The 71,431-nt window shown below is 44.8% G+C and overlaps 2 protein-coding genes across 7 annotated transcripts; both read right to left on the reverse strand.

Annotated features, from left to right (window-relative positions):
* Window positions 1–23,971: 23,971 nt before the first annotated feature.
* Znf239 (zinc finger protein 239) lies at window positions 23,972–32,660 on the reverse strand. The gene is made up of 2 exons (XM_057783761.1): window positions 32,605–32,660; window positions 23,972–28,350 (listed from the first exon to the last, which is right to left on the reverse strand). Exon 2 carries the CDS (start codon window positions 27,547–27,549, stop codon window positions 26,833–26,835), a length of 717 nt encoding a protein of 238 aa, XP_057639744.1. The 5' UTR covers window positions 27,550–28,350; window positions 32,605–32,660; the 3' UTR covers window positions 23,972–26,832.
* A 14,587-nt stretch (window positions 32,661–47,247) lies between these two features.
* On the reverse strand, window positions 47,248–51,458 carry Znf32 (zinc finger protein 32). 6 transcript variants are annotated; one of them, XM_057783710.1, is made up of 3 exons: window positions 51,364–51,458; window positions 49,483–49,622; window positions 47,248–48,171 (listed from the first exon to the last, which is right to left on the reverse strand). In XM_057783710.1, exons 2-3 carry the CDS (start codon window positions 49,550–49,552, stop codon window positions 47,426–47,428), a joined length of 816 nt encoding a protein of 271 aa, XP_057639693.1. In that variant the 5' UTR covers window positions 49,553–49,622; window positions 51,364–51,458; the 3' UTR covers window positions 47,248–47,425. The 6 variants fall into 6 exon arrangements, with proteins under 6 accessions (XP_057639693.1, XP_057639702.1, XP_057639711.1 ...); XM_057783719.1 differs by having other exon boundaries at window positions 51,239–51,364; XM_057783728.1 differs by lacking the exon at window positions 51,364–51,458 and adding an exon at window positions 51,072–51,149.
* Between the last annotated feature and the right edge of the window lie 19,973 nt (window positions 51,459–71,431).

The following is a 71,431-nucleotide window of genomic DNA, read 5'->3' on the forward strand; positions in this document are numbered from 1 at the left end:
ACACAAACTAGACTCATTTAGGAAGAGAGAACCTCAATGGGAAACTGTCCTCACCAGATTGGCCTGTGGGCGCGTTCTTGATTAATGATTGATGTGGGAGGGCCCAGCCCACTAGGGGAGGGGCCACCTATGGGCTGATAGTTGTATAAAAAAATCAAGCTAGGAAACAGCATTCCACTCTGGCTTTGGTGTCAGTTCCTGCCTGACTTTCTTGAATCATCCATAGTAATCGGAATGTGTGAGCCAAACAAACCTTTTCCTCCCCAAGCTGCTTTTGGTGTTTTATCACAACACAACAATAGAAATAGTAGAAATACATTACCTATGGAAAATTTAGATTTTCTAGGTGTGGCGTTATACACCTTTAATCCAGTCCCAGCACCCAGGAGGCCTATGGTGAAGCTCATTACAGGGCAAGTTCCAGGACAGCCACGGATACACAGTGAGACTCCTCTCAACAAAACAAAGCAAAACCCCAAAAACAAATCGATGGATGAAAGAAAGAAAGGGAAGGAACACATGATTAGAAACTGTGCAAAGTGAACGGTTTTGTTTGTTTGTTTGAGACAGGGTTTCTCTGCAGCCCTACCTGTCCTGCAACTCTGGAGGGTGTAATACCACTTTTTCCATATCTAGTCCTCTACTGATGGGCACATAAAACGATTCCATGATTTGGCTACTGTGAATTGCGCTACAATAAACATGGATGTGCAGTAATCTGAGCTATGTGTTGACTTTGATTCCTTTGAGTTTGTTCTGCATAGGGAGCATAGGGAAGCCCTCAGTGACTGAAGTCCTGGGTGACCGTATCCTAGACGTGGACACAGCCACAACAAGGACCAAGGCATGGAACCATGGCGAAGCGGAACAGCCTTCTTTGGGTGAAACTCAGAGAAATGGCAAAACCTTCTTCCTGGGTCCAAGTTCCAGGGACTTACCAGTAAAACTAGCAACTGTGGCTCCTTCCTTCAGATGCTTATAGCCTGAGACTGCCGGCCTACAGAGACCCATTGCTGAGAACAGTGAACTCATCCACCTGAGATGAAATTAATAAACAGGCTGAGGTTCCGGTTACAGAGGCCGTAGGTCCAGTCCATCGGATACACACTCTCGCCTGACTCCAGCTTTTCTGTATACGTGTCTGTGTGCCTGTCCCTTCTTCATTCCCTCAGTGTCCCTAGTCAGGGTTCTAGGAACCAAGCCCCTTGGGTTTTCTCAGGAATTATGCAACCCAGGCATAGACTAGTTTCAAATTTAGTTTTTTAAGGGCTCTGCCCACTGATTTCCATAGTAGGCTCTAACTTCCATTCCCACCGTGAGCATTTGATGTGTTCCTTGAGAACTTTCTCGGCTAGGGTTACTATTGTGGTGATGAATCATCATGACTAAAATAGATTGGGGAGGAAAGGGTTTATGTGACCTATGTTTCAACAGCACTGTTCATCGTTGAAGGAAGTCAGGAATTCAAGCAGGACAGGAACCTGGAGGCAGAAGCTGATGCAGAGGTCGTGGAGGAGTGCTGCTTACTGGCTTGCTCACTCCAGTTTCTTAAAGAACCTAGGACTGTCACCCACAATGAGGTGGACTCTTCTCCCATCAGTCACCGAGAAAAGCCCTACAGCTGAATCTTATGGAGGCACTGTCTTAATTGATGTTTGCTCTTTTCAGAGGACTCTAGCTTGTGTCAAGTTGCCATCAATCTAGGCAGCGCAGTAACAGCAATTCTGACTTGCTCAATTTGGTTTAGATTTCCTTAATGGCTAAAGGAATATTTTTCCTATAGTCTTTTTTCCCTACATAACAGAGACTGCCTGAAAAACAAACAGACATACAAACAAGCAAACAAAACCCCAAACAAACAACAACTGTAGTAAGGAGCTGCAGGGCTCCCAGCCACAGACTAACTTTACCCGAAATAATTACCTGGAAACTGTATTCTTTTTAACACTGCCTGGCCCATTAGCTCTAGCCTCTTACTGGCTAATTCTCACATCTTGATTAACCCATTTCTAATAATCTGTGTAGCACCACGAGGTGATGGCTTACCAGGAAGGATTTTAACCTGCATCCACCTTGGAGAGGAGAGCTACAGCATCTGTCTGAGGCATCTGCCTAACTTCCCTTCTTCCCAGCATTCTGTTCTGTCTTCTCCACCCACCTATGTTCTGACCTATCAGGCCAAGCAGTTTCTTTATTAATTAACCAATGAAAGTAACACATAGAAAGAAGACCCACCTACATCTTTTCCCCTTTTTCTGTTTAAAAAAAGAAAGGCTTTCACTTTAACATAGTAAAATTACATAACAAAACAGTTATAAAGCAAGAATTACAGTTACAATATTTATATGTACTTTATCTTTTATCATAACTAAGGAAAACTATAGCTAACCATTTTTCAACTCCATCAAAGACTCCAGAAGAATATAATACTACCTAAGTAAACAAGAAGTAAGCAACTTCTAAAACTCTAGAAATGACCGAGATATCTTGCTGCCTGTACAGTCACCCAAAGTTCCTCTGTACCGTTGGGGATACTCAGGAGGCTGAGTGGAGAGGACTTTTGTTTTGTATAGTTTTTTCGAGACAGGGTTTCTCTGTAGCTTTGGAGCCAGTCACGGAACTAGTTCTTGTAGACCATGCTGGCTTCGAACTTACAGAGATCCGCCTGCCTCTGCCTCCCAAGTGCTGGGATTAAAGGCGTGTGCCACCACCGCCCGGCTTCTCCTTGGGTTTCAAGGCTTACTGCCAAGCTGAGGGATAAACCAGACATTACATTTTCATTTTCTTTTTCATTTTGTTCTATCTATCTATCTATCTATCTATCTATCTATCTATCTATCTATCTTTCTTCTGTTATTGCTTGAGACAGGGTCTCAGATCTCATGTAGCCTGGGCCTTAAATTCATTAAGCAGCCCATGGTGGCTTTGTATTCCTGTTTTATCTCCATCTTTAGAGAGCTGGGATTAGAGGAGTGCACCACACCTCTAATTACATTTTCATAAAGAATAAAAGTTCCAGCCAACTTCAAGTTCAAGACCAGCTTCAGGTACAAACCAAGTTCAATAGAGGCCAGACTTTGCAATCTTAAGACCTGTTTTTATCCATTTGCCTCTAAGTATTATTGTTTGGGTGCTGGGGATTATATACAAAGCCTTGAGAATGCTAGGCACAACCGGGATGGTGGCACATGTTTTTTAGCTCCAGCACCCGGGAGGCAGAGGCATGAATCTCTGAGTTCGAGGCCAGCCTGGTCTAAAAAGGGAGTTACAGAATGGCCACAATTTCAGAGAAATACTGTCTTGAAAACGAAAAAAAGAAAAGAAAAAAGAATGCTAGTACACACTTCACCATCGAGCCTCCATTTATTTTCTTTACTTAAGACAGATCCTTACTAGCTAGCCTATAGTTTCTGATGCTCCTGCCTCAGTCTCCCGCTGTCTTCTTGCCCTACAACTTTGATGGAGCACAATGGTACCTCCCTGTTCCAGCAAAACTCAGACAGATCCATGCTACGCTTTCCGGATGCTTGGGGAGTGGGCTGAGCTGGGGTAGTGCGCCAGAATCACCAGGGGCTTCCCGAGGCTCCGCACCTGCCGGGTGAGGACCACATCCCAGTGGGAGCAAGCTCCTGGGGTTTCCACAGTGACGGTAAACAAGCCTCACCAGCCTCGGCACAATTGCCAAGTTCCTCCTCTGGGTGCTCTGAGAGCGAGCGAGGTTCCGGGTGTGAGTGGGAGCGTGGAAGAGACAAGGAGACCGAGGTGAGGGCCGCCAACCGGTGAGCTGCGAACTGTGCCCGCGGGATGCAGGACCGCAGGCGTGGGGTTTGTCGTCCCCAGAGTCCTGACAGAGGGAGAGGTAATTGGCCCCAGCGAGACAGCAGTGGTTTGCCCTGAAGAAAGGAGAGGAGAGAAGCCAGGGACTTATCCTGAGGAAGCTCCGCCTAGCAGAGAGACTGTGGCCAAGGGACATGTGGCCATCCATGTGAGGATTTGGAGGGCGAGGCGGCTGCATTCATCTGGCAGGATACATTCAGGGGCGTTGAACAGTAGTGGGAGCAGGCCTTTTTTAGGTTCTTTGCGAGCGTGGTGTGTTTGCACGGCTCCTAAGGAGGGTGGCCCCAAGAGAATGTCTGGTGCTCTAGCCTCACCTTACTCCCTTGAGACCCCGTCTCACTGGACTTGAAGATTGCAATCTTGTCACTGCTAGCTGGTCAGTGAGCTCCTGGAATCTGCTTGTCACTGCCCTGAAAGTTGAGATTACAACCATGCACAGCTTTAAAATGGATGCCTAGGATTGGAACTCGGGTCCTCTTGCATAAAAAGTGTTCTTTCTTGTGAGTCATCCCCAGCCCATAGGCTTGTTCTCTCTCTCTCTCTCTCTCTCTCTCTCTCTCTCTCTCTCTCTCTCTCTCTCTCTCTCCTCTCTTCCTCTCCCTCCTTCCCTTCCCTTCCTTTTTCTTTTCTTTTTTTCCTCTGGTGTTCTGTTCCATTTTATTCTAGACAATACATTCACAGTATGCAGAAAGAGAAATTTGAATAAGGCTTTTAAAATCTTGTCATCTTGTCCGGGCATGGTGGTCCATGCCTTTAGTTCCAGCACTGGGGGACAGGGTGGGGGCTAGATCTGAGTTGGAGGGCAGACTGGTGTACATAGTGAAGTCCAGGACAGCCAGAGCTACATGGAGAAACCCTGTCTCAAACACAAACAAGAAGCCTGGTGGTGGTGGCACACACTTTTAATCCCAGGTAGAGGCAGGCAGATCTCTGAGTATGAGGACAGCTTGGTCTACAGAGCAAGTTCCAGGACAGCTAGGGCTACACAGAGAAACCCTGCCTTGAAAAAAAAAAGAAAAAACAAAACAACAAACAAACAAAAAACAAACAAAACCCCACATGAAATAGGAAAAATGCCCAAATTTATTACTTACTTTACTCTGATATGAGCAACTTATTTTCTGTACTTTTCATCAGCTAAGTTTGTTTCTGTTTTTTTTCTTCTTCTTCTATTTTTTTTTTTAAGACAGGGTTTCATTGTGTAGCCCTAGCTGCCCTGGAACAAGCTCTTGTAGACCAGGCTGGTTTCAAATCCACAGAGATCCACCTGCCTCTGCTTCCTGAGTGCTAGGATTAAAGGTGTGCGCCACCACCACCTGGCCTGTTTCTGTTTTTAATATCCTTTAGGAGGCTGGAGAGACGGCTTGGTGGTTAAGAGCTTGCACGCCTCCTCCGGAGGATCTGAGTTCAGTTCCCAGCAGTGTAATGTGTCAGGTGTCTGGCACTCTAGCTCTTTGCCAGAGTCTGCATGTACTTATGCATAATTAGAAATTTTTAAAAAAAATCCTTTGGATTTACTCTATTTTTGAGACAGGATCTCCCAGTGCAGCCCTGACTTGCCTGGAAGGATATTTTGTCCTGAAAGCTTTGACGGGACTTATCCTGCTGCCTCTGCACCCTGAGTGGCAGGATTACAGACATACATGAGATGCCTGGCCTGCTAAATTTGTATCCAGTATTTTGGGCTTATTAACTTCCTCGGCCTCCTGGTCTTTTCTGTTGTCTGCATGCCGTGTGGCAGAAAATAAGACGGCTGGGAGAAATTCTTCTGTGGGTTTCCCTGATGTTGCAACATAGGGCCTGATAACGGCGGCTCCCCGGAGGTCTGCCTCCGTGTTCAACAGCGTGGGCTGAACTGATAACTCAGAGAGACAGCGAAGAACAATGGTGAGCTAGGACAGTGGAGGCAGCAGAGCTGGGGTGGCTTGTCGGCCTAAGACAGTTGGGAGTGGCAATTTGATAGCTAAAGAGAGCCAGTGTTACTGCTTCACAGCTGAGGAAGTCCTGGCTGCCTCAGAGGCTGATGCAACAATTCATGCCCCCTTACCCGAGCAACTACAAAGCTCAGCTTGGTGAGCCTCCTGCTTCAGTTCCCAGAGTGGAGCATGGGCAGCCGTTGCTTCTAACCGAAGAGGTCCCGGTAGCCTGGGAGGAATCCCAGGCTTCTGATGCCTCCTCTGTCTGTTGCTAGGCTCTCAAGCAGCCCAGCTTGTCACCAAGCTCAGCTCCTGGCGTCCAAAGTCACAGAGTAAGCAACTGTCATTTAAATATCGAAGAAGCTAAGGAGGCCTGGGGTCCTCCCTTAGCAATGCCCGTGGTAGGTAGGTGATCCTGAACACCCCATCCCCAGGCCTGCTGGGTCTTGAGTGGTCCAATTGGGGCCCAAAGGCTCACATCCTGGTTCTGGAATGCAGTCCTGACAGAGATAGAAACCCTGAGTTGTTACCATGGAGTTCTGGAAAGAGCCAGACACAGGCTCCTAAAGAAGTAGCTAAACAATTCAAAAGAGGCCAGGGCAGGAAGAAAAAAGGAAGCATGAGGAGAAAGCGCCCTAACCTAACCCTAAATCCTAACCCTAAGCAGAACCTGCAGGTCCTGGTCCCAGCCAGCGTTCCAGAGAGCTTACATCTCTTCAGGGTCAAGCGTCCTAGTAAGGAAGGCCCTCACAACGGTGGTGACACTAGAAACCATTTCTACCTGCCTGCTGTTCCTTCTGCTGCCAAACCCTGAGGGAAATGAAAGCTGGGGCAGGCTAGCACATACAGAGCCTCCTACCCCGCTTCTTACCTACCACTTCTGCTCAGGTGGAGCAGAACGACACACATGTGATCCCAGCATTTGAAAGGCTAAGGCAGGAGGATTTCAGATTTGAGAACAGACTAGACTACATAGTGAGAGCTTACCTCCACTTGCAACTAAAATAAAAGAGGCAAAATTTCCAATTAACACTAGATTGTGGTGGCATACGCATTTAAATACCAGCACTTGGAGGCAGAGGCAGGCACATCTCTGAGTCTGAGATCAGCCTGGTCTACAAAAGGGAGTTCCAGGCCAGCCAGGAATACCTGTCTCAAAAAATAAAACAACAAAAACCAAAAATTACCTAGGTGAAGTAAACATCACTTCATTTTCCTCCTACTTGTGCAGCTAAATATATATACATACATACATACAGACACATATATATTTATAAATATACTCACTCACTCTTTTATTATTTTCTTTATTTTATTTTATGTGTGTGAGTGTTTTGCCTGCAGGTATGTTTGTATACTATGTGTGTGCCTGGTGCCAGCAGAGGTTGCCGGATGACATCATTTCCCCAGGATCCGGAGTTACACATGTTTGTGAGCTGCTATGTGGCTTCTGGAAACCAAACCCAGGTCCTCTACAAGAACAGCAAATACTCTTTTTTATTATTGTTTTTATTGAGCTATACAGTTTTCTCCGCTCCCCTCCCTTCCTCCCTCAATCCTTCTACCCTCTCCCATGATCCACATGCTCCCAATTTACTCGGAAGATCGTGTCTTTTTGTACTTCCCATGTAGATTAGATCCATGTATGTCTCTCTTGGGGTCCTCTTTGTTGTCTAGATTCTCTGGGGTTGTGAATTGTAGGCTGGTTTTAAGAACAGCAAACACTCTTTTTTTTTTTTAAATATTTATTTATTTGTTATGTATACAATATTCTGGCTGTGTGTATGACTGCAGGTCAGAAGAGGGCACCAGACCTCATTACAGATGGTTGTGAGCCACCATGTGGTTGCCGGGAATTGAACTCAGGACCTTTGGAAGAGCAGGCAATGCTCTTAACCACTGAGCCATCTCTCCAGCCCCAGCAAACACTCTTAACTGCTGAGCCATCTCTCTAGACCTCTCTGCCTGTATCTGTCTGTCTGTCTACGTGAATGTGTGTGAGGGTGTCACATGCTCTTCTGCTCTGTGTGGAGATCAAAGAGGGTGTCCTCTACTGCTCTCCACCTGTCCTGTGCACCAGGGTCTTTTCCTGGGGTTCACTTTTTTCTTGAAGACAATAATCTGATTTTGCTCCACTGGGAGCTGAGTTTACAGGCATGTTCAAGACAGCCAGCTAGCTACATGAGTTGGTCTTAAAAATCAAGCCATCTCAGCTGGGCAGTGGTGGCGCAAGCCTTTAATCCCAGCACTTGGGTAGAGGCAGGTGGCTCTCTGTGAGTTCAAGGCCAGTCTGGTGTACAAGAGCTAGTTCCAGGACAGGCTCCAAAACAACAGAGAAACCCTGTCTCAAAAAATCAAGCCATCTCTTCAGCCCCTAGTAAGTTTTGTTTTGTTTGAGTTCAAATTTTGCTTATTGCATAGTCTGTCCCAGAATTCAGAACTCATCTCCTGCCTCTTGCTGGAATTACAGGGAGCCCTACTACACTTGGTTTGATAAACTTTTATTGGATTTTTTTGTTGTTGTTGTTAGTTTGTTTGTTTTTGAGACTGGGTTTCTCTGTGTAACAATATTGGCCATCCTGGAACTTTCTCTGTAGACCAGATTGGTCTAGAAATCACAGAAATTCTCCTGCCTCTGCCTCCTGAGTGCTGGGATTAAAGACTTGCACCACCACTGCCCACCTTGATGATGGATTTTTTATTTTTATTTTATTTTATTATTACTATTATTGTAGGTTTTTTTTTTTTTTTTCGGTTTTTCGAGACAGGGTTTCTCTGTGGTTTTGGAGCCTGTCCTGGAATATTGTAGTTATTGTTGTTTTGATTTTTTGAGACAAGGTTTCTTTGTGAAACAGCCCTGGCTATTCTGGAACACACCCTTGTAGCCCACGCTGGTGTCAAACTCCTAGAGATCTGCCTGTCTGTCTCCCTAGTGCTGGGATTAAAGGCGTGCATCACCATTACCCGGCTTAGATTTTTTTTTTGATTCCTGTAAATCTTCAGCTTTATTTGGGGGATATAATTAAGTTCCATGAAAACAGCATGATATTTTTGGTCTTCATCTCTGTTATTATGATTTGTAAGGTCTGTGACATTGCTTCTTCTTGGGCTAATTATTCCACAAATGGGTCATGATTTATGGTGCATTTCTCATAGTCTTGTTTGAATATTAACCCATTAGACAGTCTTTTCCCAGATCATTTTTATACATTTATGTGCTGATCAGTAAATTTTTTACTGTGACCTGATGGGGAGGGGTCTAGCTATACAGAAGAATGCATGACTTTTTATGGCTGGGCTTTTTTTGATTGTATGATAGTTTTTTATGTTTTTTTTTTTTTTGGGTTGTTTGTTTTCTTTTGTTTTTGTTTTGGAATTTTGATACCAAGTTTCTCTGTGTAATAGCCCTGCCTTGAACTCGGAGATCCACCTGCCTCTGCTTCCCAAGTCCTGGGATTAAAGGCGTGCGCCAACCGCGCTCCTCACAATGCTTTAGTGCTTTACTATTAATTTTTAAGAAAATAGTACTCTCTCCTGTCAGGGATTGGCCTTGAGCTCACTTGGTACCTGATGATGACCCTGAACTTTTGAACTTCCTGTTCTTACCTCCCAAGTACTGAGAATACAGGCATACACTACCACACCTACTACCAAAACAAACTGTAGAGTGCTTGTGCAAGGCAGATCTCTGGGATCCTCTCAGAGCAACTTTCTCTATCTGTGTGAACTTTAAAGTCTAAACTCTGTCTTCTGTTTCAGGGAGTCATGCAGGCTGCAGTTTCCAACAGCACAGGGAACTAAATGAACAGCTCTCCAGGCAGCGACTTGGGACACTTGCTGGGCTGTCTTTGTTTCCAGCCTCTAATGGATACTCTTTGTGGGGCCTGGTATTTGGAGCTAATTTTCCTTTTTTTTTTTTTTTCTTTTTTCGAGACAGGGGACAGGGTTTCTTTGTAGCTTTGGAGCCTGTCCTAGAACTAGCTCTTTTAGACCAGGCTGGCCTCGAACTCACAGAGATCCGCCTGCCTCTGCCTCCCAAGTGCTGGATTAAAGGCATGTGTCACCACTGCCCAGCCAAGTTTAAAATTTTTAAAGCATTAAATTTGAAAATTATCACAGATTAACCTTTATACCCTTTAAAATATTTTAATTTGGGGCTAGGTGAGGCAATGCGCACCTTTAAACCCAGCACTCAGGAGATAGAGGCAGGCAGATATCTGTGAGTTCAAGGCCAGCCTGGTCTACAGAGTGAGTTCCAGGATAGCCAAAGCTACACAGAGAAACCCTATCTCAAAAAAACAAAATTGTTTTAATTTAAAGAATTTGGAAGCCGGGCTGTGGCCTTTAATTCCAGCACTTGGGAGGTAAGAGGCAGGTGAATCTCTGTGAGTTCGAGACCAGCCTGGTCTACAAGAGCTAGTTCCAGGACAGGCTCCAAAAGACACAGAAAAACCCTGTCTCGAAAAACCAACCAACCAACCAACCAAACAACCAAACAAACAAACAAACAAACAAACAAAAAAAGAATTTGGGGGGCGTTGAAGAGATGGTTCAGCAGTTCAGAGTGCTTGTTGCTCTTGCAGAAGACCAAAGTTCAGTTCCCAGCACCCACATGGTAGATAACAATGGTCTAAAACTTCAATTTCATGGAATCTCAACACCCTGACCTCCACATGCACCAGGCATGCATGTGGTGCACATACATGCATGTAGACAATATACTCATACACATAAAATAAATAACTCTTTTTAAAAATAATTTAATGTACATTGGTGTGAGGGTGTCAGATCCCCTGGAACTTGTGTTACAGACAGTTGTGAGCTTCCATGTGGGTGCTGGGAATTATACCTGGATACTCTGGAAAGACAGGCAGTGCTCTTAACTGCTGGGCTATCTCTCCAACCCCCCAAATAAATAAATCTTAAAATTAAAAAAATGAGCTGGGCAGTGGTGGCACATGCTTTTAATCCCAGCACTCAGGAGGCAGAGACAGATGGATCCCTGTGCATATGAGGCCAGCTTGGTCTACAGAGCAAGTTCCAGGACAGGCTTCAACAGAAAAACCCTATCTTGAAAAACAAAAAAAAAAAAACAAAATAAATAAATAATAGTTAAAAATATGTGGATGGGGGATTATGTCTGTGCTTACGTAGAGGTCAGAGGACAGCTTAATGGGAGCCAGTTCTCTCCTTCCATCTTGCAGATCCCAGGGATTGAACCTAGGTCTTTCATCTGCCAAGTTATCTCATCGGGTGCTTTCCCTTTAAATATTTTGTATATGTGTATATATGACTCTGTGCACTCCAGGGTGTGCTGTGGAGGTCAGAGGACAGCTTTTGAGAGTTGATTCTCTTCTTCCATATGTGTCCCAGGGATGGATTCAGGTCTTAGCCTCAGAAGCAGGCTCCTTTTCCTGTTAAACTATCTTGTCCCTACCTTAATTCTCTTTTAAAGTTTTCCTTTATTAGCATATGTTAATTATGGGTAAGAATGGGTTCGTTGTGAGATTTTCACAAATGTATATACTATTATTTTGATGGCACAGCCCCATTGTTCTCTCTCCCACCCCCCACTCCCAGTGATCCTTTCTCTGCCCAGGTCATCTGCCTTTTGCTTTTATGTCTTTTTTCCCTGGTGAACCAATGACTTTAATGAGAGTTACTTAACAGGAGTGAGGGGTATTTACAGGTGCCTACATGGCTCTATCACTTAAGTAACTCTCTCTCTCTCTCTCTCTCTCTCTCTCTCTCTCTCTCTCTCTCTCTCTCTCTCTCTCTCTCTCTCTCCATTAAGTAGATATAGATCCTCAGGTCCTCAGGGAAGTGGGAGCCTCTATAAGCAAGGCTGGGAAGTGAGTCATGACCCCTAAGGCCTCCATGTCACAATGCTGATGGCCTCAGTCCTTGGCAGGTCTTACTCAAGTAATCTCAGTTGCTGAGACATTAGGAGGCAATGGCAGTGATGGCCTGGGAGACAGTGTTCTACATCACCCCACCTCATCATCTTGTTCTCTCCTCTCCACTGCAGCTTTCAGGATGTTCCCTGAGCCTTGCAAGGTGTTGATTTGAATGTCCTGTGTAGGGATGACCACACAACAGTCACTTATTCTCAGCCAACTGACCAGCCGAGTGACAGTCGCGGCTGACCTTAGTCCCAGTGGCTGTGCGTCAAACTACTAGGGGCTTGGCCACTCAGGACTTAGCCTGGAGGGGGGTCCTGTTCCCCAGACAATGGCTCTGCTGTAGCTGCTAAAGGTAGCTTTAACTAAATCACTATTGTTCTAACAGAGATTCAAAGGCTTAGGTGAAAACCTGCCAGCCCAGAGAGCGACTAACATTCTCTCTTAGTTGGCGTTCTGGAAGCCCTTCTTCTTCCACACCGCCCCAGCTAAAGAAACACTCCTCTCTGCTGCTTCCTCTCAACCAGTTGCTAACCCACCTCTCTGAGCCTAGGTTAATTTTACTTAATTAATGCAATTGCAACACATCTTTACCTACTTAAACAAATGCAGCATAAACACACGGAACAACACATCTTTGCCCAGTTAAACAAATAGTCCACAACACGCTACCACCCACAGCGAAAGGAATTTTCTCTGCCCAGTGCGGGAAGCATCACTAATCTATGGGCATAAACATAAATTTTTAGAAGGGAAATTATTGCACATCAGGATCAGTTAGTAAGACAACTGCAGTAGCATCCCCACTAGGGCCTAAGCAGGGCTTTTGACCACATTTATAGTACCAGAAGTGAATTATCATGTTACTACCGCATTAATGGACACATCTTGCCTGGCAGGTTCGTACTGTAATATGTAGGATTCAAAATTCTCCTGTATTTATATTTAATAATAATTTTCTTTTTTTTTTTTTGCTGTGAACTTTTTAAACTCTTTAAAATTATTAGCTTTGCTGGCAGTGGTGGTGCACACCTGTAATCCCAGCACTGGGGGAGCAGAGACAGGCGGATCTCTGTGAGCTCGAGGCCAGCCTGGTCTGCAAGGCTAGATCCAGGACAGGAACCAAAGCTACGGAGAAACCCTGCCTCGAAAAACAAAATGAACAAACAAAAATTACTAGATTGATGTGGTATTACATGTCTATGATGCTAGGAAGTGGTGGCAGGAGAATGAAGAATCACGAATTCGAGGTTAGCCTGGATTTATTTTAAGACTCTGAAAAGCTTTTGTGTCTCTATAAACCTCTCTACCAATGCAATAATCCAAATCAGACCAAAACAAACCAAATTAGAAAAAGCCCAAATCTAATGGATGCCAGCGCTCTCAGGTGGCTTTCCAACCCTCAGAGAGGAGATGGAGAAAGAAACCACCGTTAGCTCGGGGTGGGGAGAGGGAGGGGAGGCAGTTTAAATAGCCTGTGGGTGTGGTCTTGAGCATGGGGGGGGAGGTGAGGGGTGTGGGAGGAGTGGTCACCATTTGGCAGGCTTTCTCAGAGGTGGAGTCTGAACTGAGGCAGCTTCCAGAGGAGGGAGCTTGGGATGGAACTTTCCACCTAAACATTGGAGGTGGAGTCTGGACTGAGGAAACTACCAGACAAGGGGGCTCAGGATGGAACTTTCCACCCAAACATTCCAGACTTTTTGGATATATGGATGCCAGGGGATGAGATGAAGCCTTAACCCAAACACTCTGTCTCAATTTTTTTTTTCCCCAAGACAGGCTTTCTCTGTGAAACAGTTCTGCCTATCCTGGAACTTACTCTGTAGACCAGGCTGTCCTCGAACTCAGATCTACCTGCCTCTGCCTCCTGAGTGCATGTGCCATTACCGCCTGGCTTCAATTTTTTTTTTTTTTTTGGTTTTTCGAGACAGGGTTTCTCTGTGGTTTTGGAGCCTGTCCTAGAACTAGCTCTTGTAGACCAGGCTGGTCTCGAACTCACAGAGATCCTCCTGCCTCTGCCTCCCGAGTGCTGGGATTAAAGGCGTGCGCCACCATCGCCCGGCTTCAATTTTTTTTTTAACCAGATTTGAATATAGTCATGCTTATAGCTATGATTTAATACACTATAAGGATGCAAACTAGAATCAATAAAAGGGAAGCTATGCATAGGATAAAGTCTAAGGAAAGCCATTTGTAAAACTGTGTGGTGGTGCCGGGCGGTGGTGGCGCACGCCTTTAATCCCAGCACTCGGGAGGCAGAGGCAGGCGGATCTCTGTGAGTTGGAGACCAGCCTGGTCTACAAGAGCTAGTTCCAGGACAGGCTCCAAAACCACAGAGAAACCCTGTCTCGAAAAACCAAACCAAACAAAACAAAACAAAAAAAAACCTGTGTGGTGGTAAAACCTGATCCTGGTACCTCTGGAAGTGGAACTTCCAGGAGGGTCATAACTTGTCAGAAGCCAGATGCCAGCAAGAGGTCGGGGGGTGGGGAGAAAGCAAGAAACCAAACAACTAATAAAAGAAAACAACAAAAAAGGTAAAGTTTAAAGGAAAAAAAAATCAAACACTAGCTTCAGAGCTCCCCCACCCCATCCCAACAGAATCTCAAGGGGCTCATTCCCAGCAACAAGCCTTGGAAACTTGTATGAAGTGTTGCCTTCTGGGAAAGCTCACCTAAGGCCATAATCCAAGGACTTCATGTTTCCACAGCAAGTACTTTACCAACCTAGCCGTCTCCTGAGTGCTCTTAGCAATTTATAATTCTCTTAGGCAAAAAGTATAAACTGTTTTGTTTTTGTTGTTTTGTTTTTCGAGACCTGGTTTTTTTTTATGTAGCCCCGTATTAGCATTAGCTAATACATTAATTAGCTCTGTTGACGAAGCTGGCCTCGAACTCACAGAGGTCCATCTACCTCCCAAGCGCTGTGATTAAAGGTGTTTGCCACCACCGGAATAAACACGCTATTTAATGTCATATTTTGTCCTCCACCTCCTGAGAGCTGGGATTACAGGTGTAAATCACAATTTCAAGTTTATGGCTGGCATTTAAAATAAAGGGTACCTAGACTAATCTTCTGGACGCAAATGTGTAGTGCTAGCAGCTATGCAATGGTTTCAGTGCCCAGGTTCAGAAGTCGTTAGGTAGACAGTTCTGCGGTTGTTGACGACCACAGCAGTTTAGCACTGAGGGAAGAGGTTCACAAAGCCACGCGTTTCTGTCCCCGTGTGAGTTCGATACTACATTTACAATAAATACCAACCCTTCGAAAGAAGCGGTGTGCCTGCCATTGTTCATCTGTGATTAGCACAGATGTTTGCAGATCGTAGCGCCAGCAGCTAAGTGTGCACTTTCGTGGTCACTCACAGTTAATGTACTCCAGTAACCAGGAGTCTGGGTCATGTTTTCACATTGGAGCTGTCTAAACCGTGGCAACGAACCAGGACCCATTGCATTCAATACAGTCCTGTTATATGTGGGAGTCGGAACCGTGCAAATCCAAGTCATGTGAATATCTGCAAGTTTTATGTTACTCCCTAAGTTCCAGCTATTAAGTTTCTTAATATTTGGGGCTTTATTTTTCATTTTTATTTTTTAAATGGTCTCTCTATGTAGCTCAGGCTAATCTCATGTTAGTTTCAAAACCGGTGAATACCAAATTGTTATTAGTATACAGCGCCTCTTTTCTCTAGCACAAAAGTTTTATTTTATTCTTCAGCCTTTTATAAAGTGTTTATAGGTGCTCTGAGATTCTCGTGGGTGGTTTGATAACTTGTGCTATTTATTTACTCAGTTATTTTTTAAAATCCGAATATTTATGAATAAATTTTGGCCGATTCTGGAATCGGACTCGCGGTCTTTGCACGTACTTGGCAAGGGCGCGTAATCTCCCCACTGACCTCTGCTCCAAGCTCAAGCCAAGAAAACGGCAGTATTGTTTCCTGAAAAGTTATGCCCCTTATTTTTTGTTGTTGTTGTTTTCTGAAAGTTTTTTTTTTTTTTTTTTTTTTTAATGTACAAAGACCCAGCACGCGCCAATCTGTAGGGACAGAAACTGCGCACTCGTGTTCAGCCTACATTTCCGGATCCGATCCTGGCGGTCTGAGCAAGCGCGGAAGGAGCGACAACCCTGGCCGCATGACTCATCCTGCTTTCCCCGGGTCCAAGCGGGGAAAAGGAGAGACGTCAGATGCGCATGCGCTCTCCGAAGTTTGTAGCGTTCCCGCACTGCAAATCCCGTTTTTGTAAAAGTCACCTAAGGGAGGTGCGGCTGAGTCATTTCCTCCATGCTTTGAGGTGCTGGGGACGGAACCCAGGGCCTCAGGGAGCTAGGCGAGCACTCCCGCCAGCCACTTTTACTGGTTGGGCTGCATTTTGATATACACACTCTGATGCGTAGCTCTGCAAGGACAGCACGCCATACCACGCTAATGCCATCACTATCTCCGCCGCGACCTCCTGTGAGCACCGGGCAATCACTTAGACTTTTCCTCCCCGAGACGCTGGCGCTCCGTTGCTACTGCGCACGCGCGGCGTCGCGAATCCCGTCCGCAGAGGACACAGCTCGCCCCCTGGCGCGCAGCGCAAGAACGCCGGATGTTGCTCTTGCGCACGCGCGGTGCAGGTCAGGCCGGAGCGCGGGAGCGCGATTTGGCGCCAAGGAGAGGGCGCGCCCGGCGGACTGCGCAATCAGCGGCTTAAATTGCGTGCGCTCGTCTCTAGGGTTTGCGGGAAGCCGCGCGGGGGACCCACGGGTCTGGCCACGCCGCTTCCCGCCGCCGTGTGGACTTCGCTCCCTTAAGGCGCTTGTACTTTTCGGGTTGTGGTGTCTCTGGGCTTTTGAATCATACTTTATAATGGAGGACGCCATACCCGGTGTAGCTAGCCCGACAGAACTGAAGATCGGAAGTTCGTAGAGCGGCGCCCGGAAGTGGTTCGTCAAGTTTACTAGTGTGGTAAACCCGATTTTAGTTCCCCGGAGTGTGAGAGGAGGTGTATAGATGTGTAGCTAGCTCAGCTGTGAAGCCATTAGGGTTGTGCGCAGAGCCCGCTACCGTTCACACTATGCCCCTATTCCACGATAAAGTGTTGATACTCTTGCTTCAAAGATGGTATGAGGGACTATGACCCGGGATAAGAGATTCAGGTCACCCAAAATTCCATGTTTAATCTAGTAACAATTGGATGAAGTGTTGGAAATAACAGAACAACATCATAAATCAAGAAAGACACTTGACATGCTTTGTTTTGAATCAAAAGAATTTACACGTGAGCCATGGCTCCTCTCCCTCCCTTCCTCTGTCACACACACACATACACACATACACACACACACACACACACACACACACACACACACGGCTCCAGTACCACAATAGCCTTGGGCTTGGGCTTCATTGTCATAGTAGCCCATCATTACCTGTTGTCTTGGGCCCTAGCCTCTTCAGTGCGGGAAGTCTGAAGTTGATCTTCACCTTCATGTAACAAGCACTAACCGGCTGTTGAACCGGCTCCTGTGCACATTAAAATATTATTTGTGGCCAGATGGTGGTGGCGCACACCTTTAATCCCAGCACTCGAGAGGCAGAGGCAGGTAGGTCTCTGTGAGTTCGAGGCCAGCCAGAGCTACAGAGAAACCTTGTCTCGAAAAATAAATAAAAACAAAATTACTTGTGATTGTTTAGCTGTTGTGGTACCATTTAAATGAAAAGAATACCGTTTGAAGACCCAGCCTGCCTCCATCTGTGGCTCAAAAGCCATCTTTTACTAAAGAGAAACTAAATTCATTCCTTTTCATGATTAAACCTGTTTTTCGATTTGACTGTGCCCCACCTATAACCTTAATTACAAATGGTTCTGAAGTGCCTGTTACAGAAATGGCAATCGTGTTTTTGTTTCAAAAAGATGTTTATAAACCATCTTGCAACCCTACCTTGTTTCAAACGGTTATATGAGCACCTGTGTCTACCTTGTTCCGCACACCTTGCAAACATGTCTGTTTCAGGAGGGACTTACTTGTTATGCTTATGTTCTGTTCCAGTAATACCTCCTGTTTTGCCTGGCAAATCCCCCATTCAGAAAGCCCCTATTCGGGCTGGAGAGATGGCTCAGTGGTTAAGAGCATTGCCTGCTCTTCCAAAGGTCCTGAGTTCAATTCCCGGCAACCACATGGTGGCTCACAACCATCTGTAATGAGGTCTGGTGCCCTCTTCTGGCCTGCACACATACACACAGACAGAATATTGTATACATAATAAATAAATAAATAAATACCCCTATCCCTGAGCTATAAAAGCCTTGTCTTCACCCAGTGCTGACCTCAATTTGGCCTTGTTCATTTGCATCTGTGGTCTTTCTCCTCCCATCTTTGGAATTAACACTTTCCCACCAGAATTGTAAATGGGATCCTATAAAGGTATCAAGTGACAAAATGTGTGTGTATCTCCTTTTGGATTCCAGTTGTCTGGATTGCGGTGTCTCCATCTAGCTAACCTTGTACCCGGCTAACAGAACTTAAAAACATTTAAAACATTTATAAAAATATGCATCTCAGCCAGGCAAGGTTGCATACGCCTTTACTCACAGGTAGATCTCTGAGTTCAAGGCCAGCCTGACCTACAGAGTGAGTTCGTGGGCAGCCAGGACTACACAGAGAAACCCTGTTTCGAAATAGCAAACAAAGCTGGGTGGTGGTGGCGCACGCCTTTAATCCCAGCACTTGGGAGGCAGAGGCGGTGGATCTCTGTGAGTTTGAGGCCAGCCTGGTCTACAAGAGCTAGTTTAGGCATGGGTGAGATGGCTCAGACGCTAAGAGCACAGGCTGCTCTGCCAGAGGTCCTGAGTTCAATTCCCAGCAACCACATGGTGGCTCATAACCATCTGTAATGAGATCTGGTGCCCTCTTCTGGCCCACAGGGATACATGCAGGCCGAATATTTATATATAATAAATAAATTTTTTTTTTTTTAAAGAGCTAGTTCAAGGACAGGCTCCAAAGCTACAGAGGAACCCTGTCTCAAAAAAAAAAAAAAAAAAAAAAAGAAAGAAAGAAAGAAAAAAAAGAAAAAGAAGAAAAAATAAATTCCAAACAAACAAATAACAACCAAATAAACAAACAAACATGCATTTCATTTCTATATGTATTAGTTCTCTGCCTTTTTTATTTTTTTATTTTTTATTGTTTATTTTTTTGGATTTTTGAGACAGGATTTCTCCATAGCTTTTTGGTTCCTGTCCTGGAACTAGCTCTTGTAGACCAGGCTGGCCTCGAACTCACAGAGATCCGCCTGCCTCTGCCTCCCAAGTGCTGGGATTAAAGGCGTGCGCCACCACCGCCAGGCCTGCCTTTATTTCTTTAAGATTGCCTTGGCTACTTTTTTTTTTCTGTAGATCAGTCTGGGCTCAAACTCACCAGAGATCTCCCTGCCTCTGCTTCCCAAGTGCTTGGTATTAAGGTGTAGGCCACCATGCCCAGATTATCTTTTAATTTTAGTGTAAAATTTAATCATCTTGTCATTTCTCTCCTTATCTATACCCTTAAACTGATGGAATTTAGTATTGCTTTAAATCTATAGATTGATTTAGAAGAATGGTCACATTACAATTTATGAACATGGCATTTTTCTCTATTTACTTTTTTTTTGAGACAGTGTCTCTCTACATAGTCCTGGCTATGCTGGAGTTCACTATTTAGACTAGGCTGGCCTCTTTTTTTCTTTTTTTTTTTTAAATTTTTCAAGACAGGGTTTCTCTGTAGCTTTGGAGCCTGTCCTGGAACTAGCTCTTGTAGACCAGGCTGGCCTCGAACTCCCAGAGATCTGCCTGCCTCTGCCTCCCGAGTGCTGGGATTAAAGGTGTGCGCCACCACCACCCGGCCTAGGCTGGCCTTAAACTCACAGAAATCCTTCTTCCTCTGCCTCCTAGTGCTGGGATCACAAGCGTGCACCACCATATACTGCACTTAGTCTAATTTAATTTTTCTCACCAATGATTATCTTCTATGCTGATGTTTTCTGTTTTGGCATAAAAATTATTTGTATTCGAGTATTACTGGTATAACTCAAGTAGGTATTATATATTTAACTAACTATTCAGTATCTGGTAACCTTACCATTGTTGTGGGTCTGAGACTCCCAGTCAACCCAAGCAGGCACAGAGGTTTCGAAAAGTGAGATTTATTTCAGGGCAAAACCACAGAAACTGATTGATCAGGGACCACAGTACAGATTCGGGAGCTGAGTGCATCCATGAACGTTCATTTCAGCAAGTATTTAAGCACAAAACCCACAAACATCTGTGCCAAATTACAGTTACATTTTTCTACCAATCAGGATTCAAGATTAGGGCTTTTCCCCTATGTGCTCCATCACTGTCAACTGACACAGAATGTCAACTTTTCAGTACAACCAATCAGATTCATTTGTTCTTTCTGTTGTTAGGAACAACCATAATGTTTTTAGAGAACTAAAGATCATAACAGATTATTTCTCTTGTTTTAGGAGGAGGTGGGTCAGCTATTGGAAAGTTCACAGTTTCCCTACGACTTGATAATCTGAACTCTGTTTCACCCGACAGGTGAAATGGAGTCTTAGGTGAAAATGAAAGTACTTAGGACAAGGTGCTTTTGCCTATTCCCAAAAGCACTTCTAATAATTTTATGCACAGATTATCTTACATTATTTTAAAGATTTATTTTATATATGTGAATGTTTTGCCAATCTCCTAGAACTAGAGTTATAGATGGTTGTTAGACACCATGTGGATCTTTATTCTTTGCCAGAACAACTAGTATTCTTAGATACTATATTTTATTTTTTGAGATAGAGTCTTGCTATAAGTAATCAAGGGGTTGCAGTAAAAAACCAACACAACCATTCCATTAGGGGGAAGCTTTCTGTTTTGTTTTGTTTTCGAGACAAGGTTTCTCTGCGTAGATTTGGAGTCTGTCCTGGAGCTTGCACTATAGACCAGGCTGGCCTCGAACTCACAGAGATCTGCCTGCCTCTACATCCTGATTGCTGGGATTAAAGGTGTGTGCCACCACTGCCTGGCAGGGGTACGGTTTTTTTGTTGTTGTTGTTTTGATTTTTTGTTTTTTTGTTTTTCGAGACAGGGTTTCTCTGTGGCTTTGGAGCCTGTCCTGGAACTAGCTCTGTAGACCAGGTTGGTCTCGAACTCACAGAGATCCACCTGCCTCTGCCTCCTGAGTGCTGGGATTAAAGGCATGTGCCACCATCGCCCGGCAGGGGTAAGGTTTTTATTGTGGGCAAGAGAGACAAAATATCCAGAGGCATCTGGGAGAGTCCAGAGCGGAGAAAAGAAAGCAGCCTGGTCTACAGAGCTACTTTCAGAACAGCCAAGGCTACACAAAGAAACCCTGTCATGAAAAAAAAAATCACCAGGATTGTATCTGGGATCTAGATTTTCTTTTCTTTTTCTCTTCTTCCTTACTCCCTTTCTCTTTCCTTCTCTCTGTCTCTCTCTTTCCCTCCCTCCCTCCTGTTTCCCTCCCTCCCTCTCTCTCTCTCCTTTTTTTTTAAATCGAGACAGGGTTTCTCTGTGGCTTTGGAGCCTGACCTGGAACTAGCTCTTGTAGACCAGGCTGGCTTCGAGCTCACAGAGATTCACCTGCCTCTGCCTTTCAAGTGCTGGGATTAAAGGCATGCACCACTACTGCCCAGTTTAGATTTTTCTTTTTTGTCATTTATTATCATTATTATCATTATAATTTATGAGACAGTGTCTTATGTAGCCCAGACTGGCCCCACGTTTGTGTATAGCCAAGGATAACCTTGAACTTTTGATCTTTCTGCCTTTTCCTCCCTGGGTGCTGTCATCAAGCAGTGCTAGGCAAGCATTCTACTGAGCTACATTTTCAGCCCTCTTGATGTAGATTTTCTAAATTGTAGATTTAATGACTCTGTGTTTTAGTTTGTCCCTTAGAACATAGGTGTGACTGTTTCTAATTTGTCGTCATTCCTAGATGGGGGAAAGTTGGTGCTTGTTCCAAGATCAGAGTGATGACCTGTACCCAATTCACATGTCCTCAGTCACACTAAAGGCTTTTCACAGTTACTTTTTCTTTCTGTCTCTGTTTGTGTGAAGATGAGCCAGAGATCAGCAGCTTGTGAGGGACTCAAAGCCTTAGCTTTGTCCTGCTCCTTACTATTGAAGAGCTCTCAGGGTGACTTCCCAAGGTTGAGTCTCCTTTGTTCTGCATGTGACCTTCTGACCCATTGATTACTTTTCTTCCGAGTCTCCTTACCTCTAGGATGCCATGTGCTCTTTATTTTCCTTCCTTCATCGTTCACAGGTTTTATCTTTTCTTCTATGTCTGAATGTTTGTGTGGTCTGTTGGCAGTTCCTGTCTTGATTTCATCATCTCCTTGTCTCAGGCCCCTCTTGGCAGTGTCATCTGTTCTCATCAGTCCTCTCTGGGCCAGATCTCTTTTGATAATCTCTCTAGTGATGCTCTGTTTTCACATGCAGGATGCATACATCCATTTTTTCTGCATAGTCACTTGAACGTTCAGAAGACCCAAACCTTGTCTTGGCCTCCTGCCCCCACCCCAAGCCTACTCCTTTTTCTTGTTTAACAGAAACTCAGAATTATCTTATCAGCCAAATTTCTAGAGGATGTCTTGTAGATGTCACTAGGGATGGGCTTTGAGGTATGAAAGTTAACTTTCTCTGCTTCTTGCTTGCTTGTGGCTGTGTTTGAGATATTAGCCTCAGCTGCTGCTCCAGCTGCCTGCTACTACACAGCCATTATGGACTATAACCCCTCAGACTGTAAGCCCCCAATAAATTCATCTGGTTTTTAAACCAGGCTGGCCTCAAACTCATGACTATAATGAACCGCATAAATGGGCTCAAAGACAAAAACTTACATGATCATCTCATTAGATGCAGAAAAAGCCTTTGACAATATCCAACATCCCTTCATAATAAGAGTGCTGGAGAATCTAGGGATACAGGGATATAGCTCAATATAAATTATGATAACACCAACAAGCCCACAGCCAGCATCTGCTACATGGGGGAAAAAATCAAAACACTTCCATTAGAATCAGGAAGAAGACAAGGATGTCCACTCTCTCCTCTTGTTCAATATAGTACTTATAACTCCTACCTAGAACAGTAGACCAGTGACAGAGATAAAGGGGCTACAAATAGGAAAGGAAGAAGTCAAGGAACACTTATTTTCAGAGAAGATTTTACAAATAAAAGACCCTAAAGACTCCACCAAGCAATTTTTACATCCGATAACAACATTCAAAGTAGCAGGATACAAAGTTTACAAAATTCAGTAGTCTTTCTATGTATAAATGACAAACAAGAGATCAGGGAAACAATACCACTCACACTAACCAAAACTTAAAACAAAAATTTGAAAGAAATCTAATCAAAGTAGTGAAAGACTTATACAATAAAATTTTAAGTCACTGAAAAGAAATTGAAGCTGAGCCATGGTGGAGCACACCTTTAATCCCAGCACTAAGAACACAGAGGCCAGCCTGGTTCAGAGAGCAAGTGCCAGGATAGGCTCCAAAACTACACAGAGAAACCCTGTCTCGAAAAACAAAAAAACAAACAAGTTTTATTTTTATTTTATGTGTATTGATGTTTTGCCTGCATGTATGCCTGTGTGAGGGTATTTTATCCCTTGGAACTGGAGTTACAGACAGTTGTGGGCTGCTGGGAATTGAACTAGGGTCCTCCAGAAGAGCAGTGTTCTTAACCTCTGAGCCATCTCTCCAGCCCTTTCTTTGGCTTTTTTATTTTTTTAAAAGATTTATTTATTTATTATGTATACAGTGTTCTGCCTGTGTGAATACCTGCACCCCAGAAGAGGGTACCAGATCTCATTACAGATGGTTGTGAACCACGACGTGGTTGCTGGGAATTGAACTCAGGACCTCTGGAAGAACAGTGTTCTTAACCGCTGAGCCATCTCTCCAGCCCTGGTTTTTTTATTGAGATTATTTGGATGCTTGAATATTCACAAAATAAATAAATATGCCAGGCAATGGTAGCATACAGCTTTAATCACAGTACTCAGGGAGGCAGAGACAAGTGGATCTCTGTGAGTTCAAGGCCAACCTGGTCTACAGGGTGAGGTTTTTTTTTTTTTTTTTTTTTTTTTTTTTTTTTTTTTTTTTTTTTTTTTGGTTTTTCGAGACAGGGTTTCTCTGTAGCTTTGGAGCCTGGCCTGGAACTAGCTCTTGTAGACCAGGCTGGCCTCGAACTCCCAGAGATCCTCCTGCCTCTGCCTCCCGAGTGCTGGGATTAACGGCGTGCGCCACCGCCGCCTGGCTACAGAGTGAGTTCTAAGACAGCTAGAGATACACAGAGAAACCCTGTGTCAAAAAATAAATAAACAAAAAATAATTAAAATAAATAAATCTTAATTTTATTAATTTATTCATTTTATGTGTTTTGCTTGCATGTATGTATGTGCACCATATGTATTCTTGGTTCCTATGGAGATAAGAAAACGGCATTGGATCCCTGTAATTGGTGTCACAGATGGTTGTGAGCTACCATATAGATGCTGGGAACTGAACTTTGGTCTTTTGCAAGAGCAACAGGTGTGCTTTACGACTGAGCCATCTATCCAGCATCAACCTTTTTTTTTTTTTTTAAAGGACATAGCTATTCAAGATTTCTTGGCTTGTTAGTATATGCCATTAACAGAAATTGTTATCTAAGTTGTGTACATGATACTAAAATTCTCTTATTCCTTTTAATGTGTAAAGGATCTTTAACTTTGAAACTTTATGTATCAGATCTCAGGAGCTGCTCTACTGTAGGATCCCAAAACCAGAAGAAACATCTCAGATTTTACTGGAGGGTAGTTCTGGCTGGCTGGGTATACATAGCAATTTCTCCCAGAGACTAGAAAAAGGCAGGTGTGAAGAGGGTCCTCCTATGTGGTAGGAGGATCATAAATTCAAGGGCAGCCTGGGCTGCAGAGCCCATCTCAAAAGCAAAGGCACACTTAACACAAAGCAAAGAGAAGGAGGTGGTAAAGTAGGAGCTTAAAATTGATGAAACAGCAAATGGAGAAACAGGAAATAGAGAACTACAGTCTGGCTACAGAAGAGAACATGTATTCGTGGGATGAAGGGAATGTTCCACATATCCTCGGTCCTTAGTGTCATGGCTTTCCCATCATGCTTCCTTCCCATCCTTCATTTTATTAAGTAGTTCTTGGCCTAAAACCAAAACAGGCCTTCTTTTCCTTATCCCCTTATGTGAGTGGCATAAACCGTGCCCGCTTCTGTACAGATACCATGCCCACCCACCCATCTTCCTAGCCTGTAAATTTTTCCTGAGATCCTCCTGTTGATGTCCTCTTGTAGGCATTCCTGCTGCCATCTTTAAATAAACATTCCCAGGGTAGAATTTAGTCCTGCAAATTAGACCTGCCCACCAAAGGCCCATCTTTAGTACTTTCTCCATAAGCCAATTTGAATTTATTAAATGTTTGTTTGCTTTGGCTGTTCTTTTTTCTTTTTCAAGACAGGGTTTCTCTGTAGCTTTGAAGCATGTTCTGGAACTAGCTCTTGCACATCAGGCTGGCCTCGAACTTACAGAGATCCGCCTGCCTCTGCCTCCCGAGTACTGGGATTAAAACTGTGCAACACCACTGCCCGACGACTGATCAAGTCTTAAGATGGTTTCTGCAGCTTCTGCTGATTGGCTGCCACATGTCCCACCTGTCCCAGCTTTCTCCAATTCTGCCTCAGAACTTCTGCTAGATCATCTGTTCTCAGCAGTACTCAATGCTAGCTTTACTCTCCTAATGACTTTGGATTTGTTGCCTCAGAGATTTCTCCCTTGTTTTTACTATCAACAAACTTACTTCATTCAGTAAAATCTAATTATTTACATTCCTGAGCAGCTGCCTGAGAGGAGCGGCTGACTGAAGCGTTGTCTATCACAGTAGTCTGTGGAGAAGCACTTCCTGCACTGCGACCATAACCTGACACAGTTTCTGTATTGAACACAACAGATCTCCATGTCCACTGTACCGCCAGCTTCCCACCCACCCTCAAACGGACACACCATGTTCATAGTTTTGAGAGCGCTTAAATAGGTAAAGGAATATAAAAAAACTTGGCACATAATTCGGATGGAAATGTGAATTCCAATTTCTCAGAGAATATGAACAAAGGAAACATACTGTGCTTGGAAAAATACAAAGTTCCTGCAGTTAAAATTGTGGAATGTACTTTTAACAACACTTCCTGCAGTTAAAATTGTGGAATGTACTTTTAACAACACGAACAGAATTGTCCAACTACCCATTTGAGAAACCAGAATCATCCATTCATTGTAGAACGTGAAATATGCTAGGTGCTCGGATACTTTAAATGATTTTTTTTTTTCTGTGAGGGACTACATCTGAGTAATCTTTACTATCTCTTTCTTTTGAGGACTACAAAGGAAGGGGTCAAAAGTATCAAGCCAGGGCGTGGGAAGATAGCTTAGTCAGTAAAGCTCTTGTCTTGCAAGCTCCAGACAAAATCCACATAAAAGAGTTGGGTGTGGCATCAAACACGTGTAAACCTAGCTGTGGTGAGCTGGGAAGCAGGGACAGGTAGAGCCACGGGACTTGCTGCCTGACTTACTTGATAACATTCCAGACCAAGTGATCGACCCCAGTCTCAAACAAAAGTGACAGGCGTCTGAGTATCTGAGATGCCCTCTGACCTCCACAGCCATGTGCACACACGCATGCACATACCTGCACAGCACATGTACTCCTCTCTACATAAACACACACACTCAAGTACAAAGTATTAACCTGGAAATTTTGTGCGGCAGGTACTGGAACTCAAACCCAGGGCTTGCTTGCTTTATTTATTTATTTATTTATTTATTTATTTATTTATTTATTTATTTTTGGGGTTTTCGAGATAAGGTTTCTCTGTAGCTTTGGTGCCTGTCCTGGAACTAGCTCTTGTAGACCAGGTGAGCCTGGAACTCACAGAGATCCACCTGCCTCTGCCTCCCAAGTGCTGGGATTAAAGGCGGGTGCCACCACCTCCCGGCTCTGAACCCAGGACTTTATGCATGCTAGGCAGGCACTCTTACCACTGATCTGTACCCTCAGCCATGAAAAATATCCATCCTTACAATAAAAGTGTTCTGAACCGAGCGGGCCCATGTTACTTAAGGAAGGTCCTTCCTGTGAACCCGCTGGTGGATGTGGAGATTGGAGCTCTGGCTGAAGCCCTTCCCACACTTGCTGCACTCATAGGGCTTCTCTCCAGTGTGCACTCTCTGATGGATGAGGAGTTTGGAGCTCTGGCTGAAGCCCTTCCCACACTTGCCACAGTGGTAGGGCTTTTCCCCGGTGTGCACTCTGAGGTGGATGCGCAGGTCTGAGCTCTGGCTGAAGCCCTTCCCACACTCACAGCACTGGTAAGGCTTCTCTCCCGTGTGGGTACACCGGTGGATGTGGAGGTTGGAGCTCTGGCTGAAGCCCTTCCCACATTCTCCACACTTGTACGGTCTCTCTCCCGTGTGGACACGCTGGTGGATGTGCAGGTTTGACCGCTGGCTGAAGCTCATGCCGCAGTCTTTACACTCATAGGGCTTCTCTCCAGTGTGGACCCTCTGGTGTATGTGCAGCTTGGAGCCCTGACTAAAGCCCTTCCCACACCGGTCACACTTGTAAGGTTTCTCCCCTGTGTGGACTGCGTGATGGACAAGCAGACTTGAGCTCCTGGTGAAGCCCTTCCCGCATCTGTCACACTTGTAAGGTTTCTCATCCATGTGGACCGCTTGATGGACAAACAAACAGGCTTGCTCCTGGAAGCCCGTCCCACACTGCTCATGCCCGCAGCTCTTTCCTTTCAGGTGGGGTCTCTGATGTGAAGTTCTCATCACACTGACCACAGGGGCATAGTTTCTCTGAAGTGAGTTTTCTTGACGAGATGACCATCTGGGTTGTGATAAGTGCCTTCCCGAAGTCACTACAGTAACAGGGTTCCTTTGTGTGCTTTCTCTGAAGACTGCAGGGGACTAATGGTGGCTTCCATCTACAGATGTCTTCACTGTCACAGTCAAAGGGAACGAAAGAGTCTTTGAACTGGACATTTTGGCAAGTTGTCTCACCAGGGAACCATGGAGGTACCCATTCTGTTACAGGTGTAAGTTTAACTTGAAGATTCTCTGAACAGTGGTCTGTGGGATGACACCCACCCCCTTATTTCTTTCCTCAGTTCCTTTTTCCTCTGAGTCTCAGCTTGGGACTTAAGACATACATATTTCTCACCTTCAGTGTTTGTGAAATCACTGGCTGGAATCTATTTCAACATGTTTGTACTTATTGGAGATTCACAATATAAATTCAATTCCCAGGTACTGACTGACCATTTCTTCCAAAATCAGCCACTAGGAAAACCACTATAGGAGATCTGAAGTTTTCCCCCTCTCTCTTTAAATAATTTTATCTCATTTGCTTAAGTGTTGTGCCTGCATGTCTGTGCGCCATATGCCTGCCTGGTATTTATGGAGATCCGAAGAGGTCATGGGATCCCCTAGAACTGGAGTTACGGACGGCTGTGAGTCACCATGTGGGTGCTGAGAACTGAACTTGCAAGACCACTGGGGCTTGTAGTCTCTGAGTCATCCTTCCAGCTCCCTGAAGGCCTCTTGAAGACTCCATGGAACTGTTTGGCTCTCCTGGGAAATAGAGAATTCAGTGGTAAGAAGAAAGAATTCCAGAATAGGAGGATCCAAGGCCTGAACACTTGGTAATTTACCCAAAATTTAGCTTGCTTGCTTCTCCTCTCTCTCTTCCTTTCCTTTTTCTTTCTGGTGGTGCTGGGATTGAACCAAGGATCCCGTGCATGCTAGTCAAATACTCCAGCGCTGTACTACAGCCTCAGCCCTTACTTTGTGCTTATATCTTTTGGGTTGTCATTGGGAGAGGGAAACCTGGGTTCAGAAGAAAGGCATTTCTTCTCCACTTTTAAGCAGAGCTGGCAAGATATTCTTCTATTCCTGTGAAAGACCAGGAGGCCTTCACCTTGCCACAAGGAGCATTTCATTCCATTTCACTTATTTTTGACTAGATGTCCATTTAATCAGTCTATTACTTTCATAACTGTTAGAGCTATAAGAAACAAAATAGAAATCTTTTTTGCCTGACAAGTTAGTTCTGGGATGAAAGACAGATACCATCAACAATGATAATACCAAACTAAAGCCTATAAACATATTAATATAATATACTGTAAGCCAGCCAGCTGTGGGAGAAGACTGCAGGCACTAAAACTCAACCCTTCGTGCCTCAAGAGTTCAGAAAGAAAAAACAGGAAAAAAAAAGTACAAAGAGGAAAGAAAATGTGACCCATTTAGGGTAAGTTACAGCTCAGATGGAAGGGTCCTAGCAGTTAGAAGCCAAAGAATATCACACTGCACAACAAACGTCACACAAGAGGGTCATTGGAAGGGAAAACCCACGAGGGTGGCTGCCTCTGCTCGGGCGTGAAACAGCAGAGAACGGAGCGGAAGGCAGGGTTTAAACAGTTTCTTGGAGAGTGGGGGGGGTGTGGACCTTTTCAGAGTGCAGCCTTCCAGGGTGGGACTGGTGGGCTTTCAAGTTCAGAGCTTGGGCTTTGTAGAGTGCGGGTTGGGTTCAGCTAGTAGGGCAGTTATGAGTGTTCTGTGGGTGGAACCTGGCAGTTGGAGGTCCTCAGGGGGAGGGGCCTGGCCACTAGTGTGTCTCAAGGGGACACATTTAGGGAAATTGAAAGTAGCTCATTTTAAGAAGCAACAGCCCCTAAACCCCAACCCCTCCTCTCAAGGCGACCGTTGGCTTTAGAGATTGTGGTCCCTGAGTCAGGTCAAACTTACTCCAGAATAGCTGTTCCTCTGTCCAGAATGTTCTTGTCATTCAGGTCTCAGCCAAGCCTTCCCGAAGAGGTACTTCCTTGACCATCAAATCCAGAGTGTGCTCCCTACCCCTTTTCTGGGTTTAAATTATGTAGCTTATCTTGTCTGTCCACATTCTTGCCTTGGCTCATTCCCATCAAAGTTCCCCAGCACAGAGAAGCTGACATTTATTCCCCAAGGCCTCACGCAGGGCCTGGCACATGAAAGGAATCCAATTATTCAATCATTAAACTTCATGAGTCTCCTATCCAGGATTGTGTCTGATGGAGTAATATTTCTTTTTTTTAAAAATATTTATTTATTTATTATGTATACAATATTCTGTCAGTATGTATGCCTGCAGGCCAGAAGAGGGCACCAGACCTCATTACAGATGGTTGTGAGCCACCATGTGGTTGCCGGGAATTGAACTCAGGACCTTTGGAAGAGCAGGCAATGCTCTTAACCACTGAGCCATCTCTCCAGCCCCTGATGGAGTAATATTTCTCACACTACCTGTGGTGAAGAATGATTTTGTTGTTTTATAAGCATTCACTTTCAATTTCTATTGCTTATGCCTTCAGGGTTGGTACCAGCCAACAAGCCACACTGAAAAGCAGAGTGTCAGAATGATAGGCGCTCAATGGAGCCCAAAGTTCAGTCGTGTGTCAGGAAAGAGCTGTGTCTCAGAGGGCAGTGCCGTCTCACAAGCTGGATTAGTTAAAACAGTTCTCACCCGCCGGGCGGTGGTGGTGCACGCCTTTAATCCCAGCACTCGGGAGGCAGAGGCAGGCGGATCTCTGTGAGTTCGAGACCAGCCTAGTCTACAAGAGCTAGTTCCAGGACAGGCTCCAAAGCCACAGAGAAACCCTGTCTCGAAAAACCAAAAAAACAAAACAAAACAAAACAAAAAAACAAAACAGTTCTCACCCAAGGCTGAGGTGGCAACTCAGGAAACAGAACAGCCTGCAGGAGATGTGGCTAACTTACTGTGGGAGAGGGGACTAACAGTCTAAGGCCAAGTGTAGAGGAAGGCCAGAATACGAGTCTCCTACTCCTACTGGACAAACGCCAGCCACACTGTTTGGAGCTACAGCTAGGCCATCATGTGACTTTCCACTTCCATCTCAAAGTCTCTCCTACAGTCTCTAGTGGTTCAGTTAGGGGTGGGAAAGAGGATTGCAGAGGAGTCATGCAAAGAAGGCACAGTCTACCTCAGTACTTTCCACATTGCTTCTGCTCGTTCAATCACTTCATTTATTTATTTATTTATTTATTTATTTATTTATTTATTTATTTATTTATTATGTGTACAATATTCCTTCCATGTATGCCCGCAAGCCAGAAGGGGGCGCCGGGTCTCATTATAGATGGCTGTGAGACACCATGTGGTTGCTGGGAATTGAACTCAGGACCTCTGGGAGAGCAGTCAGTGCTCTTAACCACTGGGCCATCTCTCCAGCCCCTCGTTCAATCACTTCTATCCACTCCAGAACTTCCAGCCTCAGACCGAGTCGCAAGACCCTTTCTGAAGCATTGGGATGCACCAGGGACCTCCTCCTGGGACATCACAGCATCTTTGGCATACCTTTGTTATGACTGGCTGTACGATTCTAATTTTTTTTTTGTTTTTTTGTTTTTTTTTGTTTTTTGAGACAGGGTTTCTCTGTAGTTTGGCTGTACGATTCTAAATGACAGGGACATGCTCAGCTAAGCTTTAAATGCCCAGTAACTGGCACAACTGACTTGGGTTCTAGTTGACAAATCTTCAGTTTAGAAAATAATGAGATGGCCGGGCGATGGTGGTGCACGCCTTTAATCCCAGCACTCGAGAGGCAGAGGCAGGCGGAACTCTGTGAGTTTGAGACCAGCCTGGTCTACAGAGCTAGTTCCAGGACAGGTTCCAAAGCCACAGAGAAACCCTGTCTCAAACAACCAAAAAAAAAAAAAAAAAAAAAAAAAAAAAAAAAAAAAAAAAAAAAAAGAAAGAAAATAATGAGATAAAAGCCAGGCAGCGATGGCGCACACCTTTAATCCCAGCACTCGGGAGGCAGAGGTAGGAGGATCTCTGTGAGTTCGAGGCCAGCCTGGTCTATAAGAGCTAGTTCCAGGACAGGTTCTAAAACTACAGCGAAACCCTGTCTCAGAAAATCAAAAACTCGTTAGTGACAGCTAACGTGGAATTTCGCAGTCATTGGACACTATGCAGAACCGGACGATACGATTTGCTAGGTAATACATTTTAATACCCCAACGCCCTTGTTCCCCTTTGTATTGCATACCCAATCTCATAATGAAGCGTGACAATAAAGAGAAAAATCACATGGTACATGATCTGACTCTAGGCAGGTACTCAATGCCAATGTCCTATTTTGTTCTAAGAAAACCTGTGTCCAGCTCAGAGACGAGGCATTTTTGGCGAAACTCCAAACCACCCTGAACTTCATCACATTCTCAGGCTGGGGCAGATTATTCGAAAGATAGTTCTCTAGGGCATGCCCATCTCCTCAGACTTCCCTAATTCTGTACTTAGGTTCTGGAATAGGCTTTCTCAGGTTCTATGTGTCTTCTCTAAATGTGTATTCCAGCTACCCAATACCCCTTCCCTGACCTCTTCTCCTTAGAAATCTAACCGGTTTCCAGAATGCAGGTGGCAGTGCTGCGCAGCCTAAATCTCGGTATCCCTCAGGATCTCTCAGGAGTTCCTCGTGGTGTCCTGATGTCCACCAACACCATCTTTGAGAAAAGGCCAAGTCATTCGACAGGAGCGGAGAAGGCTAGCTAACTAACCACGAAGTCCTCAGATCCGCCCAGGCCAAAGCTCGACCGAGCAAGAGGAGGGTGTCCTCAGAGCAGCGGTTTGCTCTGTGGCAGGAAGAGCCTGGCCTCCGTGGGGTGGCCTTGTCCCGGGGCGTGATCCGGGGTACCGCGGCTGCTAGCACGTGGGGCCACGGCCACAGGGCGCGTTCCTAGCATCTGAGCCTGGCTCCGGGTCGCGGCATCCCCTCGTCTGCACCAAGACACTACTGTCTGCCCCTGAGGCAGCCCAGCCCTGCTCACCTCCGTAGGTAGGATTCACAACTGGAAACGCAGGACTCCGGGGCATCATCGAGGACTGGAACTACAAGTCCCAGCAGGCCGCGGGCGGTGAAGCGCTACTTCCGAGTCCACTTCCGGAGACGGTGGGCCAGCGCTACTTTGGCGATCCAGCAACTTGTGGTGGAAGTGTGGGTCCTGCGTGGTTCAAGTTGTTTTTAGCTCTTTTCAGACACATACGAGTAATTTCATAATACCCAAATATAGTTTTCATTTGTTAAAATGCTGCTGGAGGGGAAATAACCAGTATAATATCGTCTTCAACCTTAAAAATCTTCTGAAGCTGTTACTAACTACTCCACGTGAGCAATGTAGTGCAAGCATATAATCTCATGACCAGGGAGGCTGAGGCAGGAGGATCGTGAATTCGAGAAGCCCATGGCAGAAATTTAAACAAAGAAAAGAATTGGTCACTGTATATTTCATGCTCTTATCTCTGGAGGACCGTTTCCAGATCCATATGGTGAGCTTACCACCGCCTATAATTCTAACCCTGCACATCTTCAGGCCTCAGGAGCCTATGTTCACATGTACACACCCCTTCCCACACGCATAAAATAAATTATTTTATAAAACCAACAATTTAATGTATTCAGATATAAAGAACTAAAAAAGTAGATCATAAACTTGATTTAATAGATCAATGGACTCCCAGATCAGAATATATATTCTGTTGTTGTTTGTTTTGTTTTTTGAGACAGGGTTTCTCTGTAGCTTTGGAGCCTGTCCTGGAATTCCCTCTGTAGACCAGGCTCGAGCTCACAGAGATCTGACTGTCTCTGTTTCTCGAGTGCTGGAATTAAAGCCGTGTGCCACCTTTTTAGCAAAAAGAGGCACAGTGATTGATGCCATTATTTCTGAAAGAAAATGTCAGCAAAGTTCTATGGAATTAATGGTGTTATTTTGTAGTTAAGTTTCACTTACCAAAAGGACTTCAGAATGCTTTCCTGGTGTGTTCTGTCTTCTCCCAAAAGGGTCTTCAGGTAAACCTGTGTCATGCATGTCCAACCTATAGCCCACATGTGCCTCTGGGAAAGCTGTGTATGTAGCCCAATACAAAAATCATAATTCTCAAACATGAGACTATTTTTGCAATTTGTGATTCAATTATACAGTTTGTCCATTTATCTTCATGTGCATGCGTGTGGGCATTCTCTGCTGCCGTGTGTGGTGGTCAAAGGACACCTTGCAGGAGTCAGTTCTTTCTACTATGTGGGCCCTAGCCATTGAGCTCAGGTTCTAAGCCTTGGCCGTAGGCATTTTAACCGGATGGTCCAATTGCACCATTTTTGAACGTGACCTTTGTAAATGACAACAAACTTTGGCTAAGGCCTAGGGTAACAGACCATTTTCAGAGGCAGGAAAATTTTCAAAACCGTCTTACCTTGTCTTGGCAAGATTTGACAGTCTTTTTCCTTGTTTCCTGCTTATCCATTCTGGATACCATGTACCTTGTCAGCATTCAAACATCCAGGGTCTCTTGAATTTTTTTTTTTGTTTGTTTTTGTTTTTCGAGACAGGGTTTCTCTGTGGTTTTGGAGCCTGTCCTGGCACTAGCTCTTGTAGTTTTGTTAAATAAAACAAAACTCCATTTTTTTTAAATAAAATGTGTAAAATAACCCTGTTCAAGGAAATTCAAGTCCCCCTAGAAACTTCAGCACTTCTTGAAATCAAAATATTCTTCCTAGAAACACGGCCCTGTATTAGCCAATCATGTAACAATGGGAGGCCCAGCCCTAGCCACTCAGAGTAAGCCACACAGCTCTTGGCAGTAGGCATGAGGATCCAGCTGCATCCCTGCTGGCTATGCTTGCCTGTTGCCACAGCTGCACACCCTTCTGCACAAGGAAAACTTTTTGCCTTGCTGAAATACTTTGAATTCTGTGGTCATTTTTTGTTTTGTTTTGTTTCTGTTTTTTCAAGACAGAGTTTATCAATAACTGTGGAGCCAGTCCTGAAACTTGTTCTATAGACCAGGGTGGCCTTGAACTCACACCTACCTCGCTTCCTGAGCCTTCATCCAGATCTGTGGTCATTTTTTTTTTTTTTTTTTTTTTGGTTTTTCGAGACAGGGTTTCTCTGTGGTTTTGGAGCCTGTCCTGGCACTAGCTCTTGTAGACCAGGCTGGTCTTGAACTCACAGAGATCCGCCTGCCTCTGCCTCCTGAGTGCTGGGGTTAAAGGCGTGCACCACCACTGCCCAGGCCAGTCTACGTTTTTATTTTTGGTTGGTTACCAAAATAGTACTGACTCAAATCCTGCTGAGTCATTTCCTAGCCTTAAAACAGAGACCCTTACATTCACACACTGTTCTCAAGAATTCCAATTTCTTTCCCACAACCCCCACACACTTTTAAGGCAGGAGGTGTAAATGATTCCTATACAGGGAGGTCAGAAAGTCTGGGCAGGGGGTTTCTGTCTTTTTTTTTTTTTTTTTTTTTGGTTTTTCGAGACAGGGTTTCTCTGTGGCTTTGGAGCCTGTCCTGGAACTAGCTCTGTAGACCAGGCTGGTCTCGAACTCACAGAGATCCGCCTGCCTCTGCCTCCCAAGTGCTGGGATTAAAGGCGTGCGCCACCGCCCGGCTTGTAGCATTGTTTTGCTGGAGGGGCTTTGCAGCCATCCCATGACTTTGGCCACAAGATACCTCAGACACACCTGAGGCTCCTGTATTATTGTGTATTGCAAACTATACATAATAAAGGACTAGAGGCGTGAGGGTGTGTGATGCTTCCTTTCAGTAAGACATGGAAATTAGATTAGGGACCTTGGTATGAGGAAATACTTTGTATAATATCAATAAATACACCTTTGTACAGCTCTTCAGGGTTCAGTCCATCGGAAGAAGCTAGTTCCAGGACAGGCTCCGAAACCGCAGAGAAACCCTGTCTCGAAATACCAAAAAGAAAAAAAAAATTCTACAGATGATGGAAGACAATTACTGGTCCCACAATGATTCTACAAGGTCAAAGAACTTCAGGCAAACAGCTGTTCATTTTAATGTCTACCCCAGATACAGTGACTCTGCTAAGTTCCTACAACAAGTGACAACTGAAAACTCATTTGTGAACTGTATATCTCCCTCCCTGCAAAGCTAAGGACACGCCATAGAAAAAGGAATGGAAGAATGGAAAAGCTGGGTTCCTAGCCAGGATTAGATGTCAAGACCCCGTTGCTGTAGATATTACACACTTTGGATACAGGGCACAGAAATGAAGCTGGAGCCAGGCTGGACGCTTCCTCCCTGCTAATGAGTGTTCACGAGGTCAGAGGTGCTGTGCAGGCTACTGCCCGAGAACAGTCATCAACAGCCTTACCTACTTGTATATCTATCATGGCTGCTGCCCGAGAACAGTCATCAACAGTCTTACCTATGTGTACATCCATCATGCTGTGATACAAACCTGTCAGCCAGGAGGCCACTGATTGATAGAATAATTGCATGACTTTTTAGGCGACCAACTGTTTTCTGTTTGGATCTAAGGCCTGCTCCCTGGAAGCGAGTACATGCCTGATATGGTAAACCTGGTCAACAGCTTATGGGTGCTGAACTCGCAGGCCACGGTGGGGACTGGGGGAGTTTACTACTGAGCTTTTGCTAAACGGACATGTGGTCAAACTACCTTCTCATGGGTATTTTATACCCATGGGCTAGTGTTGCTGTCAGTATTAACCAGGAAAGCTTCTCATTGTCAAGGGTTTATGCAGACTCATAACTTTTCAAAACGTCAAGAATAAGTGATTGCTAAGTCCTCAGCCCTGAATGGGCATCTGTAATACCCTGTCCAAGGCCCATAGGATACTGCAGAAGAGGTTGTGTTGTGGACAGACTGGGAGCCAGAGGATGGCGAGGAGCGCTGTGAGATGCCATCTTCTGGATGTGATGTGGCCATTACTGTAATGGTTTAAGTAAAATGTGCAGGTCCCCAATATTTAATCCAACCCTGCTTTACCTGTTAAGTTGAGAGCCAGTACAGTCAAGCTTGGACCCAGCTCTCCAGGCAGATTCTATACTGTAGCTGTACCTGATAAACAGCTCTCAACTGCTCAGAGATCTGGGGAATATGACATTTAAATATTTAATTATTAAAAGACTTTTCATAACAAAAGGAGACAGGTTGGCTTTTAGGAGAAGCACTCTATTTCCTCCAAAAAAGACAGAAGACGAGGCTGGGTGGTGATGGCGCACACCTTTAATCCCAGCACTCGGGAGGCAGAGGCAGCAGATCTCTGTGAGTTTGAGGCCAGCCTGGTCTATAAGAGTTAGTTCCAGGACAGGCTCCAAAACTATGGAGAAACCCTGTCTCAAAAAAAAAATAAATAAAAAAAAATTAAATAAAAAAGAAAAGAAAAGACAGAAGACAAATGGGCACAAAACAATGTCCATCTGCACTTCATTTCAACTGTCAAGTGCTGAGCACTGGGCAAAACTGCCTTTCATCTAAACTGAAGATCACCAGACAGTGGACAGAATTCCTGGAATCGACAGCCTAGCTGCTCAGGTCAAGCTGCTTGTCTTCCTACAGATTTCTTAGCCCACAGGGTCTTCTGGAGCCTGACAGCGAAAGGCTGGGATTGAAAATAGCTGCCTCGTGGATCCGATCAATCTTGTTGACAGCAGTAGCAGTGGCAGAGAGCTAGTGGAGTGAGGGTTTATACCATAGCTGAAAATGTGAAAACTCACAAAAACGGTGACACCACAAGGCTTATGGGGGGGGGAACGTCTCCCCTCTATAGGTGGGGTGTGAAACAGCCGTGAACACCACAGGGCTTGTAGAAGAGTGTCCTCTATCTACAGGCGCAGTGGTAAAGCCTGACTGGTTCTGGTGCGGGTGATTCGGAAGCTAGAGAGGCTTGAGGCTGCTCCGAGCAGCCTCTCACAGTGGGGACCACTGATGAGTGGTCCAAAAGAAAAAAAAAAAAAAGAAAAAAAGAAGTAAAAGGAGAAAGAAAAATCTGAGGGACTCTGGGCCCCCAGTCAAATGCACTGCACAGTGTGTGCAGTGCTAGCATGGGAGGACTGACCCCGGGTCATCTGGTCACTTTTTTTTTTTTTTTTTTTTTTTTGTTTTTCGAGACAGGGTTTCTCTGTGGCTTTGGAGCCTGTCCTGGAACTAGCTCTTGTAGACCAGGCTGGTCTCGAACTCACAGAGATCCGCCTGTCTCTGCCTCCCAAGTGCTGGGATTAAAGACGTGCGCCACCACCGCCCAGCTCTGGTCACGTTTTTAACCATGGAAAGCAGCAAAGGGCTCAACTGTAGCTGTGAAGGCTATGGTTGGGGGCTGGAAGGGAAAAACTCACTACCGAAGCTTCTGGTGTGCATAGAGGTCAGCACTCAGGCAGATGGAACACATGGTTGTTGTGGAAAAAATACCCGGTTCCAGATCCTGACCCCTGGAGGGGGCGGGAGTTTGATGGCACTAATGTAATGGTTTAAGGAAAATGCTACAGGTCCCTGAGTGGCGGCAGTGGGCAGCAGGCCATGAGACCTGAGGTCCCCAAGCGGTGGCAGGCAGCAGGCAGAGGGTCCCTAGATCTGAGCAGGCCACGGGAAGGCAGCTGGGTCCCAGGCAGGAAGCTACATAGTGGGTGAGAGATTGAGATGGATAGGCACGCCATGCAGAGCAAAGTTGTATATTTATTTAGTGGGTTATGGAAGAGAAGGGGAGAAGGGGGAAGAGCAAAGACACACACACACACAGACAGAGAGACACACAGAGAGATACAGAGAGAGAGACAGAGAGGGGGAAAGGGGAGAAGTGGGGAGAAGGGAGAGACAGAAGTTGCCTCTTTGGGAGAGAGATGGGGGGGGGTAAAGGGACTCAGGCTGGAAGCTGAAGATCAGCTTGTCTTGGCAGATGGGAGGGAGTGGCATGGTTTGTCTCTTAAAGGGGCAGGCCAGGCCATTGCAATTACAATTATGAACACAGAAATGGTAGATACCTGCATAAAAGCTGCTTCAAATGAAGATGTGGAAACAGAAGAGGGACTGGTTGGGAGAAAAGGGGGACAGCAAGAACACACACAGAATAAACAAACAAATGTTGAAAGACCATATTCTAGACTGCAAAGCAAGTCTTACTAATACAGGAAATCTAAACAATTTATTGTATTGTGTTAGATCACAGTGCAACAAAACCAGAAATAATAGAAGAGAAACCACAGGAACTACATAGTTACTTAGAGGCTTAAGAATACACTTTTTTTTTTTTTTTTTTGGTTTTTCGAGACAGGGTTTCTCTGTGGTTTTGGAGCCTGTCCTGGAACTAGCTCTGTAGACCAGGCTGGTCTCGAACTCACAGAGATCCGCCTGCCTCTGCCTCCCAAGTGCTGGGATTAAAGGCGTGCGCCACCACCGCCCGGTAAGAATACACTTTTTTATGACCAGTGAGTCTTTGAAGAAATTTGGGAGGATGTCCTTAATTTCCTGCCTTAAACAAAAATGAAAACATGGCTTACCAGAGCATTTGGGATACAGTTAAGTCATTCTAAATTTATGGCTGAGTGTTCTTTTTTTTAATTGGTAAATCTTTTATTTTTTTGTTTTTTTTAAAGACTTATGTATACAGGATTCTTCCTGCATGTATGCCTTCAGGCCAGAAGAGGGTACCAGATCTCATTACTGATGGTTGTGAGCTCCATGTGGTTGCTGGGAATTGAACTCAGGACCTTTGAAATCTGGTGCCCTCTTCTGGCTTGCAGCATACATACAGACAGAACACTGTAAATACAATTAATAAATTAATCTTAAAAAAAAAAACAAACTGGAAAATTTTAGAAGAAACAAATTCCTAAACACACAACTTACCAAGATAAAATCAGGAGGGTATTAACCCTTAGACTAAAGACCCATAGGTTTGAGATGAAGCAGAAATAAAGTCTTCTTAAGGGGCTGGAGAGATGGTTCAATTAGGAAAATGCTTGCCACCCAAGAGTAAGGACTTGAGTGCTGATCTTCGGCACCCCAAAAATAGACGGACATGGCTGCCATGTACCTATAATTCCAGTGCTGGGGAGGCAGAGAAAGGAGCGTCTTAGAGATTTACTGGTCAGAGAGTATAATCAAACGCCTGAACCATAGGTACAGTGAGAGAGTCAGTCCGATAAGGATGGGGAAAGCAATTTAGGAACATGTCCAATACTGACTCCACATGGCTACGTGTTATCTAGTTTATTACAAATGGAAATATTCCCTTCACAAGGGGTGGGGACTTGGGAACACAGGTTAACACAATGTCATAGGTCTGGGAAAGTGGAATTTTTTTTGGGGGGGGGGAGTGGAAACTTAACAATTCTTTTGAGATGTCTCTCTGCTTTACAGGAGGAGATTCTGACCAGCAGAGATGCAGAGAGGAGATTTCTCTGACCTGAAGAGTTGTCTGCAAGGTGTGCTTGCAGCCCCAGCAATACAGCTTTCTGTGTGTTGTGATCTGTATTGGGCTGGGCTTTTCAGTGGTGTGGCTGCATTTAAGACATCCCTGCTTCCATGAGTAACTCTGTACACATTACCAACTAGGACTTCAGTGAAGTCATTATTTTGGTTTGTCAGGAGTTCCCTTTTTGGATCTCTCTCTCTCTCTCTCTCTGTTGTTCTTCATAGGAAAAAGTCACAGAACACCATGTATGCATATACGCACCACCTCCACATGCATGCAACCATGTAACACAAAAATAAATACCACAAAGAAAATATTCCAGCTCTCTGCAAACTATTCCATGCAACAGAAGGAAAACTACCAAGCTTGTTCTACAAAGTCATGCTTAAGCGGTTACAGAACTAGACCAGGGTAAAAATAACAACAAAGGAAAACTACAGAGCACCTTCTCTGATGAATACAGATGCAAAAATACTCAATAAAATTCTTGCAAACTGAGCCAGGTGGTGGTGGGAGATGCCTTTAATCTCAGCATTCAGGGCAGAGGCAGGTGGATCTCTATGAGTTCGAGGCCAGCCTGGTCTATAGAGACCTGAGTTCCAGGACAGCCAGGACTGTTCCACAGAGAAACCCTGTCTTGAAAAAACAACAACAACAAATCTTACAAACTGAATGTATAAAAAGCCATTTATGAATTTCGATACCCAAGAGGCTGGAGAGATAGCTCAGAGCACTGGCTGCTCTTCCAGAGGTCCTGAGTTCAATACCCAGCAACTACATGTTGGCTCACATCTATCTTCTGACATGCAATTGTACATGCAAGTAGAACACTGTATACATAATAAATAAATAAAATCTTAAAAAATTCAATACCCTTCAGGACAAGGACCCTAAAGAAACTAGAAATAAAAGGAACATTTGTAATGAAGTCACCTCCAGTCCACATTATGCTAAATGAGGGAAGACTGAAAGCACTTCTTCTAAAATGAGAAGGACAGAGGGATGTCCACTCTGCACTTGCTTATTCATTATGGTGCTTAAAGTTTAGATAAAGCCATATGGCAGGAGAAGGGTGAAGGAGGTATACAATATGAAGAAGTCGAAGTAACCCTGCTTGGAGATGACAGGGCTCTTAAATAGCCCGCTAGAAAATTCCTAGTATGGACAAACATTTTCAGTGAGTAGTTGAATATAGAATCAACATAAAATATCATTAGCTTTTCTCTATACCAATAATGAACTTACTGGAAACAGATCAGTGAAGAGTCTAATTCTTACCAGCTTAAAAAAATCCCAGGAGAAAACCTAGCTGAGAAGAGAAACGAGTTCAACAATAAAAACTCAAAGATACCGAAGAAAGCATGAGATGATGGGACGATCTAGTATGTTGCTCATGGATTGGCAGAATTAATGTGGTAAAAATGGCTACATTACCAAATGCACTCTAGAAATTCAATGCCAATCACCATAAGAAAATCCGATTCCACAGTACTAAAAATCATTTGGCTCCCACTGATCCTTTGACCTCTGACCACCCCTGTGAAGTGAGAGACACAGGATAGGTAGCTGAGTACCCCAGCCTCCCCATCTCCCACAAATCACCAACTGTCTCACAAGGAAACTTAGACAATAACTCTTAGCCAAGACCAACGAACTAGGGGAACACCAGGCACTGTTGTAAACAGCTTTTCAACATAAGAGTGCCCAAGCACTGATGCAAACACCCTTTTAGTATAAGAGTGCAGAGATGCATTACAAAGAGTAGGAACTCACTTTGACCCACTCATAACTGAATTTTTTTAAAACAAGATTTATTCATTTATTATGAATACCATGTTCTGGTTGGCTTGTATGCCTCTGGCCAGAAGAGGGCGCCAGACCTAACTACAGATGTTAGCCACTATGTGGTTGCTGGGAATTGAACTCAGGACCTCTGGAAAAACAGCCAGTGCTCTTAACTGCTGAGCCATCTCTCCAGCCCCCCTTTTGTTTTGAGACAGGGTTTCTCTGTGTAACAGCGATCCCTCCCCTTGCTTCTCTCCATCCACTTAGTTTTAGGAGGTGTCAGACAGGGGCTAATAACTTCTGTTTCTCCCAAGATTCCTGATGAAGCAGATGACCTTGAACTTTATTTGCAGATCCATTATGTTAGATGCACGTGGTTTTCTCCAAAGGATGTTTCTGATGCTATTGGCAGACGTGCTGCAGGTGTAATGGCTTTAGTGGCCTGACTATTAACAGTCTTTGTCAATGTAATTAGCTAAGATGAGGTCAGACTGGAGTAAGATAGGATCTTAGCCCAACAGGACTGAGGTTATGTGAGGAGAGACAATGAGACACACAGGGATGCTATGAGACCATACAGGCAGAAATGAAATCCTGTAGCTGGTTAAGAAACACCAAAGATTCCTAGCAGCTAACAGGACTTGAAGATTTCTACTCTCTGTACTTCAGAGAGACCATCATCCTGAAGATACCTTGACTTCAGATTTCTCACCTCCAAAACCATCAGATAGCACATTACTCTTGTCTCAGCTCACTCAGTTTGTAGTACTGCTTTAGTATCCATAGAATATGAGTATTCTAGCTGGGCATAGTCACAACCTTTAATCCCAGCACTCAGAGGCGGAGGCAGGTCTATATAGTGTGCTTGGGATAGCCAGAGCTACATAGTGAGACCCTGTCTAGAAAAAAACAAAAGAAGAAAATGAATATTCTGGGGATGGTGTCAATGAGTTATCCTCTTGTATCATCTGCATTTGAGTGTGGGTAGAACCTGAGACCTGTTTCCGTCTGGTATGCTCTGGCAGATGTGATGGAATGCCACTGCTATAACATTATCATAGTGCATTTAGCAACCGCAAGGACAGCTTCTCTTTGTTAAAAAAAAAAAAAAGGCCACATGGTGTCAGAAAACTTGTGTGGACTCCTTATACTTAATCCAATAGATAGTAAGAAGCTGGAGTTCTCAACTCTACAACTCTAAGGAAGTACATTCTGCCACCCCAGTGTGCTTAGGAGGGATCCAGAGAACAGGGCTTAACCGACACTGTGGGGTCAGGTTCGTCAGAGGTCAGCGAAGACTTCAGGCACTGTGGGTTGCACATCAGCAGTGCCTTTTTACTGTGTCTGGAGGTCTGTTGTGGTCTGAACACAAAGTGTGCGTTTGAACACTTGGTCTCCTGCTGGTGGCATTGTCTGGGAAGGTTATGAAACCCTGAGGGGGTGGAGCTTTGTGGAGGACGTAGATCACCTGTGGTGGGCTTTGACGTTCTCCAGCTCCATCCTGTCTCCCCTTCTGGACTGCTGACCATTGTGCTGAGCTGGCTCCATGCTCTTCTGGCCATACCTTCCTTGACACGAACTGTAAACCACAATGCACTTGCTTCCCTAACTTGCTTTTCTCAGGGAATTTTATCATCACAAGACAAATAAAATGAAGAGGGTTGATGCTATCCGTTGAGCTGAACCTATCAATTGGAGCACACATGGAGCCTGTACATCGCAGTGGCTTCTTTTTTACATGGTAGCTGATTTCCCATTGAGTAAGAATTCCAAAGAAAATGGGCAAACTTTGAAGACTTCTAAGGGCTTTTGGTGCCGACCACTGTGATGTGACATTATTTGTTTTCTATTAACTTATGCAGTCATCAGCCTGTGTAGATGGAGGTGACATAGATGTTGACTTCTCAAGAATGAATGACAAAGAACTTGTGTGCATCATGTTAAAACTGCCTGACTGGCCAGGCTGCGGTGGCGCACGCCTTTAATCTCATCATTTGGGAGGCAAAGGTAGGTGAATCTCAGTGATATCAAGACCAGCCTGGTCTACAAAGTGAGTTCCAGCACAGTTAGGGCTGTTACACAGAGAAACCCTATCTTGAAAAACCAAACCAAACAAAGCTGCCTGATTGTTACTGGGATATGCCTTACATACACAGATCTTAGCTGTGAATTCAACAGATGTTACTGAGCAGGTGGACTCATGGGTATACTACTTGAAGGTATAGGACATTTTTTTTCCTCCATTTCATAAAGCTCTCTCCTGATCTTTAAAGTCAGTTATCAGTTGTGTTCTATGAATAAATACTGGGGGAGTCATACACTATATATCTGTGTTCAGATTCTTTCAATGTAAGATTTTCTGATTTATCCATAATTTTGCTCATGCTTTGTTGATGTATTTTATTTCTGGGTTTAATTCCACTGTATAAGTATTTCAGGTTTTTTTTTTTTTTTTTTTTTTTTTTTTTTTTTTTTTTTTTTTTTTGAGACAGAGTTTCTCTGTGTAACAGCTCTGGCTACCTTGGGCCAGGTTGGGCTCGAACTCACAGAGATCCACTTGCCTTTGCTTCCTGAGTGCTGGGATTCCAGTTTTTTTATTTTAATTTTTAGTGTGCTATTACAAATGGGTGTTACAACGTCATAGTCTTGTATACATCATCAAATGTTACCTAAGTATTCTTGGGAATACTCTTTTTCCTCTTTCTCATGAATCAAATCCATAACATTTGAATGACCTTTGACATAATTTACCCCTGTAGATGAGATGATGGTTTGCTATCATGAGCCTTGGGATTAGGGAGGCTACAGCTTCTAAGGTCTACTACAAAGAACAACGGTACCCATGCTGGATAGCTGCACGTTGACACAAGCTAAAGTCATCTGACGAGCAGGAACTTCAATTAAGAAAATGGCTCTGGGGCTGGAGAGATGGCTCAGTGATTAAGAGCATTGCTTGCTCTTCCAAAGGTCCTGAGTTCAATTCCCAGCAACCACATGGTGGCTCACAACCATCTGTAATGAGGTCTGGTGCCCTCTTCTGGCCTGCAGACAGACTACTGTATACATAATAAATAAATAAGTATTAAAAAAGAAAAAAGAAAATGGCTCTGTTAAGATAGTGCTGTAGGGGGGCTGGAGAGATGGCTCAGCAGTTAAAAAGCACTGGCTGCTTTTCAAGAGGACTCAGGTTCAATTCCCAGCACTCACACGGCAGCTCTGTATCTGTAGTTCTAGGGAACCTGACACCCATGGTAAAAATACTAATGCACATAAAATAAATAAGTTTAAAACAGATGAAAGGCTATAGCTGTGTCTCAACAAAACTTAAAAAAAAAGATAGGGTGCTGTGGAACATTTTTTTTATACTATGAATATGTATTACCCTCATTGGTTAACAAAAAGCTGACAGGCCGGTAGTTGGGCAGAAAAGCCAAACTGAGAATGATGGGAAGGAGGGCAGAGTTGGGAGACACCAGCCAGCCTTTGAGCAAGCAGAACGTGTAAAAATGAGGTAATAAGCTATGAGTCATGTGGCAAAGCATAAATGGAAATATGGGCTTTGTTGTAAGAGTTAACTAGTAACAAGCCTGAGCTATTGCACTAGCGTTTATAATTTATATAAACCTCTGTGTGTTTATTTGGGACTGGGCAGTAGGGTCAGGGAAACATCTGTCTATAGTACAGTTGTAAGCTCAGGGGTGATGGCAAGTCTTTTTTTTTTTTTTTTTTTAAGTTTTTCGAGACAGGGTTTCTCTGTGGTTTTGGAGCCTGTCCTGGAACTAGCTCTTGTAGACCAGGCTGGTCTCGAACTCACAGAGATCCACCTGCCTCTGCCTCCCAAGTGCTGGGATTAAAGGCGTGCGCCACCACCGCCCGGCGTGATGGCAAGTCTTTAATCCTAGCATGCACTCTGGGGGCGATAGCAGATGGATCTCTGTGAGTTCCAGGACAGTCTGCTCTACAGAGTGAGGTCAAGGATATATCAAGAGTTGTTACACAGAGAAAACCTGTTGTATTAAAAAGTGTGTGTGTGGGTTTTGGCAGGCCTGTAAGGCATTTCCTTAATTAGCGATTGATGAGGGGAAGCCCAGCCCCAGCCCATTGTGGGTGGTGGTGCCATCACTGGGCTGGTGGTCCTGGGTTTTATAAGAAAGTAGGCTGAACAAGCCAGTAAGCAGTACCCCTCCTATCACCTCTGCATCAGCTGTGTCTCCATGTTCCTGCCCTGCTTGAGTTTCTGTCTTGACTTCCTTTGATGATTAATAAAGCCTAGGGCCGGAGAGACGGCTCAGAGGTTAAGAGCACTGGCTGCTCTTTTAGAGGTCCTGAGTTCAATTCCCAACAACCACATGGCAGCTCACAACCATCTATAGTGAGATCTGGCGCCCTCTTCTGGCCTGTAAGAGTACACGTAGATAGAACACAGTATACACAATAAATAAATCTTAAAAAAACAAAGCAAAACAAAGAAACCTTTCCACCCAGCTTGCTTTTGGTCTTGGTGTTCCACTGTAGTGATAGTAACCCATACCGTGAAAACTTCGATACCCCACTCATCAGTTATTTACAAAAACACTCAGCATGAAGACTTATAGTGGCTCCAGACTGAACAGAAAATTTCTCCACAAAACCAACCTCTCCTCTCTTCATTTTCTTCAAATCTCATCCCTGGAAGGTGAAAATTAAACGAAGAGGAAGTGATGTTTTCAAATCGCCAGTGTGTAGGAGGAGCCCAGTGTTGCTCCTGGACTAGTATAAACTCAGCTATAATGACAATTAAGTCCTTTCTTTCTAGGTAGTCCCAACCTCAACACTTTGCCACTGTCTCCAAAGAAGTTACTTAAAAAAGAGTGACAGCCATTATGTTTCTCAGGGAGCGTAGAATTCCCTTAGCAGAAAGTAACATACAAGTACAGGATTCTTAGAAAATTAGATAGTTGCTGGGCAGGCGGTGGTGGTGCATGTCTTTAATCCCAGCACTAGGAAGGCAGAGGCAGGCGGATCTCTGTGAGTTCGAGGCCAGTGTGGGCTACAAGAGCTAGTTCTAGAACAGGCTCCAAAGCTACAGAGAAACCCGATCTCAAAAAAAACAAAATAAAACAAACAAACAAAAAGTAACGGTCTACTAGGTTACTAAGCTGATTCATGATTAATTTTAATAAAAAGATTAGTAAAACAGATTTATCCCTTGGATTCTGCCCAGTGGTCTTTGAATGTAGATTAAATTGAATACATCCAGAAGAAAAGGACCTTGAGATTGATGAAGGGCTGACCTTCCTTACAGCTCCCAGGAGTTGATTTTTTAAAAGGCTTATGGTATATGCCACAAATCTAAAATCTGTATCTGCTATAATAAATACTAAAAACAAGGTCAAGTGTGACATGAGAGATTAATGAGTGTACCTTAGGAAACTAGACCAAAATAAAGAAATTATGAAAAATACATGATAATGATAAACAAGACATTTATTTTTCATATTCCTTTGGGGGAAGGGAAAAAGTCAGTTGCTCTATGAAATGCTGGTCCTTCTGGAAGAATTTCCACTTACCCTATAGAATTAGATAAACTTCTTGGCAACAGAGGGTTTTGCATTGGTAATTCCTAAGGAATTCCTCTGAAGAGTGGTTACAGGGTGAGCCTCTGTGAACAGCTTCGCTGGTGCACAGCCAGGCTCCCTCTCTGAGTGAAACTTTTCCCACACTGGCCACAGAGATAGGGTGTCTCTCCTGTGTGGATTTTCCCATGCAGAATGCAGTTGCCCCTGGTGTGGAAGCTCTTCCTGCAGTGGGAACACGCATAGGGCTTCAGACCCGTGTGAACTCTGATGTGGACAATCAGGCTTCCCTTCTGACTGAAAGCCTTTCCACACTGGTCACATCTATAGGGCTTCTCGCCACTGTGAACTCTTCGGTGAACAGCAAGGTTACTTTGATTCCGGAAGCTTCTCTGGCAAATGGCACATTCATAGGGTTTCTGTCCAGTGTGGAGTCTCTCATGCACAGCTAGACTGCCTCGCTGACTAAAGCTTTTCCCACACTCTTTGCACTGATAGGGCTTCTCTCCTGTGTGGATCCGCTGATGTGTAACTAGATTGCCTTTGGCCCTGAAGCTTTTTCCGCACTGGGCGCACTCAAAGGGCTTCTGGCCAGTGTGGATTCTCTCATGCAATGTTAGACTACCTTTCTGCCGGAAAGATTTCCCGCACTCCTGGCAATCATAGACCTTCTGCCTCACTCCAGGTGAGTCTTCCTGTAGTGTCTTAGAATCTGGGGACTTCTGTTCCACCTTCTCTCTTCTGAACGAACTCTGGAAATCCCAGCTTGAAGATCCTGTGGCCTCTGAGTCATACTTGTGGGCTTCTGTCATCACATCTGTAAAACGAGAGGGAAGTCATGTAAGATGCACCAACATGCTGAGCAAGAACAGGGATAAAGAAACAAAACCCTCGCAGGCATATTACTATGAACTTTGCATGCATAACTAAATCTTGAAAATCATCCTGAGATTGCTACAGATGAGAGCACAGGTCACATAACTATTAATAGATGTATTATCTGGGATTCAAATATTAGCATGCTCCATAGCTATATACTGCCTTTAAATTTAATGTAGCTTACTAGATTCTTGGGAGGTAGATATTATTATTATTATGTTTGTTTTTTTCAAGACAGGGTTTCTCTTTGTTGCTTTGGAACCTGTCCTGGAAGTAGCTCTTGTAGACCAGGCTGGCCTTGAACTCCTGCCTGCCTCTGCCTCCCGAGTGTGGGATTAAAGGCACGTGTCACCACCGCCCAGCTATTGTTATTTTTTTGGAGGGGGTGCTGGGAATTGAACCCAGGTCCTCTGGAAGAGCAGCCAGTACTCAACCACTGAGCCATCTCTCTAGCCCTAAGATGACTACTTTATAAGCAACTAAAAATAGGCTCATAAAATATGAAAATTAAACAGATAATCACAGAGCCTTTTACCTAAGTTTTTTTTTCTTCTCCCTTCCAAGGTTTAGGTGACCCCCAAATAGGTGGTAGAGTCAGGATATGAAGGGCCTAAAGCTTGAAAACCTCAAAAGCATCCCTTTAGAAACAAGCATAAAATCAAGTAAAGGAGAGACCAATTCAAGAGAGGCCCTGAGGCTTACACTGCCCCGGCTGCATGAAAGTCACCCAATTCTAGTCTGCCCTCCTGACAGTAGTTTATGATCTCAGAAAATAAGCAGCAAAATTTCAGATAGTTTTTGTCATGCCTCGAATTCTTACAGGATGCAGCCTCTTGTCTGTCCCATTACACAGATGAAAAGCCTGGAGCTTAAGGAAGTTATGTGACTTCTTTCGTAATGTAAATATGACTGGAATGTCTTTTTTTAAAAGTCACGCTATCTTTCAGTCTATTAAGCTATCGTAGAGTTGAATGAGTATTCATTTTCCGGGGGTCATCCTAGAGAAGCTTCTTCCTTGTTTCTCTCTTTTCATACTCAGTGATAGAGCTGAGAGTTAACGATACTCATTCGGCCTGGGACACCCTCAAGACTACCTCCATATCAAACTGTTGTCTTGCTTTGTTTTGACTATCATTTCCAATTCCAGCTTGTAGGCTTTCCCTGCAACCCTGCAGAACAGCAAGCTTCACCACATGAAAGCATCTTCTGCTCCTCTGAAGGTATCCCGGCAACCAGCTGACTCACTCACTGAAAAATGCTACATTCTGGGCATATCTTCCATGACAGTCCAGCAGGGTAGCTGTTGGGAACCCAAACATGTCCACTCCTGCTCTATGACGTTAACCACAGCTTCTTCATATGATTCTTCCATGGGCTGGTCTTGAGTACCTGGGGGACAGAAAATAAAATAAACCAAACCAAAGAACAAACAACAGAGGGCAGAATGGATAATTGAGAAAGATAACGTTACCAGGAGGTCCACTTTGGGGTGTAACACAGGAAATCAGGACTGCATGAGGTAATACCACTGCAAAGTGGGCAAAAGGGGCAGGGCTGACTGCACAGAGATGAATCTAGGAGCAAGGAGGCAGCGGGAAGCAGAGGGGCAGACAGGCGTGGACTTCTTCCCCAGAGTCCCCAGTTAAGGTCTCTTTGTTTGTACTTTGGTCTTGACATGTGACTGGGGGCCTCCACTTCCCAGGCAACTGTTGCTGATTCTACTCCTCAAGCCTAAGAAGTCAACCTTCAGCCTTCCTGAGTGGTATGAAGGAGGCGCTCCTTTCCAGTCCCCTCAAGTTACAAGGACCTAACAAAAGAGTTCTAGTTACCTTCTGGCAATTCTTAGCAGGCTCTAGATCCAAACTATCACTTTTCTCCTTTGGAATGTTTATTTAAGGATCAAATTCCTGGATTTGTACACTTTATTGATGCAGGGGTATACAGTATAATCTTTGTTTCAGTATGTCCAATCAAAGTGCTGGACTCCTAGCTCAATAAATGAGCAATCTGACGCTATAATTCTGTTTTATTAACCAAGCAGCTGATCCTTCTCCCCATTCAGCCGTACTATCCCTTTCAGCCACATTATTGTGATGACAAGAGGATTAACTTCCAACTTGGAGCACAAAGTACAGAGGGCTCCCCTGAAACGGCACAAATGCATCCACTGAGAAATACAAGACAGTATCGATGAAAAATAGAACCCACAAAATCCCGTGCACATTCACAAAGAAAAGCACTTGGTACCACCTCCCTGGGGTTGGACTTCTACCACTGGAGAGTCTAGAAAACATGGTGAGGTCAAAATCGTGAACAGAACGCATACTTCCACCTCTCCACCTGCTAAGAGGTATCTATCAAACATCCCCTCAACCGTGTCTTCAGACTCTCTGATCGACAGCAGGAAACTGCGAAGGGAGAACCGTGATCTCAGGTCAGAGCAATCAATCTCGAAGCTATTGGAAGAAAGTGGCTTCACGACACGAAACACTGCTTTTCCTATTAGAAATGCCATCACCGCTCAGAAGTAGGCTCTGACAAGACTTGGATCCTTGCCTTGGTTCCCTAGGTGTGTGATCTGAAGCAAAGCAACCTGAGAGATTGACTCGACTTTCTTCACTTACTAAACAAGTTAACACTATCTCATTAGCTTTTGGAAGAACTGATGACGAGAAAGTCTCCTACATTTGAGACACACCCTACACATTCAAGGCCTAAAATGGAGCATTCTCAGGAGAGAGGGGCTGGAGGACAGACAGACAGACAGGATGATCTTTAGGGTCTGAGGAAATCTTTAACGAGGCAATTGAAAGAGCTTTGTGGGTGAGGGCGAGTTACCCCCACACTGAACGCCACTCCCTTCGCATCTCCGTAGGCACGGACTCTGCACCCTCCTGGCCTAGCTGGACCTTCCTGTGGCCCCTCCCACGCTCGCGGGGCCCCCGACGTCGCAGCGGGGCCCTCCCGGAGCGGACCGCGGCCCACCCGCTCTCCGACCAGCGCACCCTTGTCAGCGGCTGGCGACTGCAGCCCGGCAGGCCTGGCCTGTTCACGAGCCCCGGCCAGGGCGGCGGGCTCATGACACAGGCCCCTCTCCCGGGCGCACAGACCCGGCCTGGGCCTCACTCACCGCAGCGGCGCGCGCCCGCCCGCAGACAGACAAAGCCGGCGCCGAGCCCGTAGCAGCCGCAGCGGCGACGAGCAGCGCCGGACCACAACTCCCAGGAGCCTGCGCGCGCCCCGGGGCACTGTGGGAAGCGCCGCCGCGGTGCTGCGGCAGAAACGCCGGAGGCTGGCGGGGCGCTATTGTGGAGGAGGGGTGATTGGAGTCTGGGGATGCCGAGTTCCTTAAATCTCGCCCGACTCAGGGTTCTCTGTAGGAGTTAGAAGCAGGAAGCAAGTATTTCGGACAAAGAATCGGGAACACCGGCTAGTCCGTTTATAATAAGATTTCTCCCCACCGCTAGGCTTCGGAACTTGGGTGCCACTTGGACTAGTTGCGTGACCCAGGGCGGGAATCTGACCGGTGGGGAATCCAGGGCACCTACACGGGGTCCGGGAGACCTTCGGAGCCGAGGGAAAGCGAGGCGACAGTATTCTCTGAGTTGGCATCAACAGTTTCTTCTTAACTGAAGAAGTGTGACCGATGGGGTGAGATTTGAACACTGTAAAAGTCACCAAGCTGATGGCAGAATAGCCCTCTTCCACAGAGCTGCCTTTGGGAACAGAAGCAGCTCCTCGGAGTCGCCCCCGCCCTGGGAGGGATGCGTGGATGCTGTTAAACATTCAGAAAATGAAAAGCTCCCTAAAGTGCCGTAAGCTTCCACCGACTGCGCTTTTTTATATGCGTTTCTAATAGCTTTTCTGAAGGGCTTTGTCTCCCCCTGGAGCCGTGACTTCTTTGCTGGCCCCCCACTCAGTAGACTTACTGTTGAGTGAAGGAAAGCCCTAAGGAATGTTTACTCTTGCAATGCCCCCCCCCCAAATCTACATGTGTTAGACTGGACAAAACATTTAACTTCACAGAATGCCTCTGTTCTGTGGGACCAGCTGTGGGGTTAGGACAAGTTCCAGATCCTGCCAAGACAATAGTTGACAAAGCTTTGGTAAGAAGAGATGGTTGTGAAGGGAGACCATAACCTTGTTCCCTTTATAAATCTGCAGATTCCCTTTTGGGGAAATGCATGCGTTTAGTTTTTGAAAAATTTGATCACATTTTGTTTAGGGTGGGGTGCCTTGCTGTGCATGTGGAGGTCAGAGAACAGTTTGTGTGAGTGGGTTCGCTCCTTCCACCAGGCACCGGGGATCGAACTTGGGTCGTCAGGCTTGGCAGCGAGCATTCTTACCTACCAGCTGCCTTACTGGCCTAGACCATTTGATAGAGTGGGTAGGACTGGGGTTGAAAGACTCAGATTAAGACTCAGCTCCCTGCATAGATCCTTGGTCCTTGCCCAGATCTTAAATGGGGTCTTCTAGTCCTCAGCTACCACTTGCATCTTAAGGCTAGCTCATCAGGAAGGAGGATGCCGAGGGCTAGAGGGAAACTCTCTTGGTGTAGATTTAGATACTTGTTTAAGACACGCTGGCATTTTAGAACACTAGGGGAAAGAATGATAGATAATTCAGAAAATGATGTTATGACAGTTTCACTATTTGGATGTCAAATACGTTCTATGAACTCCTTTGCTAAGTCACTCTCCAAATAGATTAAATCTGGAATGTAAAACCCAAATCCATAAAAGATTTAGAACAATTGAATCTTAGTGAAGAATTTCTTTTTTGCAACCACGATAACAACAACAACAACAAAAGATTAAAATTCAGCACTCTCTTTGGCCGCACCATTACATGAAGACAACTCATGACAAAGCTAGGGGAAACCCCAGTAACATACACCATGTAAATCAACAAGACAAGGAAACAACATGTTATTAGAAATATGGCCAACGACAGCAGCACACACCAAGAGAAATAAGTAAAAATGTCGAGACTCACTGTTCACTAAAGAAAAGAGCCAATTGAAGCAGGAAAATCTCCCCCTCCCAATTACTTAATGTTGTCTATAAAGCCAATAGTGAAACTGACATTTTTATCCGTGTGTAAGTGCAGACAATTATTCTCACTGTGTGAAATGCCCTAAGGAAGACCGGTGCTATGGGTGGTAAAAAGAATTTACCCAGAGCCCCAAAAGACAGACTCTATTGACACACTAAAAGGAGGCTGTGGACATGTTTATAGAGAGAGGATTGCACAGCTGAGAAGGGGCGGGAGTCCTTTATGGTAGTTGGGGGATGGGTTTCTTGGTCTTAAAATATTGCTGGGTGTTTAAGATTGTGTCGGTAGCCCCAAGTGAAGTTTTATTTTTTCTTTTTCCTGTTAAGACCAACTAAGATTCTTTAGGAACTGTTCAGCTGTTCTCTTACTCTTAGGGACTTTCAGGTGTCCCTTGTCTTCTTTGTTTCTATTTATCTATTGAGACATGGTTTCTCTGTGTATCTTTGGCTGTCCTGGAACTCACTTTGTAGAACAGGCTGGCCTTGAACTCACAGAGATCTGTCTGCCTCTGCCACCCAAGTGCTGGGATTAAAGGCGTGTACCATCATGTCTGGCCTTTGTTTTTATTTTTTATTTTTATTATTTATTTTTAAATTTGTGTATATTCTATTCTTTTTTTAAATTTTTTAAACTTTATGTGAATTGGTGTGAAGGTATCAGATCCCCTGGAACTGGGGTTACAGACAGTTGTAAACTGCACATGGGTGCTGGAAATTGAACGCAGGTCCTCTGGAGGCACAGGCAGTGTCCTTAATCTCTGAGCCATCTCACCAGCCCCTTTTGTTTTTATTTTTTAGAAAAGATTTATGTAGCCGGGCGGTGGTGGCGCACGCCTTTAATCCCAGCACTTGGGAGGCAGAGGCAGGCGAATCTCTGTGAGTTCGAGACCATCCTGGTCTACAAGAGCTAGTTCCAGGACAGGCTCCAAAACCACAGAGAAACCCTGTCTCGAAAAACCAAAAAAAAAAAAAAAAAAAAAAAAAAGAAAAGATTTATGTGTATAAGCGTTTGTCTGTCTGGTGCTCACATGGTCAGACAAGAAAAAATAATAAAACACTGGAAATAAATCCCGATGTTGTTAAGATTTTTTTTTTTTTTTTACAAGTAATTAAAAGCCTGATAAATGGGCTGGAGAGATGGCTCAGAGGTTAAGAGCACTGACTGCTTTTCCAGAAGACCTAAGTTCAATCCCCAGCAACCATATGGCAGCTCACAACCATTTATAATGAGATCTGAAGCCTTGTTCTGGCATGCAGGCGTAACACTGTATGCATAATAAATAAATAAATCTTAAGAAAAAGCAGAAAATACAAGTATGTATCTTTTTTTTAATTTTTTTTTAATTTTTTTTTACAAGTATGTATCTTGATAAAATTGATAAGCCCTTTGTCTCTCATGTCACGGATTGTATATGTTGCTTATTGTAGAGCAATCTTAAGAAAACCACATTGAGCCAGGTGGTGGTGTCCCAGCACTGGGGAGCCAGAGGCAGGAAGATCTTTTCTTCTTTCTTTTTTTTTTAAAAAGATTTATTTATTTACCATGTTTACAGTGTTCTGCCTGCAGGTCAGAAAAGGGCACCAGATCTCATTATGGACACCGTGTAGTTGCCGGGAATTGAACTCGGTCCTCTGGAAGAGTAGTCAGTGCTCTTAACCTCTGAGCCATCTCTCCACTCCCAGGCAGATTGTTGAGTTCGAGTCTAGCTTGGGCTACCGAATGAATTCCGGGACAGCAAGGGCTACAAAGAGAAACCCTATCTTGAGTGATGAGATTGAGACAGACTGGTAAGGTCACGTGCACATGACTGATTCATAGAGAAGGTTAACTCCAGTACCCAACAACCAACGCAGGACCTCCCCTTGGCTGTATAAATCTCCTCTAACTAAAATAAACAATTCAATAAATCTTACCGCAATTGAAAAGTAAAACCCAATCATGGCCACCTGTAATTCCAGTTCCAGACGATCCAACACCCTCCTCTGACCTTCTTGGGCACCGGGCACACACAGGGTAAACAGATTCACATATGAGCAGAACACTCAAACACATAAAACAAAAAAAGGTTAAAAGAAAATAATGGCTTGTTTTGGTTGGCAGTTTTAGGGTGGAATCCATCATGGCAGGGAAATTATGGCAAAAGGAGTTGAGGTAATTGGTCGAGGGGCATCTGCTGTTAGGAAGAAGACCGGATGAAAGCCAATGCTCAGCTACAGTATCTAGGAATGGTGCCACCCCCTTCTAGGGTCTGTCTTTCTACCTCAAAGTACCTAATAATGATGACTTCTCACAGTATGCTCGGAGGCTAACCCAAGCTGAAAATTCTCTCGAAGGGTAGGGCTGGAGTCTTGTCTCCTATCAATTTGACAGTCACCATCATACAGGGAACCTTAAGTTTGTCACATTGTGTCATAAACAGTTTGGGTTCAGTTCTATTGAAATGTTGAGGAATGCTTACTCAGTTTGAGGAAGGGTCTTCCTCTGGCTCCTCTGGAATAGTGGTGAAGAGAGAGAGCCGGAGTCCTGGCGCCAGGAGACAGAGGGAGTTAAATGGCTGCTTTCCAGAGGCATTCCCTCGTGATCATCAGTGTCTAAGTTAGTGTTTCCGTTGTTGTGCTGAAACATATGACCAAAAAGCAAGATGGAAAGGAAAGAGTTTATTTGGCTTACATTTCCGTATTGCTGGTATTCATCATCAATGGAAGTCAGGACCGGAACTCAAGCAGGGCAGGAACCTGGAGGCAGGAGCTGATGCATAGGCCACGGAGGGGTGCTGCTTACTGGCTTTCTCAACCTGCTTTCTGATAGAACCCAGGACCCCCGACCCTGGGATGGCACCACCCACCATGATCTGAATCCTCCCCCATTGATCACTAATTGAGAAAATGCCTTACAACTGGGTCTCATGGAGGCAGTTTCTCAACTGAGGCTCCTTCCTCTCTGATGACTCTAGCCTGTGTCAAGCTGACACACAAAACCAGCCAGTCCAATCATCCACAGAGACACATGATCCAAGAATGGGATTTTGTGTGCCTTTCATGTCTTGCCCTCACCCGCCTGTGGGAGGGAGCTTGGGATGGGACAACGAGGAGGAAGCAATGGAAACCCTCTTCTTCTCCCAAGGAAGATGAGCAGAAAGCAAGGTGATTACAGAGCAGAGGTAGAAAGATAAAATCCAAGATCAGCTCCTCTCAGGGAAATATTAACCAAAGGGTAGACACTGGAGCTTAAGACAATGGGGTGCTTTTAACAGTTTTGGGGTAATGCATTTTTGGGGTTAGCTACCAGAAAAGAGAGGCAAAAATAACAGTTAAATGAGAAGCAAAAATAAGAGATGAGGCGTATCTGAGACGTAGAATATAGTTTTTTTTTTTTTTTTTTTTTTTTTTTTTTAGCCTTGACAGGGTTTTCTTTAATCTCCCATATGGGTCACCACTTGCTGTTTAAAATATCATAGGCAATGCAGGAAGTTAAAATAACGTACCCAGAACATGGAAAAAAAAGCCAAACCAAAGAAAATTTACTGAAATACATTGCAAGGGGCCATGAGCCAGTTCCCAGAGAGGCCACACAGCTGAGAAAAGGTGGGCGTCTATTCAAGTAGTTGGAGGGAGAACCACTGGGTCTTACTTTGTGTGCCATGTACGTGGCATCTATGTCTGGAGAGAGGCTGACATTTTGGTCGTTTGTTCAGGCATCAGATGTCTGTGTAGAACACCACTAGTTGCTAGGGACCAGGCTCCATGTAGTCATCGTCTGGCTGTTAAAATATGTGAAAATGTGTTTATTTTTGGACTTAATCTCTACAGTTCTAATTTAATGTTTTACAATATGTATCTAAGTTTCTCAAAGTGTATGTGACATATATATTTATGTATATATATTATATCCCATATATATGTTATATATTACATTCAGAATTATTTTCTTTGGGGAGGAAAATTAGACAAGTGTATACTAACTAGATGAAAACCATGGGGTCCATACTTCTCAACTAAATAATCGACTCAGAAAGGACTCTGGATTCTGTGAGCGGAGTGAATACTCTAGAAGCTTCCATGAGATGCCAGCTTAGGGAAAGGGAAGCCTCCACTTCTTGCCACCTTCCTGAAGATGTCTTCAGGACTCCTTCTGCTGGCGCACTGCGTGAACGGGTCTCTGGGGAGAGTTTATGAGAATAGCGTGCCTCCTCCTCAGGGCTGTGTTCACTGCATCCCTGTTGGAAATGCAGGCTCACAGCCTGAAGAGCAGTTGAGCATAGCTCCTCCCCGCCAGTGACTGCACATTCCATAGGCTGCCTTCCCAGCTTTCCGAACTCTCTCTGCTATATCATTGAGGCCAGGGCTTGGGAGAAAGTTGGCTTTCTCAGGCCTCTCCCCGCTAAGTGACTGTCTGGAAAGAAGAACCTATTCGTTGGTGAAATTCTCTGGAAAGGCTTATGGACCCTGGGCTAGGGCCATGTCAGTGCCTTTGACCTCTTATCTCTCTGTAATGAGCATGGAAGCAGATTCCTCTGAATGAATAAATAAAGGGGAATCTGTAGTGTAGATAGAGCAGGAAATTTATAGAATAAGAATGAATGTAACCTGGTGTAATGTAAAAGCATTTCTTCTTGTGTGTGGTATGGAAAATTACTAAGGTGAAATATTAAGAGAACATTTGCCCGCTTGAAGGCTGCCACACTCATCTGGCCCTGCCAGATGTGGGGGCTGCACCCAGCAACCATGGTAATGAAATAATCTTGCCACACAAGAGGGACCCCCACCCTTCTGTGGCCAGTCGATACTGATAACCTAGGACATCTGGTTATCGGAAGGATCAAACAAAGGGCAATTTCAAACTGACTTAAAAGAGGTGGCTGAAGCAGGACGGTTATCTCACTTCTCGCAATGGCCCTGGCACCAGGCCTCCGTGGAAAGAGAGATCCTCCTAGCCTGCCTCCCGAAAAGCAGCAATATTAAACGCCTTGCCTAAACATTTAATGCCCTGTCTCCCAAGTACAGAGCTTCATCTCCCGAAAACAGATATTTAATGCCTTGCATCCCGAATGCAAATCCTCATTCCATGAGAGTGGACATTGAAGGTCTGTCTCCCGAGAACAGACTAGATACTCTGCCTTTCAGAATGCTTTGCCATCCTGAGAGCAAAGCCTCATCTTCGAAAGTAGAGAACTAAAAGCCTTGTCTCCCGAGACTCGGTCACCCGAATAGTCGAGTCCAAGGCCCTACCAGATACCAGCCTGGAACATCAGAACCTTATCTCCCGAGTGCAGACTACAGGGTCAAGAGTCGATCTTCGCTACCCAGCCCCCAGCACAGACAAGAGCCCAGCCTGAAGAAATTCAAAAAGCCTTTTTTAAGCCAGGGAATACCAGGTCGTATGATGCTATTTCATGTGTGTATGAGATGTTAAGAGAAAAGTATAGACATGTTAATACATAAGTTTAGTGTGTGAAATGTTAAGAGATATTTTATGGGTAATTGATAAGATTAGGAAATATTAATGGATAAGTTAAGGTTAAAAAGTGTTTTATAGGTAATTAAGGTTAAGGAGTGTTTTATAGATAAGTAATGGATAAGTTGTATTAAGGTTATAGATAAGTAATGAATAAGTATTTTACAGATAAGTGATAAGTTAGATTATGATGTGGGATTTCATTGGTCAATAAAGAAACTGCCTTGGCCCATCTGATAGGGTAGAATTTAGGTAGGCGGAGTAAACAGAACAGAATGCTGGGAGGAAGAGGAAGTGAGCTCAGATGCAGGGCAGCTCCTCTCAGGGACAGACGCGATGCAGCCAGCCGCCAGGTCAGACATACTGAATCTTTCCTGGTAAGACTGATGCTACACAGATTATTAGAGATGGGTTGATCGGGATATGAGAATTAGCCAGTAAGGGCTAGAGCTAATGGGCCAAGCAGTGTTTAAAAGAATACAGTTTGTGTGTCGTTATTTTGGGGTATAACCTAGCCAGGCGACCAGGAGCTGGGGTGACAGGAACACAGCCCACAGCTCCTTCAACAAGATTAAAGTTATGAATTGGTTTTATGTATTAGGTTTAGTAGGATTAATAATTGTAATATTGAATTGCCTGTGTATTGCCCATCATCAGTCCCCCATGCCTATTAAGATTGTAAACCCCATTGATGCATTGGATATTGAAGTTGCTAGTAAAGAATCATCATAAAAACAATTCTCTTGCTTGGTCTGGTTACTCATCACTCTCTGGGGAGAAGGACACAGAGTCCTCATAGATATTACTCGAAAAGAACCTGGAGCTGAAGTCCCCCAGCTCGTAACTCTCTCTCTCTCTCTTTTGTTTTTGTTTTTTTCAAGACAGGGTTTCTCTGTAGCTTTTGAGCCTGTCCTGCTACTAGCTCTTGTAGACCAGGTTGGCCTCGAACTCACAGAGATCCGCCTGCTGGGATTAAAGGCGTGTGCCACCACCACCCAGCTATTATCTCTTTCTTCAGGCTGATGTTGTGTCAACAAGCAGTCTGGTTCTCTGAAGCTTCTGCTTTGTTCCTTCACACAAAAGTGTATTATGTTTGAGTTCATTATTATCTGATTTATTAACTCAAGATGCTATTTTACCTTCATGAGCCTAGGTGTCCACCACTGATTGTCTCCAGAACTCTCCAAACTGAATCAGAACTATTGTGTAGACTTCGGACAGATTTTCATTCTTGGCATTTGCTTCTGCCCTTTAGCTAACCATGCTCTTCTTCAGCCTCCTGACGGAGCCACTTACAAAGCAGAAGGTGGCAGCGGAAGTGTAGGGTAGGGACAAGCTCATATTTGTGTCTCTTCCCAGAGCTATGGGTCAGATCATCATTCTTCTTCTTTTTTAATTGATTTTTATTGAACTCTACATTTTTCTCTGCTCCTCTCCCTGCCTCTCCCCTCCCCTTCCACCCTCTCCCATGGTCCCCATGCTCCCAATTTACTCAGGAGATCTTGTCTTTTTCTACTTCCCATGTAGATTAGATCCATATATGTCTCTCTTAGGGTCCTCATGGTTGTCTGGGTTCTCTGGGATTGTGATTTGTAGGCTGTTTTTCTTTGCTTTACGTTTACAAACCACTTATGAGTGAGTACATATGATAATGTCTTTCTGGGTCTGGGTTACCTCACTCAAAATGATGGTTTCTAGCTCCGTCCATTTGCCTGCAAATTTCAAGATGTCATTATTTTTTCTGCTGTGTAGTACTCCATTGTGTAAATGCACCGCATTTTCCTTATCCATTCTTCGGTCGAGGGGCATTTAGGTTATTTTTATTTATTTATTTATTTTTTTTATGGTGAAAAAGTGTATATTTAGAATTAGCCGGCTGGGCTCAGTTTAGATGATTCCAATTTTGTTGGCAACATCCAGAGCATCATAATCAGGAGCCAACCGAACATATGCCTTCTTCTCTCCGTCGGGCCTTATGAGGGTGTTGACTTTGGCCACATCGATGTCATAGAGTTTCTTCACAGCCTGTTTGATCTGGTGCTTGTTAGCCTTGACATCCACAATGAACACAAGCGTGTTGTTGTCTTCTATCTTCTTCATGGCTGACTCGGTGGTCAGGGGGAATTTGATGATGGCATAGTGGTCAAGCTTGTTCCTCCTGGGCGCGCTCTTCCGGGGGTATTTAGGCTGCCTTCGAGCCGCAGGGTCTTGGTCCGCCGAAAGGTAGGCGATGTGCGGATCTTCTTCTTTTTGTGGCTGTGAACGCCTTTCAGCACTGCCTTCTTGGCTTTCAAGGCCTTCGCTTTAGCTTCGGCTTTGGGAGGGGCAGGAGCTTCCTTCTTCGCTTTCGGCGCCATCTTGACGAAAAGCGGCATTTAGGTTATTTCTAGGTTCTGGCTAAGAGGCCAATGTGTGAAGCTGTGAAGGCAAAGTCTGGATTGTCTTGGAGACCCCATGATGTTGGAGATGTCAAAGTCGTGGGACACCCACTAAGGAAAGCTGCTAACAGGGAATGGAACCAGCTCAAGAAAATGAAGTGTGTTGCAGTCAACAAAGTTGAAAGGAGTTGGAGATCTGAAGAGTGTTGACATCACACATGGAGATGCAGAGTTTGGAGTTTGCCTAGCTGGTTGTTGATCTTGCTTTGGTCCGGTTTTTCCTCACTATGCTCCATTTTCTTCCTTTTGGAATGATAACGTACACCCTGTGGCACTGTATGTTGGAAGATGTGATCTGCTTTTTCATTTGCATTTACAGGGGACTGAATGCATTTCTTCCTTATGGTGTGACGACAAGCCTATGGGGGCCGGGGGAGTGGAATGTGGTGGTTTGAATAGGAATGGCCCTCACAGACTCATGTGTTTGAATGCTTGATCACTATTAGGAAGTGTGGCTTTGTTGGAGGAAGTGTGTCACTGTGGAGGCCGACTTTGAAGTCTCATGTGTGCTCAAATCATGCCCAGTGTGACAGTCTCCTTCTGCTGCTACAGATCTAGATGTAAAACTCTCAGCTCGTTCTCCAGCACTGTGTCTGCCTGAGTACTGCCATGCTTCCCAATGTGATGATAATGGACTGGATCTCTGAAACTATAAGCCAGGCCCAGTTAAATGTTTTCCCTTATATGAGTTGCTGGGGTCATGGTGTCTCTGCACAGCAACAGAAATCCAGACTAAGACAGCCTCTTACAAATGATCAGAAGAGAAGACATAGCGTGATTGAAGTTGGGATGTGGTCACTGTAGCTCCTCAAATTCTCGGCTGAATGCTGTTTTATCTTCTGCACAGTGGCTGTGCCTTAATCTACTGCTTTTTCAGCCAGTCATCATGACTCTGCAGTTACTGGCCTGCTTCTCAGGCTGCAGCCTGGTGGGAATTCTGTTCCCAAGGCACTGGCTCTGCCACTGCCACCGAAAGTAGCTTTAACCAAATCTCGATCATTCTGTTTATCAATAATACTCAAGGCTCAAAGGCTGGAGTGAAAACCAGCTGGCTCAGAGAGGCTGAGTGGCACCTAGCTAACCTTTCCTCCTTGCTGGTGTATCAGAAAGAGAGCATCCTTCTGCTCCACCAAACAAAAAAAGCTGCGCCACTCCAAATCCCTTCCTACCACTTCCAGATGCCCTCTGATGCCCTCTGATTGCTCTCTGACAACTAGTTGCTAACTCAGCCTCCTAACTCAAATATTCCTCCAACAGGAATCCACTTCCTCCATACCTGAGACTCAGTTCGGACCCTTGGAGTCAGGGTTTTCTCTAAGGATCAGAGAGCTCTGTGTGGGTCTATAGATTCATGAAATGGTAGAAATGGATTTGGAAGATTTTTTTTTTGTTTAAAGATTTATTTATTTATTTTTACAGTATCCCACCTGTAGGCCAGAAGAGGGCACCAGATCTCATTATAGGTGGTTGTGAGCCACCATGTGGTTGCTGGGAATTGAACTCAGGACCTCTGGAAGAGCAGTCAGTGCTCTTAACCGCTGAGCCATCTCTCCAGCCCCGATTTGGAAGATCTTTAGCTAGGTGTCTATATATACTTTTTGTTAAAGATCTGGCTGAGCCTCAAAATGGTTAACACAATTGCTATTGTTTGAATGTGCTCCCCCAAAGTATGTATGTTGGAACCTTAACTCCCAACGTCAAATTTAGTGGTATTTGAAATGGATATCTTTGGGAGGTGTTTTAGTTACTTTTCTATTGTTGTGATAAAACACAAAGACCTTAAGCAAAGTGGGGATGAAAGGGCTTATTTTGTCTTATAACCTGTGGTTTACCATCTGAGGAAATCAGCGGGAACTTAAGGCAAGGAACTTGGGGGTAGAAACTGATGCAGAGGCCATGGGGGAGTGCTGCTTACTGGCTTGCTCTTCCTCGCTTACTCATCTTGCTTTCTGATACTATCTGGGACCATCCACCCAGGGGTGGCACCACCCCCTGTGTGATAGGCCGACCCACACCAATCATCAATCAAGAAAATGAACCATGGGCTTTTCCCCATAAACCAGCCTGGTGGGACATTTTCTCACCTGAGCATCCCTCTTCCAAACTAACGCTACCCTGTGTCAAGTTGCTATAAAAACTAGCCAGCAGATGAGGTAACTGAAATTAAATGAGGTCATGAGGGTGGGGCCCCATGCTGACCCTAGTGGCTTCATAGGAGAGGCCCCAGATGGCGAGCTTGAACCACGCGTTGCCAGCTGTCGTGTTATGGAGCAGCAAGAAGTTGATCACTAAGTGTTAGTTTCATGGTTTTCAACTTCCCAGCCTCCAGAAGCCACGAGGCAAATTCATTTCTGTACTTTATATGTTACTTGTTTTGATTATAGCAGCAGGGAATAACAGAGGCCACAGTTTTCTCAGAGAATCCTTTAGCAAAGATAGGTTATTCAAAATGTCGTTTAATTTTTAAAAAAGATTTGAAATGATTCTAGACTTTCCAAAGGTTTGCAAAATTTACACATGTCTTTTTGCTTACTTCTTCTAATGGTGAAAACTCAAGGAATTGCAACATAAAGGATATTGTTACAACATGCTGGACTAATTTAAGCGTAAGTTTCTGGCTATTTTAATTTACTTGGCTTTCTTTATAAGATTGATTTTATTATGTTCTAAGATTCAAATGAGAGTCCTAGATTTCTTACAGTTCTTGTGTCTCCTTAATTTCTTATGATTTGCATTTGTGAAATTTAAAGGTGATGGCGGTAATGACGTGGACAATATAAGGTCACTCTATAGGGGCGTACAAGGGACTGCTTCCTTCTCTTCCTTTTGTCCTTATCGAACAAGACTTAAATTAGCTTTATTTTCATTCATTTTTTTTTTACTGAAGTAAGAAACAGGCAATGATTTTTGTTCTGAAATAGGCAAAAACAGATGGCCATTTCAAAGGCTTCATAGCAGCCTCAACTGTGTTTCAGAAGAAGTAATGTGTCTCTTGGTAAAGGACATGAGCATAACAGTCCCACAACCGACTTGATGACTAACAATATGAATTTAACACTGGGTGGCTTTCTGAAGTATCTGGGTGAAGTTGGGGGGCCGATGCTGATTATACTCCTCTTGTGTGACTCTTGTGGCCCCCCCTGTCCATTCTTCAAAGGTACTTCTATACAAGCAGAACATTTAGGTTCCCTTTATAAGCTCGCCACTTCCTGGAACTCCCAAAAAGCCAACTTCTGCTTGTCAAGGCTCCTTCACGGATGTACCAGAGGATGGAGCAGATGCCCATCACAGAGGATGGGATAGGGTGGGGCCGAACACGCAGACACTGTGTCTCGGTATGTCCCTATTGAGACACAGGTCACTTTCTCAAGCCTCCTCTTCGTCCATCCCGGGTGCCCACAGTTGACCTGGCAGGTTTATGCTTGGACTTCTGTATGCGCTCAGGTCCCAGTCTGTGGGTGGCACACGGTCATTTCCAAGTTTCTTAGAGAATCCTCTAGCAAGTGTTCCTGGAGGGTGAAACCTTTCCCAAACTCAGACGCCTTTGCGCCCTTACGACAGCAGGGGGCACTGCAGGCACGCCCACGAACGCTGGCTCCACTACAGCGTTTATGAGGCAAAACAGTGGGATCCATTCTGGAGCATAGATCAGAAAGGAGGAAATGGAACTTTCTTCATCCCTTTCTCTTGGCTAGCTGTCACATTGGAGGACAACCTAGCACGGGTGAAGAAGAGTTTGCTGGAAGGTGACAAGGATGTGGCTCTTCCCCAAGGGAAGGGAGAAGTAATTACCATCCTGGTTACACGGACGGAGAAATGTCCTTGCTGGGCCAATGACCCCAGCGAGACTTTGGTATCAAGAAATGTGACCTCCGCTATCTCGGTAATTCTAGACTAGCTTTTCCTTTGTGCCTGAGAGCGGTCAGTCAGCCAATTTAGGGCCAATTCTTCCACTCTGGTGACTAATTATGCATGTTAGGCTAAACTTTTATGGCTACTCTCCACCTATTCTTCGGGAGGAAGTTGCCAGGGGAGTTCCAGGCTTCATAGAATACCTACTTGGTGCCCGGGGATTACTGCCGCTTCTTAAGCCTTGGTGTCTCCACCTGCCTATTTCCCTCTCAAGTTTTGCAGCATCTGGGACTTTTAGAGAGGGCTGGGAAAGGTTGTAGAATAGTGTCCATGAGCAGTCTCTGGGTGCTGTGGCAAGAGCGGCATGGACACCTCTAAACCTCTGTGGAGATGGTCCCAAGGGTTCCCATGATTAATATTGTGCAGCCCAGTTTCAGTACTGTCTAGAACCCCTGTGGTGCCCAGCTTTCCAGTCACCTTGAAGTTAGGGCTGCCCTCTTACACCTTTATGATAGAGGGAGGGCTGCTGTGTGTGTGGGGTTCTCTGGTTTCTCTGCTGCTGCCTGAGACCAATGGTACATCCCTCTGGGAGCTCTCTGCTGTCTTCATCCTAGACACACCCTACAGCCCCATGATGGAGCCAATGTGTGCACTGCAGGCCTGTCCCACTTTGTCCAAGCAGTTGTAGGGAGAGGCTAGCCCACAGAGTGGGCCCTGTTTCAGGCTTTCCACTCATTTCTTTCCTCCTCATCTACCGCCCCCCCCCAAGACAGAGATGCAAAGATCAGACATGGAGACACAGAGACACTCAGAAGTGGAGAGACACTTAGACAGAGACAGAGATACACAAAGGGACATATATGGAGATGCACACAGGCGGGTAGAGCTGGACTCACACAAGCACGCTATCAGAGAAGAAGATATACATGGGCAAAACCACATATAGACACTTGTAGGCACCCACAAGACATACAGATACAAACACACAGATGGAGACATAGGTAGACACAGACACACAGAGACATAGTCACCAGACACACAGCTACATGCACACATAGATAGACACACTGCATAGATACACATCAAGAGATGGAGATACATACAGGCAAACTTACAATGCATGCAGAAGTATAAACATGCAGAGACACACAGAGATGTGGGGACACATGACATACAGACATTTATTTACAGGTGGAGGTATGCACAGATATATAGACAGATGTGTTTATGAGACATAAGCATAGACACACACACACAAAGTTAGAAAGACGAAGACATCCTTGGCTTCTCATGACACATACGTGCACAGGAGAGTGAGCAGACCAACCTTTGACTTTCTGTCATCACCTCTCACGTCTATGGCCCCACAGCTGGAGAGCACTGTTTGGAACGAGAGGCTGTGAACGAAGTCACTTTGTCTTTTGCTCTGTAAAGTCCCCTTTCCCAGAGTTCCACAGCCAGTGTCTTGATGCACGACACTGGGACCTGCCTACTCTTCTTCAGGATGGTTTTGTGTTAGAACTGGGTCTGATGTTTGCATATGCTGTCCTTTCCTTCCCAGACCCCAAGCCTGGCACCATGGCTTCCTGACCTTCTGTGGGTCACGCCGATTTAGCCGTGGGCCTTGACTTGCTTCTCTCTTGCTATGAGTGTTAGCAGTGTCCAGAGAGGAAGCAGGACACCCCCATGTCTGCCTTCCCTGACTTCTAGGTGAATGGTAAGGGGTCTTGCTTCAAAGGACAGTAGGACTCACAGCTTTTTTATAGCATTGCATACACATCTTGTTTGGTCTCAGCTCCGACCTTCCCCGCTGATCATTTTGACACTGGGGATTTGATGTGAGGTCCAGAAGCCTGACCCTACGGGTCCTCTGTGGAGCGCCTGTTCTACGTCACTACCTCTGCCAGCCCTTCGCCTCCTGTTTAATCTCCTGTAGCCTTCCTGCTGCAAGGCTGCTGATCTGAATTACGATGCTGTTACACTACACAGCCCTTACAAGGCAGCAACATCTAGTCACATGCTTCCCACGAAGGACCGGAGAAAACCAAGGCAGGGGCATGACGGGTGCTGGCCTAAAGTTAGGTGGGAGGGAAGTTGAACCGCTGGGGCGCTCCCGACATTCCTAGCCATGTTTGCAAAGCTAACAGACTCTAGCGCTGTATTGACCTTATTGGTGCACGAGCTTGCCCTCCCCTGCCGTGCACGGAGCTTGCATTACTCGACCTCGCTAACTGACGTCATGACTGTGGGTTTTTCAGTAGCACAGAACAACACCCATTTACAGAACCCCTCTTGTGTCCGCGCAGCCCACCTAACTCCGGTGAGACAATGAGCTATTGCTTCCTTCCTTCTCTATGTGTCTCCCCAAGTACTAGCAAGTGACGGAACGAAGATCTTCTTTTAATGTATACAGTGACTTTTGGGACCCCTATGACTTGATTTGTTTTTCTTTTGTATTTCCTGGACCAAGGGCCAAAGTTTAAATTGCATAGTTGAGCATTATAAGACTCCAAGTGGGATTCAAACTTGATAGGTGCTGAAGCCGGCAACAGTATAATGGTTTTCCAGTAGATGGCAGCAAAGAGCCACGAAACGGAGTTGCCTTGTGATTTGGGCCCCTGGCACAATTGATTTACAACTGTCTTTATGGAGGGTCCAACCAGCCCCACAGAAAGCTTTGTGCTTAGCTAGGCAGAGTGCAAAGGAGCCGGGGCAGGAGTTTTCCTTCCAGTCCAGCTAACTGGAACTCAGGGTTTAGTCTAGGGGGTCCTTAAACTACAAAGAACCAGAACTATTTACTGCTTGGGTTTGGCAGCAAGACCAGAATGATTTTTAAATACAAAAATCAAAACAAACAAACAAACAAACAAACAATTTATTTATTTATTTATGTTTGTTTGTTTGTTTGTTTGTTTTTTGAGACAGCTCTGGCTGTTCTGGAACTCACTCTGTAGCTCAGGTTGGCCTCGAACTCACAGAGTTCTCTGCCTCCTGACTGCTTTTTAATTTATGCATATGTATTCCTCCAAAGGTCAAAAGAGGGCAACTGATGCCCTGGAATTGAAGTCACAGGCAGATGTGGGCTGATGGATGTGGGTGCTGGGAACCGACTTGAGACTTCCGCAACAGTAGTAAATACTGTCAATTGCTTTGCCGTGTCTCTATGTGTGACTGAAAATAACAGAAGATCACTTATTGTGACAGCTGAAGGTGACGCAAAAATCAAGTTTCTGTGTTCAGAAATAAAGTTTTGTTTCAACAGAGCTGATTTTCCAGTTACCTTTCCTTCATCTACCATACAATGGTGAGGCTGAGAAATCGTGGCAGATGCCGTGTGAACAAATGTTTAAAGCATTTTCTCTCCTCTCCTTACAGAAATATGCTTCAAATCGCTGGGTCGGTTGCCAAGGGCTTCTGTTGACTCCCAACTGTTGGAGTATTTTTGGAGCACACTAAGGGTTGCTGGTGTACTGTGGGTCCCTGAGAACCCTGGGAGATGGCGGCAATGGATTTCCCTCCTTTAGTCCCTACCCGGAGAGCATCCTTGGGGATGGTGGGTTCTGTCAGGCGGGGGTCTGGTTCCAGGAACTGTGATTCCTTCCAAGGCTGTGTTCTTGCTCAACCCCCACAAGGGCCTTCGTTCATGTACTGACTTTTACCCTGGCAACTGAGCATCTCCTAATATCTTAACAGTGTCTAGAATTTCTGCTGAACTGACGTCCATTAGAACATTACATAATATGTTAGCGTATGGAAATGCCACATGGTACTTCACAAACATGTAACATTTTATATGTTAATTAAAAAATCCCAGCTGATTAAAAATTGTGTAAGGGACATACTTCATGGCATTCTGGATAATAATAACAGGCAATGAACTTAAACAAGGGTTCACTGGATTCTGAGAACTTGTGCTTGCAACCCCTGGGCAGTGGTCCCAAGTTCTCCATAGAAGCATCCTCAACAGACCAACTCAGAGGAAGCTATTGTCTCCATAGCAGAATGGTCGATAGCTTGTACTATGTTCTGGATACATCCATAGCAATTGTTAAAATTTCCATCTAGTAGGAACTATGATTGTCCTTCTTTTCAAACCATGTCCAGAATCCAGCTTCCTCCTCCCTTTGCTGTTGTCTAGTTCAAAGACACTACCGCCTTGCTACTAAAGAATACGGAAGAGCTTCTTAGCAGCTTTGCCCGTATTGGCTTCGTCCAGCAGCAGCCTGCCCTCGCCAGGACTGGGGTGATCACCTACACACTCACGAGCTCATACTCTTCCTTTGCTCAGGATCTTGCAAGGTCTTAGACTTTCTGAAAGCAAAGTCTGGAGACCTCAGTTGTTTGCACTGTCTCTACTGCTCTCTGACCTCCAGACAAGCATCGAGAACATCGCACTGTTGGGACACCACTCTTAGATATTCTCCTTCAATTCTTTGCTCAGATGTCATTTTCTTCTTGGGGTTATTCTCCAACCTCCTTAATATTACAACTTGTCCTTTACACCCCCTGCTCTGTTTCTTATACTATGACTGAAAGATCTGATCTGTCTGCTAATTATCCATTGCCCACTGCCTTTCACCATGGCAGTGTGACTGGCGAGGTCTATGCCAGGGCTGTTCAGTTTACAAATCAGTTATCCCCAGGGGTTTAGGACAATGTCTGTCACACAACAAGCACTCAACGTGTAACTATTGAGGAAATAAGGACGTGACTTTTTTCTTTCGAGACAGGGTTTCTCTGTGGGTCTCTGGCTGTCCTGGAACTCACTTTGTAGACCAGGCTGGCCTTGAACTCACAGAGATCCGCCTGCCTCTGCCTCTCTAAGTGCTGGGATTAAAGGAGTGCGCCACCACCGCCCGCCTTGAAGTGACTTCTTAAGAGGCGAGACACAAGCTAACAAATTTTCTGAAAAGGTCTCGGTATTGGTTTTTTAAAAAAATTTAAAATGTGTTTTTATTTACTTATGTTTATTTGTAAAGGTTTATTTTATGACTTCAGGCCAGAAGAAGGCACCAGATCTTACTATAGATGGTTATGAGCCACCATGTGGTTGCTGGGAATTGAACTCAGGTCCTCTGGAAGAACAGTCAATGCTCCTAACCACTGAGCCATCTCTCCAGCTCCACTTATGCTTATTTTTAAATTTTAGTTTTTTTGAGGATTTCATACATAGGTATCATATTTACATTATTTATCCTCCCTTTATCCCTCCAACTCCCCCTGGGTCCTCTGCACTTCCTCTTAAATTCAGGACTTTTTATTAATTATTACTGTCACACATACAAATACAGTCTGCTGAGCCCATTTAGTGTCCTTGGTTTGTGTATGTGTTTGGGACTGACCGCTTGGGACTAACCCATCGGGCTCGCCCCTGGGAAAGACTGATTCTCTCTCTCAGCAGCCATTAGTAGCCTACAGCTCCTCATCTCTGGTGGGGCCTTATGAGGTTTCCTCTTCCGCACTGACATGTCAACTGGTGTCGTCCTGTGTAGGTCTTGTTCAGGTGATTGTATTTTTGAGATTTCATAGGTACAGCTTCCCTATCTCACAGCAGAAGTCCCGGTCCTCTGGCTCTTACAACACCCATCCGCACTCCTTCCACGATGACCCCTGAGCCTTAAGTATAGGGGCTGTGTTACAGATGTATCAGTTGGTATTCTCTATATTTTGACCACTATGGCTTCTGTGATGATCTCTGTAAGCTTCTTGGATGAGGGGTAAGAGCCTCACTTACATGTGGTTGTGAGGATGAGTATTTGCTGTGCAGTTAGGAAGACTGGTTTCGGAGAGTGTCAGTATGTATTCTCCTTTAAGGTCCATGAACTCACCAGCCACAGACAGGTAGCTGGCTGGATTTATAGCACCAGGCATGAGTTCCCCCTTACTGAGTGGGTCTAAAGTCCAATTAGATGGTTGTTGGCTGCCCCAGGACGTAAGTGCCACTACTGCATCTTTGGGCATCTCTTGCCATGCTGGTCATGGTGGTTTGTAGGTACTGAGGTTGGTCAGACTGTTGATTGCTTTTCTCTCTTGGCAGCTTACACAGCACCCTCTGATACTATGAGATCTAGTCCTCAAGGAGAGACATCTAGGTTAGTTCCTGCTTGAATGCTCCAAGTCCTGCGTTGGGCATTTGTGGAGTCCTCAGTAACAGGCTCTGAGCATCAAGCTCTGGGAAGCAACCAAGGGCAATGGCAGAAGCTCATTCTATTTTGACAGTCTCTTGGACCCTCCTGGTCAACAACTTGAAGAGATGTTTACCATGCCTGGTACTAAGGCTTTTGCTAGACAGTCTATGGCTCTTGGGGGCTCCATTAGTAGCCCAAGTGGCCTAGGTTCACTCAAACTATGCACATATTCTATGTACATATGTGTTCCCACACTCACAGATCTTACATA

Source organism: Chionomys nivalis, chromosome 1 (genome assembly GCF_950005125.1).
Source record: "Chionomys nivalis chromosome 1, mChiNiv1.1, whole genome shotgun sequence".
Taxonomy (NCBI): domain Eukaryota; kingdom Metazoa; phylum Chordata; class Mammalia; order Rodentia; family Cricetidae; genus Chionomys; species Chionomys nivalis.

Excerpts from the sequence above, each read along its gene's own strand:
- Znf239 (XM_057783761.1), bottom strand. The coding sequence starts at position 27,549 with ATGAGAACTTCACATCAGAGACCCCACCTGAAAGGAAAGAGCTGCGGG.
- Znf32 (XM_057783710.1), bottom strand. The coding sequence starts at position 49,552 with ATGTTTGGGTTCCCAACAGCTACCCTGCTGGACTGTCATGGAAGATAT. Across the intron at positions 48,172-49,482 it reads CCAGAATGTAGCATTTTTCA|ATGTGATGACAGAAGCCCAC; the intron begins GTGAGTGAGTCA and ends CTCGTTTTACAG.